General features: G+C 33.8%; 6 protein-coding genes, 1 long non-coding RNA gene and 1 pseudogene across 9 annotated transcripts in view; 3 read left to right on the top strand and 5 right to left on the bottom strand.

The window, feature by feature from the left end:
• Window positions 1–1042, bottom strand: part of LOC133674265 (transcription factor bHLH35-like) — a 2104-nt gene extending 1062 nt beyond the window's left edge. The window contains exons 1-4 of the mRNA XM_062095299.1: window positions 893–1042; window positions 609–771; window positions 232–462; window positions 1–55 (exon numbers count right to left, since the gene is read on the bottom strand). The exon at window positions 1–55 is cut by the window's left edge and continues 116 nt beyond it. Of these exons, the coding sequence (XP_061951283.1) occupies window positions 1–55; window positions 232–462; window positions 609–771; window positions 893–972 (529 nt within the window). The 5' untranslated portion in view covers window positions 973–1042. The remainder of the gene's footprint in view (window positions 56–231; window positions 463–608; window positions 772–892) is intronic.
• A 2471-nt stretch (window positions 1043–3513) lies between these two features.
• Window positions 3514–5228, bottom strand: LOC133674264 (transcription factor bHLH35-like). 2 transcript variants are annotated; one of them, XM_062095298.1, is made up of 5 exons: window positions 5023–5228; window positions 4759–4921; window positions 4389–4619; window positions 4079–4249; window positions 3514–3760 (listed from the first exon to the last, which is right to left on the bottom strand). In XM_062095298.1, the coding sequence occupies exons 1-5, from the start codon at window positions 5100–5102 to the stop codon at window positions 3755–3757; spliced, it is 651 nt and encodes a 216-aa protein (XP_061951282.1). In that variant the 5' UTR covers window positions 5103–5228; the 3' UTR covers window positions 3514–3754. The 2 variants fall into 2 exon arrangements, with proteins under 2 accessions (XP_061951282.1, XP_061951281.1); XM_062095297.1 differs by having other exon boundaries at window positions 3514–3764; window positions 5023–5221.
• Window positions 5229–18057: 12829 nt separating this feature from the next.
• On the top strand, window positions 18058–21868 carry LOC133673654 (putative multidrug resistance protein). The gene is made up of 4 exons (XM_062094492.1): window positions 18058–18458; window positions 18722–19262; window positions 19398–21277; window positions 21373–21868. Exons 1-4 carry the CDS (start codon window positions 18103–18105, stop codon window positions 21740–21742), a joined length of 3147 nt encoding a protein of 1048 aa, XP_061950476.1. The 5' UTR covers window positions 18058–18102; the 3' UTR covers window positions 21743–21868.
• A 3854-nt stretch (window positions 21869–25722) lies between these two features.
• Window positions 25723–35154, bottom strand: LOC133674011 (putative multidrug resistance protein; annotated as a pseudogene).
• LOC133674340 (uncharacterized) lies at window positions 29245–30330 on the bottom strand. Its single transcript, XR_009835205.1, has 3 exons — window positions 29770–30330; window positions 29505–29690; window positions 29245–29368 (listed from the first exon to the last, which is right to left on the bottom strand). It is a non-coding gene; the product is annotated as an uncharacterized LOC133674340 (long non-coding RNA).
• A 4418-nt stretch (window positions 35155–39572) lies between the features above and the next one.
• LOC133674010 (protein At-4/1) lies at window positions 39573–42003 on the top strand. The gene is made up of 8 exons (XM_062094972.1): window positions 39573–39635; window positions 39727–39853; window positions 39993–40048; window positions 40191–40268; window positions 41008–41081; window positions 41166–41299; window positions 41394–41489; window positions 41642–42003. Exons 1-8 carry the CDS (start codon window positions 39573–39575, stop codon window positions 41785–41787), a joined length of 774 nt encoding a protein of 257 aa, XP_061950956.1. The 3' UTR covers window positions 41788–42003.
• Window positions 42004–43301: 1298 nt separating this feature from the next.
• LOC133674587 (mannosyl-oligosaccharide 1,2-alpha-mannosidase MNS1-like) lies at window positions 43302–49567 on the top strand. 2 transcript variants are annotated; one of them, XM_062095784.1, is made up of 12 exons: window positions 43302–43781; window positions 44039–44151; window positions 44282–44347; window positions 44458–44629; window positions 44784–44873; window positions 45088–45212; window positions 45937–46002; window positions 46587–46695; window positions 46786–46884; window positions 47939–48105; window positions 48196–48276; window positions 48359–48498. In XM_062095784.1, the coding sequence occupies exons 1-11, from the start codon at window positions 43404–43406 to the stop codon at window positions 48227–48229; spliced, it is 1419 nt and encodes a 472-aa protein (XP_061951768.1). In that variant the 5' UTR covers window positions 43302–43403; the 3' UTR covers window positions 48230–48276; window positions 48359–48498. The 2 variants fall into 2 exon arrangements, with proteins under 2 accessions (XP_061951768.1, XP_061951767.1); XM_062095783.1 differs by lacking the exon at window positions 47939–48105 and adding an exon at window positions 48916–49567 and having other exon boundaries at window positions 43307–43781; window positions 48359–48529.
• A 1462-nt stretch (window positions 49568–51029) lies between these two features.
• On the bottom strand, window positions 51030–54623 carry LOC133674444 (receptor-like kinase TMK4). The gene is made up of 2 exons (XM_062095545.1): window positions 52269–54623; window positions 51030–51849 (listed from the first exon to the last, which is right to left on the bottom strand). Exons 1-2 carry the CDS (start codon window positions 54547–54549, stop codon window positions 51344–51346), a joined length of 2787 nt encoding a protein of 928 aa, XP_061951529.1. The 5' UTR covers window positions 54550–54623; the 3' UTR covers window positions 51030–51343.
• Window positions 54624–71333: the final 16710 nt, after the last annotated feature.

Genomic DNA, 71333 nt, shown 5'->3' with positions numbered 1-71333 from the left:
TACTGCATGTCAAACTCACAAACAGAGTCTTCTCTCCCATGGACGAGACCCTAAGCTGGAAGGACATCAGCACAGATATCTCAAGTATTTTAATATAACTAATTAATCATTTGGGATGCATGGAGAGCGATTCTTTTATATATATATATATATATATATATATATATATATATATATATATATATATATATATATATATATTGTGACATATCTCCACTGTTTAGAACTTACTTGATGAACTTCTATGGGATCACTTCTGGGCTCTCTGTGATCAGAAATGTGGTCATATCTTGTTTTCTTGGATGTTAACAAGACTGGTAGCTCTCTCTCAAATTCATAACCCTTATCTTTCTCAGATCTCTCAGATTCAAGTTCCATTATCTCAGCTTGGAGTCTCGTCTCTTGTTCTTGCAAATCTTGGATGTAGTCAATAGCATCTTTGATTATAGAAGCCTTATCCAACTAAATGAGTTCAGCCCATAGATGAAAAAGAACACAATTTTTATTTTTATTTTTGAGATTCAACAAACAATATATTAGAATTAATTATTGCAATAGATGATTTAGAATGTTAATGACATGTCATGATTAATGAGCTGTAAACTAACCTTGCTGATTCTGGGGACTGCTTCTCTAAGCGCGTAGAGCTTGTCATTAAGCTTCTTCCTCCTGTTTCTCTCTGAAACTGTATTTCTAGACGCTGATGCTGAAGCAGCTCCGTCTGGCGAGCTTGAATCATAGATCTGGCTAGATGCCTGATCCATTTCCCAACTGTCTCAAAATCAAAGAACTTTTGTTCTTAGGTGGAACTAGTACTGAAAATAAACATGGACATGGAATAACAATAGAAGAAAGGTTTGGCCACTGAAAGCAAATAAGAAGGGATGAGTACCTGGTAAGCTCATCATTCCAAAACATGCTAGGCATCTCCCAGTAATTTTGGTACTCAGAAATGTTCTGAAAAGACTCCATGGATTGAGAGTGGGGCTGTCTTAAGGGAAAGAATTCAATGAGAGAACTTGAATGGTGCAATTATGCTTGAGATGGTTAGTTTTGTTTTCTCGGCCATGTATGTATAATGGCACTTTATATGGACTCGCCAGGTGGACGGTGGGTGGGGTTGTTTGAAATTTGACGAGACTAGTGACGCGGGACGTTGCATCAGCAAGTTTCCGTATACCACCTAAGATATTTTGATAAATAAATGAATTTTAAGCGAAGAAAAATAAAATAAAAAGTTCAAAAATATGGATGTACCGTAAAATAAATGTGTTTTGGGCGTAACATTAAATCCGCAGCTGAGATTGAGATTATATCCAGATTAGGAATATAAATATTTTCTAGTAATTGCATAATATTTCCAATTTCTAGTTCTCAAAATTCTTATTTTATATTGTAAAAAAAAACGAGTTCACTCTTAAAATCTTATGATTTTACGAGTCAACATGTATTTAACGTGTTAAACTAGATTAAAACTTAAAAACTAATAAAATTAGTAAAATTTGATCAAACTCGGTAAAATCAGTAAAATAGAACTGATTTTACGAGTTTGAAATAAATATAAAATTATGCATTTTGGTAATATGTACCTTAACATGTTCATTGTTTTAAATTTATATCTTGCAAAACTTGTGCAATTTGATAATCAAGGGTTTGATTTTGACTATAATTATTATAATTTTTTTAATGATACAAGTTATTTGTGGATTCCATTTTTATAAAATTAAAATACCTATTCATTCTTCACAATTTCTTATGTAAACTATTAACATATCAATTGATATATTACTACTCTGTTTTAGCTAACAAATATATAGAATAAAAATTGTAAATTGGCATGCTTGACCCTTGGAGTAATTAATGTTAAATGGTCTATAAAAATTTGAAGGGACTCTTTTATTGTGAATAACGAAGTAAGTGGGTTGATTTGTTTAAGAAGTAGAGGAATTAATGTGAATAAAATAAAGATATTTGAACTTTTTTATTGTTTATTTTATTTTTATTTTTATTGTGTTATATTGTTAATTACTACTTGATTGAAATTGTTAATATATAATTAGTTAAAATATTTTACTTATAATTTTACGATTTAAATTTACAATTTAAATTTATATTATATATTTCATGTAGTGTAAAAAAAAAAGTTTTTGACAATCTTTTTAGGTGCCATTAACTTAGACCGGTTTAGAGCCTATTTTAACAAGGCTAGAAGACCATTTAGAGCAGTCAATTTGGAAAGGGATAGTGTGAAGTGGGGAATCGTAGATTTATAGTTCTTTGCATCATGAGACCGTATGAGAAAGATCATAGAAATTTTACAGCATTGAAAGAAAAGAAAAAACAATTAGTATGTCTAGGTTATGGTGGGTCGACGAGTCATGATGGACGGTTGGTCTTATTTACCGTTATTGTTGGTGCATGGAAAGTAGCAGGAGCTTTCTTGACCAACCAAAAATCCTTTCCTTCAAGATAATGAAATGTAAACACCTTCAAAAGCTAAAAGTTAGATTATGCTCTTTTTGAAAGAAAATTGTGCTTTGATTGTATCAAAATGTTCATTTTTGTGTACATCCATAGAGATTAACACCAAAGGATGCAAATTTCTAATTGGGACCCATGATTAATTCAATTTCCACTTTAGTCAATGGGTAAAAAGATCGTTGCAATGTTATCCCAGTACATAAACGTGCTCATTGGGCTTAAAATCACCTTTGATATTGTCAATATCAAGAACATTGTTGGGGTTTCAGAAGTTTAGACGGTTTTTGGACAAGATATACTGTTCCAAACAGCTGTGACCTTGAATCGTAATATCATTACAAGTTCCAAGCTGCAATATAAAGTTGAGAATGAATCATTCACTGTAAAATGTAAGTCTTTTATATATAAAAATGTTGGCATTTTATGCGGCTGATACTCCATAATGGCTTGACTAATACTTATACGCACTTGACTATTATACATTTTATTTTTGAAAATGCCAAATAAATCACAGGGAGGTAAATGCCCGTACTCCAATCCAAAATCTGCCTCTAAGTCAAAAACTATAACAAATATTCTCAAACAACATCATAACCCTAACACATGCAGGGTCATCCTGTTGTTAAAATACATTTTTCCCAGGATTTGTACACGTATCTCTCTTGACTATGCTTTTGGCATGACAGATCCAAGAAGTAAACAAATACCTATGCTTTTTGTCAAATTCAGGGTTGATTGGGAGCAAAAGAAGGAGATTATTTGTTTCATAATTCTGTGCGGCGCCACTTTGATTCACCCTGTCCACACGTGCTGACGGGGTCTTGTAGCTTCTGGGAAATTATGGCTCAAAGACTTCCTATGTTAGAAGGAAAGTGACGCCTTCTTTTTTGCTTGATAATGGAGAGAAGACTTCTTGACTTGACTCAGTGGTCATTAGCACAGTATAAAACCGAGCATAACGCAATTCCATCAAGTAATCATTAAAGAGAGAAAGATTAAATGCTAATTGCACAATCTGAATCTGAATTACAATTGACAAACAGTAATTCTTATTGAATTGAGCAAGTCTTGAACATACAAATGAAAATGTCATTTCATTTTACATCTAAAGAAAAACAGAGACTGAAAATGATTATTTATTAAACTAATTGGATATGGCTTCTCAAAGCTGTGGTCCTTCGGTTTTCTATTAGCTACATGATTTGAGGGTTATATGGACCAGTTAGAGCCTTAATAGCTCTTTCTATTCTTGACTTCAGATGATCTCTCTCTTCTACATCTGCCTGCAAAACAAATTAATCAGATGGTTATGATTTAAATGTTTTTCTACCATATTAATTTAATAGTTGAATTGAGAAACATTCAAAAGAGTTATGCTTTGCAGTCTCTTAAATTTATATACTAATTTTTTGTTATATATTTATTTCATTTCATGTGCATTGATGGTTCTAACGTCTTTGGAACTTGACTGGGAATCAAAGAAAAACATTTCTGTATCAACATTTACATGTATCTTTGGCAGCCATTTCTTATTGCTTAACATTTCAGTCCCTTGGAGTGAGATAATAGAGAGGCGGGGAGGAAAAAAGAGACGGACCTCTATCAAGATTGTCTTCTTGAACATCCCTGAGACAGATGTGACACTCGCTGTAATAATTTTCAGCTTTAAAGATTCAAAAACCTCGCAGATCTTAACCATTGCTTCTCTAGCTTGACTGCATGTCAAACTCACAAACAGAGTCTTCTCTCCCATGGACGAGACCATAAGCTGGAAGTACATCAGCACAGATATCTCAAGTGTTCTAATATAACTAATGAATTGTTTGAGATACATAGAGAGACATTTGTTTTTTATTATTTTTATATATTTAAAAAATTGTGGCATATCTCCACTGTTTAGAACTTACTTGATGAACTTCTATGGGATCACTTCTGGGCTCTCTGTGATCAGAAATGTGGTCATATCTTGTTTTCTTGGATGTTAACAAGACTGGTAGCTCTCTCTCAAATTCATAACCCTTATCTTTCTCAGATCTCTCAGATTCAAGTTCCATTATCTCAGCTTGGAGTCTCGTCTCTTGTTCTTGCAAATCTTGGATGTAGTCAATAGCATCTTTGATTGTAGAAGCTTTATCCAACTAAATGAGTTCAGCCCAAAAATGAAAAACAACACCAAAGAGTTTCCGAGATTCAACAAACAATATATTAGAATTAATTATTGCAATATATGATTTAGATTGTTAATGACTTGTCATTATTAATGATCTGTAAATTAACCTTGCTGATTTTGGGGACTGCTTGTCTAAGTTCCAAGAGCTTGTCATTAAGCTTTTTCCTCCTGTTTCTCTCTGAAACTGTATTTTTAGAGGCTATTGCTGAAGCAGCTTCGTCCGGCGAGCTTGAGTCATAGTAATGGCTAGATGCCTGATCCATTGCCCAACTGTCTCAAAATCAAAGAACTTTTGTTCTTAAGTTGAACACTAGTGTGAAAAAAGAAAAAGAAAATTGGACATGGAAAAGCAAATATGAAAGGGGGTGTACCTTTTAAGCTCATCATTCAAAAACATGCTAGTCATTTCCCAGTAATTTTGGTACTCAGAAATATCCTCAAAAGATTCCATGGATTGAGAGTGGGGCTGTCTTGAGGGAATGAATTCAAAGAGAGAACTTCAATGCTGCTGTGCTTGAGATGGTGGGTTTTGTTTTCTCAACCATGTATGAATGAATAATAGGACTTAACATGGACTAGCTAGGTGGACGGTAGTTGGGACTATTTGAAATTTGACTAGAATACTGATGACAGGTGACAGGACAGTTTGGAATCACATTCGTTTCCAAAAACTTTACTTTAGTGTGAATTCCTACAATGAATTTATGTTTGTGCTATTCAGTGGGTCAGTGGGAAAGTTGGAAGGCTGAGATATGAGGGCATTTTTATCTTTTTATGCTGATATTTTGGTTATTAAAAAATTGAAGATGAGTTTTATTGTTTTTTCAGATTATTTTATACAATAAAAATATTTTTTTACCCAAGATCAATAAAATTTCAACATCATGATCAAAGGTTTTTTTTTACTTTGCACAAATTTTAAAATAAATTAAATAATTATTTGCTTTTAGATAAGACAAAATAGCTTTTATGCATTCATGGGTGTTTTGGTATTTTTACATTGATTTATTTGTTATTTTCAAGGTTATAGAAAACTTTTTAGTAATTTAATATTTATTTTTCATAGTAAATTATAAAAAGCTAATGACACGTGTTTTTCATGTGTTGGTGGCGTCCAAGCTTTTTTGACAACACAGGTGACACCACCATTTGTCCGAAAATGACTTCTTGTCATGTCACTGGAAGCATCATCACATACTTTTTCTCGCGATGTAGACTCTGTTGGTGGTGGTTCGATGATTTATAACCGATGGTCTTTTTAACTTAGTTGAGGTTGAGATTATGTTCAAATTAGTTTTTTTTAGTTTTTTTATTTTCTTTGTTATTTTAATAATTCTTTTCTTTGTTAGGTTTTAAAATTTTAATTTTATTAGCTTTCATTAACTTTCATCAGTTTAGCACTTATTTAAATAGTTTGTAAGATATTCTTAGAACAAGTTGTGAAGCATTATTATATTTTTATACAGATTAAATAGATTTTCTTTATAGTTTAAGAATATAATTTTAAAACTGAAGAAACTCTGTTTATTTTATAGAATATAGTTGTGACTTCACTATTACGAAGAAGTAGGAAAAGAAAATTAACATTTTTTAAAAAAGAAATTACAGGTGGGAGATATGGTTCTTGAATTGTTCCCATCGATCAGTTAATTTTCTGTCTTTCTCTTCCAATTATTACGTACCCAAGAATTCATAGTAACATCTGTTACATCCAATATTTTCTTACTCTGTATGACTATGAAGAAACATCTATGGCCTTTGATTTTAGTCATCTCATGCTTTAACTATGCTGTTGAGTTACATTTGTTGGTGTACCTTTGATTTCTCTTAAAAATGGGGAAAGTGAGAACGGTCATGTTCATAAGTCGAGCACCGGCAGGGTCATCCCGTTGTTTCAATACATTTTACCCTGGGGATATCTCTGAATCAGGCAATCCCAGCCGGCCGGTGACCATGTTGAGACTGATGATGTCATATTCTCGTCCGAAATCAGAAGGGAATATCACTCGGGATTATCGAGCTCCGATGCAAAAATTGACTACAGGAGAGGAAGGAGCCGAGGAGAAGGCAAATGAGATTTTTCAAGATATCTATCCACAAATAATCAATAAACTTTTTTCAATAAATCATGAAAAACGAAATTAAAAAACATTCCATAGCAACCGATTAAAAAATTTACAAACTTATATCAGCAACAAATTATTCATTTAAATAAATAAAAGCTAATATCAACAACAGAAGGGATTTTTTATTGTAGATAAATAAGCAGCCACAAATATACATCTGATATTTTTCATTGCTGATTTATTGCTAAGTTTTGCAAGCAATAAATTTTAATTTTATCCGCAACGTGAACTGATACCATCTTACCCAGGATTTGAACACATAACTGCTGATGTTTCTCTTTACTATGCTTGTGGCATATACCAGAATATCCAAGAAGTGAACTGCTACCATCTGTCAAATCCAGGATTGATTGGGTAAGCCATTTAAGATGCTGTGGGATGCAAAAGGAGGAGATTATTTGTTTCATAATTCTGTGCGGCGCGACTTTGATTCACCCTGTCCACACTTGCTGATGTGGTGTTGTAGCTTCTGGGAAATTATGGCTCAAATACTTCCAATGTTAGAAGGAAAGTGATGCTTGTTTTTTTTTTTTTAATAAACTAGTTAGGTGGCTCATGATATATGTAAGATTATTTTTTTATAAAAAAAATATTAAAAAAGATAAATATTTTTTTAAAAAAATATATAACATAAAGTTAATTGATTTGAATGAGTTTAATAAACTCGATTAATTTAATAATATCATGAAAAAATAAAATATTAAGAAGAAATAAAAAAAGGGAGAAAATTTGCTATTCCAATCCTCAACAACAAGCTTCTCCTTTATATCAGAATTCTGCTATCTTGAAGATTACGCAGATATGCCCTAATGGAGTCCCTGCAGACGAATGGAGAGCAAAGTATAATATCCTCAGTACTCATGAAAAATGTGAAAGCTATCTCCCCTCTTCCAAAGCTGTATACAGAAGCTTTTGATTTCATGACTGCATCTGGATTATCCATCATCTTTACTCATGGTAGAGTTAGAATCTTGAACTTGTCCTTAATTTATTGGAGAGTTATGATCACTAACTAACTATATAGTTTTTCACCCATCTTACCTTTTTATTTCTTTAATTTCAAAAAATTAAATAATACTTTGTATTGATCTCTTAAAATATATTATTCTTTTCTCGTGAATTCTCGCTGATGAGCTCCTCTTTTGTAGGGATATTTTCTTCAACATTAATAGTTGAATTAATCCGTTTTTAGAAGCATTTATTATTACTCTGTTTTTTTTATATAGCTTAGAAACTTGCTTAATTGATTATAATAAAAATAAGTATATTATAATTAGATTTTGGTCAGATTTTTTTTTCTTAGTTCTGTATAAAAAAATGTATTGCATTTGTTAAACCATAATATTGCAGCTTGAAATCGAGATTCACGTTCTTGCTTCTAAAATGAACAAGCAAAAGAGAAGAATTACCCTATAAAAAAATTCATCAACAATAATTTTTTTTTTGAGAAAATCAAGCAAAAAATAGAAGTCAAGACATCACAATACAAGTAATTTACCTAATTATATTTAATAAATTTATCTATCAAAATAAATTTATAATAGAAAAACACATAAAATTTATAATAAAAATTGACACACACATAAAATTTATTGAATAATAATTATAAAAAATAATGCAAGGCTGCACATGTGAAAAATAATATAAAAAAATCAATATTTTTTTAAAAAACAAATTTAATCTATATAAAATTAAGAAAAAATCACAAATGAATCATATCTACCTCTTTAAAAATTAAATACACCCAATATTATTTTAAAATAATTATAATCTAATTAAAATATAAACCCAAAATTTATTTAAAAAAAATAGACACAAATAATGTATTATTTTTTAAAAAACTAAAAAAAAAAAGAATCAGGTTAGGTATTGCTGAGTCAGGCAAGCCACGCCCAACACTTGACCTAATAAAGCAAAGGTCCATGTGTTGCCCTTTATTTTTTTAAAATTTTTAATGGGGCGAACGACATCGTCTGCCCCAAGTATATAAAAAAAATAACGAGTCGTCTGTACAACCCAGAATCCGACTACTATGGTGACCGGAAAAACAGGGTCCTTTGTTTTTTACACCCAAAAACTTATTTTTTATTCAAAACACCTAGAAAAGACCCTAAACACCTTGTTAAGCCAATCCATAGCCACTAAAAGCCCATTAAATCGCTCCAAAACTAAAAAATCACTCAAAATAAAAAATCTTTCCGAGCTCATATTTGTTTTTTTAGGTGTTTTTATCAAAATATAACCTTCTCATCATATGAAACCTTTTGACATAAAAATCAATCATTTTGATGATTGTAATCTTTCTCAATGACTATTTTTCTTTTTAAACTGGAATCCGATGACTCTCTCTCCTCTTAATAAAAAGAACTAAAAAAAAAGTTAGGTATCAAAATGTATTTTTTAAAATTTGAAAGGATTGGTTATCTAATATCTAAAAAAAATAGGGAATTAAAATGAATATGTTAACGAAAGTTTCAATCTGCCCCTTATATTACTCGAGAGTTTTACTTCAATTTCTTATCTTTTAATTTAACTATTTTTTCTTAAAAAATATGTAATTAAAAGTTAATTTGGGTTAAAAAAACCGAATGGTGTAAAATAAAAAACCAAAATAAAAATTATAAAGAAAATGCACTAATCCGATCGACAGTGTATTGTGAAAGAATATACAGTAATTCAAAAAGCTATTGTCTTTTAGTAAAAAGTAATTGATGGCTTTTTGACGTGACTCGCGGTGGATACTCTAACGTAGTACATTTGTGTCTTTGTGTAGTGGTGGGTCTCTTGTCGGTAGTCCCTCATTGTGGATTAAGGATTTTTTTCCCGGCACAATTTCCTAATGGATGGCTAACTTGTCTTATGCTCTTACTGTGCCCTTTTAAAGGTCATAATGCCACCACACGTTATTCACAGATATGTAAGACAAACAGCGGTAACCAATATCATGACGATGTTGGTAACTAAAAAAGGGGAATCAAACCCATCTGAGAATAGGGGAGTTTGCGAGTAAAAAAGGAGAAGAAAAGGAGGATTGCATGCATGTTTCGTCTTGTGCATGTTCTCGAATTGTATCATGCAACTAAAAGCAATGCTAAGACTATGCAAAATACGACTAAAAGATCATTTAAAGCAGGCCCTTTTGCAAGGGCATGCAAGTGTGAACTTGGGAATCGTGGATAGTTCTTTAAATTTCGCAGCATTGAAAGAAAATGAAAAACTATTAGCATGTTCAATTAGTTGTTGGTGAAATGGAAACCAGAAGGAGCTTTCTTGACTACCCAGAAGTACTTCCCTTCTTCTTGACAATGCATGTATCCGCTTATTAAGAAATGTAAACATGCACCTCTATTATTGCCATGTGAGGCGCCCATATTTCTCTAGTCCCCTCGGTTAGAAGTTAGATTATGAGCTTTTTGAAAAAAAAATGTGGTTTGATTTGCAAAAAAGAATTCATTTTTGTGTACCTCCATAGAGAAAAAACGGAAGGCTGAGGAGAGTGATGGAAGCAAATTCAACCATGCATACGTACAGCCGCTGGCAAGGGAAAAAGAATGCAAATTTCTAATTAGAATCTCATGATTAATTTAATTTCCGCTTTAATCCATGGGAAAAAAAAGGTTGTTGCAATGTTATCCCAATATAAATGTATTGGGAATTTCTTCAATATGCTTAAAATAAAACAGAGACGAAAAGGATTATTTAAACTAGTGGTTTCTCAAAGCTGTGGTGGCAATAGTGAAATCATACTTTAATTTTCTATTAATTACGTGTTTTTGAAAATTGTTAGAGAATAATATAAATTATATCTTAAAATTTTATTTAATAATTAAAATTTTTAAATTAAAATGATTATATAGACCACTTAGAGCTTATTCTTTGACAAGGATTATATGGGCCACTTAGAGCTGAAATAGCTCTTTCAATTTCTAACCTCAGATGATCTTTCTCTTCTACGTCTGTCTGCAAGACAAATTAATTAGTGTCAGCTGCCATGATGATGAACGAACATTAAGGAGTAACATCAACCAGTATTTTGATATTAATGGCTATTCTTAAGACTGCCCTTCTTTCTTTCTTTCTAAAAGGCTCCTCTTTACTAATTATGGAGAATCAATTCGTTCTCTAATTAACAGCATGAAACTGAAAATACTTATCTATATAGTTTGTCATTATATATAATCTAACATGGAAAAAACAATATTAAATTTTGAGATTCAACAAACAATATATTAGAATTAATTATTGCAATATATGATTTAGAATGTTAATGAAATGTCATGATTAATGAGCTGTAAACTAACCTTGCTGATTCTGGGGACTGCTTCTCTAAGCGCGTAGAGCTTGTCATTAAGCTTCTTCCTCCTGTTTCTCTCTGAAACTGTATTTCTAGCGCCTGTTGCTGAAGCAGCTACGTCCGGCGAGCTATAATACTGGCTAGATGCCTGATCCATTGCCCAACTATCTCAAAATTAAAGAACTCTTGGTCTTAAGTGGAACCCTAGTACTGAAATAAAAGATTACATGGAATAACAATAGAAATAAATGTTTGGTATCTAATGTTATTTACCGAGCACAATATTATACTTGTTGTTTCTGTAGTGGCTCGAAATGGTGTAAAATAAATTCTAAAAATTAGCTTGGAAACAAATCTCTAATAACACTACTTGGAGTGTTTGGCTGTTGAGGAATAAAATTGTTTTTTAAGAGGAAACTATAAACTTGTTTGATTGTTTCTTCACCATCTTTTATCAAATTGCTATTTAATTGTATATTCTGAATTCAAACTCTATACTTGTATAGGAAATAACTTCTTAATATGTTTTGATGACATCAAATTATAGTATAATAAGAAATTTTAAATAATCTATTTGTTTGTGTTATAGTAGATTAATTTTTTTATTTAATTTTTTTTCTAAGTTTGTTTTTTATTTTTTTTATCGTGTTTCTATATTTTGCTTTGATTGTTGGTTTTATACTTTTTTTTTTTATATATATATTTTATGATTAAATAAATAAATGTTTGGTCACTGACAGCAAATAAGAAAGGCGCGTACCTATTAAGCTCATCATTCCAAAACATGTCAGTCATCTCCCAGTACTTTTGATACTCTGCATTTTTTTCAAAAGTTTCCATGGATTGAGAGAATGGGGCTGTCTAAGGGAAAGGATTCAATAATTAGATTTTGAAGTTATTTTCCTTGTTATTTTCATAATCTTTTCTGGTAATCATGTTTCTAGCTAGTAATTCACTAAATGAACAAAAGACTGCATGTTCCGTCCGCAAAGTACGACTAAAAGACCATTTAAAGCAGGCACTTTTGCAAAGGGCAACTGTGAGGTACTGGGGAATCGTCGATAGTTCTTTGCATCATGAGACCGTCCGAGAAAGTTCATAGAAATTTTACAGCATTGAAAGAAAAGGGAACACAATTAGTATGTCTAGGTTATGGTGGGTCGTCGAGTCATGATGGACGGTTGGTCTTATTTACGTTATTGTTGGTGCAAGGAAAGTAGCAGCAGGAGCTTTCTTGACTAACCAAAAATACTTTCCTTCTATCCGCCTATTAAGAAATGTAAACACCTCTCTGTTAAATTTCTCCAGTCCCCTCGGTTGGGAGTTAGATTATGCTCTTCTTTGAAAGAAAAATGTGCTTTGATTTGACTAAAAATTCGTTTTTATGTACTCTCATTGAGAAAAAAAAAACATAAGGCTCAGCAGAGTGAGAGGAAAGCAAATTCCATCGTGCATACTTATGGCGGCTGGCTAGGGAAAAAGAATGCAAATATCTAGTTGGGATGATCCCATGATTAATTCAATTTCCAGTTTAGTCCATGGATAAAGAAATTGTTGCAATATCATCCCAATACATAAACGTAATTGGACTTAAATCACCTTCGAGATTGTTAACAAGTTAATATATATCTAGACTTAATTTCCAAACATTTATGATTTTGAATCACATTAATGCATTCATTCTTCTAATTAAATTAATAATTTCAAAATAAATTTATTATTGGAGTGAATTCATTTATATATGCTGCTGAGTTACACATGTTTGTGTACCCTGTATTTCTCTTAAAATTAAATGGGGCAAGTGCCACCGATCAGGAATGTAATAGCCTCGAGAAAAGGTGGTGGTCCTTCAGCCCAAATAATCTCCTCCGATCGACACGTGCATGTGCGATTAAATTAAAGAAACATGAATTAATAAGTGTTGTTGCGTTCTATGGTATTTAAATAATTAGTTACTGTTATATATTAAATGATAGTGTAAGTGGGAATTCGTAATAAAAAAATATTTGTTTTAGACTAATTAATTAAAATTGTTATTTAATTAGTTAATTAGTTAGAATTTTTAAATAGGGTTGGGTCTGGAGAGAAGATCAAAGAATACTCTAGAATGAGGCTTTAAAGCCATATTGAAAACTCAATGTTCTCTCATTGATAACTCTACGTGTCCGGGAAGAAAATCAAAGGATACTTTAGGATGGGGAACAAAGAAAACATAATATTCATTCCTAATCATGCTTTAGAAAAGAAAACCAGAAATAATGTTAGTTTTTTAATTGTGTAGCTTTGTGAAAGTGAATTTATAGGGTAACTTGTTATACTTCTTAGAAAGAAACCTACATTTCTTTAAAGTCTACATTAATGAACGCGTCAGAACTTCATAGATAGTATCGCAAGTGTGTAGTGACGCGACAATGTATCCACTCTATGATTTGAAAATCAAGAAATCAAGGAGATAATGAATTCTTATTTTTTATTAGTGGAAAGAATGCATAAGAATCGTTACCTAATATTTTGATCATTAGAAATTCTAACTAGTCTTAGATGAAAAATCCTTCTCCTATCATTCATTTTGGTCACAAGCATATATAACCCCATGGTAGAGTAAATACTGACTGAAAATTTCATCGATAAAACTGTTAAATGTAATAATAATTTTTATTTTCTATAGTCAGAATAAACTCAGTCCATGCATGAAAAATTTCGATCCAGAATCATGTAGTGTGCAAAGGGTGGAACAACTGATTTTCTTGCCAATTTGTGAGATTCTCCCCCAAATTTCTTGCATTCGTTCCCTTAGTCACTGGCAAACCTGCTTAAGAATCCTGTAATGTGAGATTCCAAACTGAATAAAACTTGCAAAGAAGGAAAGATAGTGATAGTGGCATTGTAGACTTAGTCATCTCTTCTAAATATGCCAAATTGTGTCCTTATTCCTTGGCCGTCCCTTCTTGTTGAAATTATGCTACTAGTACTGTTTAGGACTTATTGATTGAAAGTAAATGCAAATCGTTTTTGTTTACTCCATTCTTAAGCCGGACAACAAAATGATGGCAACAACAAGGTGACATAGTAAATTACTTTGTAGATTCCAAGAAATTAACTTGTTTATTCAAGAAATTGTACAGACAAAGCCACCAAGCAGCCAATATTTTTATTTTTTACTATGTATCAAGATCACCATCATAGTAATTAATGGTTTTTGCTAACTTATTTTGCTTGATGAAACATTAAACATTTTTCTAACAAAACAAGTGCAAGAATTATATCTGTACTATCACTTTCATGGTTTCAAGATAGGTTAAAACTGCCTCCAAAAAGAAAAGAATCTGTATGGGCTAGATTTTCCAAGCAGACAGGTTTATCAGCCAGCCTAAGTACAGATCAACTGACCATTTCCTAGCTCTGACTGTAAGTTCAAAGTTATATCAACTTTAAACAAAACAAGTGTGGACAAAATTCATGGGTTATATATGCTTGTGAAAACAAAACAAGTTAGCAAGAAATATTAGGTGGGATGGTAATGGAAGCCATGCTGAAAGTAGAATCAAAGAAGAGAGAGGAGCTATCGCGCAGGGATGAAGCTAAGAAAAAAACATGTGATTCCCCATCTGGGTCATTGCAGACTGTGTTGAAACAGTCAGATTGGATGGATATGTTGCTGATGGCACTAGGGATAATGGGGAGTGTTGTCGATGGATCATCTATAGCAATAATCATGATAATTCTCAGTGACCTCATGAACAGATATAGTGTTACTTCTGTCACCATTGAAGCAATAAACAAGGTATGTTCATTGATAGATTAATAGGTTTGCGATTATATTATAGAAGCAAGCATCATATATAACGAAGACATCAAAATCTAACAATCTTTTTGTTCGTGTTAGGACTGCAGGGTGCTTTGACCTTAACTTATGTTGCTGTTGTTGTGGCTTCAGGCTCCTTTCTAGGTATACGTGACGTTTTTTTTTTTTTTTTTGTAATTCTTGGCATCGTTATGTTATTTTTTATTGTATTACTTCTTAATTCTTAATATTTTCTAGGTTACAAAGAGTTCTAAAAAAGCTTCATCGACGTATGTTACATAACTTTTGATTTGAATAATATTGTATGGAATTGAAATTTTATCGGATTATTCCAAAAAACCTAGCTAATTATACAAGAACAAATGTTATACCAGTTGTTTTCATTTTCAGGCTCAAATTGGGCCCGGAATCTTAAGTTTTAAAATTTTCTTCATTTTCCTTATTGTTTTTTAATTTTTTTTTCTATTTATATAAAAATTTCAATTTAATTAGGATTTTACAAATTATAATGTTTTTTTTTTATTTAAACAACCTTTTATGCTATTTTTGAGAGGAGAATTTATGAAATAAACTTTCAGAGTAGCTTTCTCTACAATTAAAGAATATACCTTAGATGTAAAAACTCAAGATTTTTTATCTACAGTTTATAACTGCAAAACTTTAGAAATTTAGGAACATTATCCATGCTATTGGCTACGACAATTTGATGTACAGAGGAATTTTAACAACTTCCCATTTCTTGATGAAGTAGAGGCCATCTAAAAAACCGTGAGGACTCAAGAGGTAGTGTAAAGAATCCAATGACAAATACTTGATCGAGTAGTATTCACTGACATAAATCATAAAACGCTTGAAATAAATAACTTTATAGCTGTGGTTTGAAAAATATAAATTTTAAAAAGGTATTGTTACGTGTGGTTAGTTGGATTTAGATATATGTTTGGTAAAAATTATGGTTGAGGTTTATGTGCAGAAAAAAACATGTATAAAATGTTTGGTAGTTATATAGTTGCGGTTGCTTTTTAAAGTATTTTTTACTTGGAAATGTATCAAAATATTTTTTTATTTTTTAAGAATTATTTTTGATATCAGCGCATCAAAATGATCTGAAAACAAAAAAAATATTAATTTAAAGTAAAAAAATTATTTTTTTTCAAAAGCGTTTTTGAAACGCAAAAATAAACAGAGTTTTACGAAACTCGGTTACAAAATCATGTAAAAACTGTTTTTCAAACTCAATTTTTTAGTGGGTCTCACAATAAAAAAACATAGATAGAGTATTAACAAATACCTTACTGTATTTTTTGCTTCGCAAACACAAAAAGGGTAAGTAAACAAACGTAGCCTAATTAATTAAGTAAGTAGAGCTTTCATTAAAATAAATCACAAAACACCTTAACCATCTCACACTACGAGGGGGGCACAAACATAAATCATGAAGAGGAGAAGGATGTGTCCAGACACTTTCTTTGATGGAAATTTTTTGAAGAAAGAATTTATTAGATGGTTTTTAGAGTTGAAAGCTCAATTTTACATGAACTATAATTTTTGTTATCAAAAGCAGAATTTTCCATCCACAAACTTTATTATGGTATTGGAAAATAGTAGTTTGATGATCTAGAATATAGAGCTTATACTTGCAAGTCTTTAATTCCATCAAGACAAACTTTTAAAAAAATAATCATTAATTTTGAAATTTGTGTAAGAAAATTATGAAAAGGTTTTACACTTGATATTTAAGCAATCAAGTTAATATTATTTGTCTTCTTGTTCAACTTTTTCAAATACTAAGGAGACAAAACATGGTGGAAGTATTGTCGTCTCTTCAAAATAAATAGTTTTAACATTGTAGTACTAACAACAATAATAATACTACAAACATTGCTTTGTTTGTCAATATTTCATCTACTAGAGACAAAAATAAAAAAATTTCCAGCACTGATGAGTTGAAAAGGGATTTTACCTTCAACTTATATATACCTGGTGTTCTGGTTTCAACTCACAAATACCCCCTACATCAATTTGCTTTTCCGTTTTTACGTACCTGCTATATTGTAACAATAAGTTTAGTGTTAAAGTTTGGTATGGGGATGGACCGCTGCAACTCGCCTGCATGAAGCCGGAATCGCTAGTAATCACCGGTTAGCCATACGGTGGTGAATTCATTCCTGGACCTTGTACACACCGCCCGTCACATTATGAGAGCTGGCCATTCTTGAAGTCGTTACCTTAACCGCAAGGGGATGTCGTATCAGGATAGTCAAATCAAATTAATTTAATTTAAAAAAATTAAAAAAATATTATTTTAATAAAAGAATATCAATGAATTTTAATCAAATTTTACTCAGGTTGACCAAGTCATGGATTAACCCGGGTTTCCGATAAGTATTATGATTGAGTCAATTCCATAGTCCCCTATTTTTTCTTCAATATAGACTGATCTAGGACTCCTGTTGGCAAGTCCCATATCGCCAATCGAGTCGAAGTTTTATAAGATACAGTTGGTGATCCCATATCACTTAAACTATTTTCGACAGTTCAGTCACAGAACTGGAGAACGACCACCATAATAAAAATGGAATTTCATGCAATTTCTATTATATATACTTCTTGTAAGTTAAATTTTTACCACACAGGATCTATCAGCATTTGAACAAGTGTTGGTCTCTGTTTAGCAACTCTGAATTTGAAAGACTGACAGCATAGTCTTTTGGTATAGCAATAACATAGTATGCACAAATTGGCCAGCCAAAAAACACAGTATTATACATTTCAGTTGATTTCTAGTTAGTGAATACTATTTCACAACATCACTCATCAGCTAGTATTGTCTTCTGGTCACCAACAGAAGGATTCTGTTGGGCACGCACGGCCGAAAGGCAAACCTTTCGACTTCGGAGGCAATATTTACAAGCTGTGCTGCGGCAAGATGTTGGCTTCTTTGATACAAATCAGGGTGCATCGCTCGCATCTCAAGTAGTTTCCAATATTTCAGTTGATACACTTACCATACAAGGATTTCTTGCAGAGAAGGTGCTTTTCCTATCCTCATTTAACATGTCACTGCGTTTCTTCTTACTTGGTTTCTTGTAGGACTAACTTTGATATAGCATTTGAATCACAGATTGCCAGTTTCATTTCAAACATAACATTGTTCATCACAGGCCAACTGGCTGCAATATACCTCAGCTGGAGACTAGCTATAGTTGCTATTCCTGCATTATTAATGCTGATCATTCCAGGATTGGTATATGGGAAGCTTCTAGGCGAGGTTGGAAAGAAGATCCAAGAAGCTTATGGAGTTGCAGGAGGAATAGTGGAGCAAGCAGTGTCATCAATCAGGACTGTTTATTCCTACGTTGCCGAGGAAAGGGCATCCAAGGACTATAAAAATGCATTGAAACCAGCTTTGGAGCTTGGTATCAAACAAGGATTGATGAAAGGTATGGCCATTGGTACTTTCGGCATTACATTTGCAGTGTGGGCTCTTCAAGGCTGGTATGGCAGTACCCTGGTCATAAATAAAGGAGCCAAAGGTGGAAATGTTTACACAGCTGGATTGTGTACTATATATGGAGGCCTGTAAGTTAACTGCATTTATAATGTTCTATCCTTAATGTTTTTTGTATGATATCCATTAAATGTACTTAGTTGATAAGGAGCATGATGATCATATTCAAATGGCATGATAATCCTCAGAATTGCCATTATAGCAGCATATTCTCAAGGCAATCATGTCCCAAGAAACTTCATTACTTGCTGCACTCTAATAATCATTAGCAGTTTCCTTCACTTTTATTGCAGTTCAATTAACAATCAAAATTGATACCATGTCAACCTTGCAGTGCTCTAGGGGGTTCTCTAGTCAATGTGAAGTACTTCATAGAGGCAAATATTGCTGCTGCTCGAATATTCGAGATGATTCATCGTGTCCAAGAAATCGACTCTGCTGATGAACATGGCAAAACCATATCAGATGTCAAAGGTGAAGTGGAGTTTAGAGACATAGACTTTGAGTATCCTTCAAGACCAGGGAGCCTGGTGTTAAACAAGTTTAATCTTAGAGTTATGGCTGGACAGACTGTTGGGTTGGTGGGCGCTAGCGGATCAGGCAAATCGACGGTTATAAATTTGCTTGAGAGATTTTATGAACCTCTTAGGGGTGATATTCTCCTAGATAGTGTTAACATAAAGAACCTTCCACCTACATGGCTGCGGAATCAAATGGGGCTAGTAAGCCAGGAGCCTGTGCTTTTTGCAACCTCAATCAAAGAAAACATTCTTTTCGGAAAAGAGGATGCGTCTATGGAAGAGGTAATCAGAGCAGCCAAAGCTGCTAATGCACAAAGCTTCATCAGTAAACTTCCTGGAGGATATGAGACACTGGTGAGTCCTTAACAAAGAATCTGCTCTACTATTAGTTCTTAACATTCCCATCCTTATTAATGTTTTCTTTCAATCTTTAAGATAACTACGACCTGGGAAGTACTGAAATTTAAGCCAATGTTGAGTACTTTTTAGGTGGGACAACTGGGAAATCAAATATCTGAAGGGCAAAAACAAAGGATTTCCATTGCAAGGGCACTACTGAGGGACCCAAAAATTCTTCTTCTCGATGAAGCAACAAGTGCACTGGATTCACAGTCTGAAAAGGCCGTCCAGGATGCTTTGAATCAGGCCTCAATAGGTCGAACAACTATTATCATCGCACACCGCTTGTCCACTCTCCGCAATGCTGACTTAATTGCTGTTATTCAGTCTGGACAAGTGGGAGAATCTGGCTCGCACGAACAGCTTATGCAAAACTCAAGTGGTACATATGCAGTAATGGTGCAGCTGCAGAGAACATACATGAATGATGAAGTTATGCTGGAAGACATGGATAAAGAGCATGGAGGTGCTTTTCCTCTTGATGATGGAACCAGTCAAGCAGAGGAAACACCTGACAAGTCATTCTCTCGAAATTCTAGTTTTGGCATGATAACCGACCAGAAGCAAGAAGATGATTACAGTTCCCCATCTTTACGGCAACTGATAAGCATGACAGCACCTGAGTGGAAATCAACTCTATTAGGTTGTGTTGGAGCTCTAGGATATGGACTATTTCCACCATTGAACTCATTCTTTCTTGGTGCACTTCTAGCAGTATACTTTGAAGATGATCATGCTCAGATAAGGTCTCAAATAAGAATCTATTGCTTTGTGTTTTTAGCCTTTGCTATCTTTACTTTTCTGGCAAATGTGATTCAGCATTACTATTTTGGGATAATGGGAGAGACATTGACTGAAAGAGTCAGGGAGGCAATTTTTGAAAAAATCTTAACATTTGAGATTGAATGGTTCGATCAAGAAAACAACAGCAGTGGGGCTATATGTGCAAGATTGGCCACAGACGCGGTAATGATGAGAACTCTTGTCACGGATCGCTTGTCATTGCTGACTCAGGCAGTTTCATCAGCAACTTTAGCAGTTGTCTTAGCTTTTATGTTGTCATGGAGACTTGCACTAGTAGCTATCGCCCTGGAACCTGGAGTCATTGCTGCCATCTATCTTAGAGAAATGACAATGCGAATAATGTCTAAGAAAATTCTCAAAGCACAGAGCGCAAGTAGTGCACTGGCTAGTGAGGCTGTCGGAAACCACAAAATAATCACAGCATTTGGCTCTCAGGAAAAGGTTGTGAAACTATATGACCGTTCACAAGTAAGCTCTAGGAAAGAAAGCAACAGGCAATCTTGGTATGCAGGAGTTGGATTGTTTATCTCACAGTTCCTCACGAGTGCCCTTATAGCTGTGATTTGCTGGTATGGTGGGAATCTGTTATTCCATCGAAAGATAACATACAAGCACCTCTTTCAAATATTTTTCATTCTGATCTCAACAGGGAGAGTTATAGCAGAGACAGCTACTATGACTGCTGACCTATCGAAGGGCACCAGTGCATTGAAGTCAATTTTTAGGATTCTCCAAAGAGAGACTAAAATTGACCCTGAAAATTCAGATGGTATCAAACCAGAAACAATTAATGGAGGAATAGAGTTTAAGCAGGTGTATTTCATCTACCCAGCAAGACCAAAACAGATAATTCTGAGGGGAATGGACCTAAAAATTGAAGCTTCAAAGATGGTTGCGCTTGTTGGAAGAAGTGGGTCTGGAAAATCCACTATCATCAGATTAATTGAGAGATTCTATGACACATTGAGTGGTTCAATTGAAGTTGATGGAATTAACATCATGTGTTATAACCTAAGGGCTTTGAGGTCACATATAGCATTGGTAAGTCAAGAACCAACTCTTTTCGCAGGAACAATACGCGATAACATTGCATATGCAAAAGAGAATGCAGCTGAAGCAGAGATAATTGAAGCAGCAACCATTGCAAATGCTCATGGTTTTATAAGGTATCATTACTTGTTCATTTACTTTTGGACTAATCGTTCTCGGTCTCTTATCTCCTCATTGCCTAAATTTGCTTAAATCTCTATTTCCATGATAGCTACATGAAGGATGGATACAAGACTTACTGCGGAGAAAAAGGTGTGCAACTATCAGGGGGACAAAAACAAAGGATAGCGCTCGCTCGAGCCATATTGAAAAATCCTGCAATATTGCTTTTGGATGAGGCCACGAGTGCACTAGATGTTAATTCAGAGAAACTTGTCCAAGATGCACTGGAGAAAACTATGTCTAGCAGGACGTGCCTAGTTGTGGCTCATCGATTGTCTACGATTCAGAAAGCCGATAAAATAGTAGTGATTGACAAAGGGAGGGTCGTAGAAGAGGGGAATCACAGTGAGCTTCTTGTTCAAGGAGAAAAGGGTGCTTACTACTCCCTTGTAAAACTCCAACAACTTTCTGTCATTTGATAAAGTACCTCGAAAAGCATGTAGCAAGCTCCAAGTAGTGAATCAAGATAAAAGAATATGCAGGCTATATTACAAACTTTTCTGAATTAACATGTACATGATAAAGTATTTGTGTTTCTGTTCTTATATCTCTTGGTTTCAGTATTGAAATGTGAACTAAAATCTTTCCTGAAGCCACAATGATGACTTATTTCCGGTAGTTTAAATGCAAGCTCTGATGCCTTTTTTTGGAGAAATTTGCAGGGAAATGGTCCTTTAAGACAAATCTACTATGACACAGTTGTTACCAATATCCTGCTTGTCATGTTTAACCCACTTTCAATACTCAAAGGACTCTGGTTTGCCAGACTCAATGAAAAAAAAAGTGAAGCAAATTCTGTCAGAATCTCACAAATTGGCAACAAAATTCAGACATTAAGTAGATAAACACTTACTAGATAAAAGAATAAATGTAACAGCATTTACTAGATAAACGAATAAAACATATATCTCACGAGTCTCTGAGCACGTAGCTCTCATAACAATTTATGCAGCCGAACATGATCAAGAACACCATAACACCTCATTTACCAAAAAACTATTACACGCTTTTATATAGAAAAAAAAACTGAAAAATCCTAATAATACTAAATATAAAAAGTAAAATACGGAACATTATAATAAAATACTAAAAAAATAAAATTCTGAATTGAAAATAAGAAATAAAAATAATTTAGGAAATTCTCCACAAACACATGCACCAGCTTAGGAGTTAGGTCACTCTTATAAAAGGGAAACAAAAACAACATTGGAAAAAGGGTTTCAGGTTACAGTGTCTGGGCCACGTAAGATATTGAAAACTCTTCTTCCTCACTTGACGAGGTACGAACTAATTCTAAATTAAGGGTTTTTTTTTTTTAGAACCGATGAATTTCAGAATCTCAACCAAGAAGGTTATGTGCACGTCCTGAATCCTAAACCTCAGAATGTACTACAAGAAGAGTTAAGAATTGATGAACACGAAGCCTTATGAATCAGTCAGCTTCCAGACGAACTTTTTTTTTTTATTCTCAAGAAGTTGTCATTGAGGGGTGCTGCTCGAACAAGTGTGTTATCACGTTGATGGAAGCATGTTTGGTTGTTGCGGTCTAATCTTATCTTGTTTACACGTAACATGCTCCAGCAATACCATAAAAGTAACAAAACCCGTTGGTGGCGTGAGGGCAGAGAAAAATTTGTACGAAGGGTTGATCAGTTCGTGGATTCTTATCGGGGTACAAACATAATCTCTTTTGAAGTTATTTTCCGTTTTGAGTTCGACAACACTGAAGATATTGATCGATGGATGGGTCTTGCCATTAAAATGGGGGTTAAAGATCCCTGTCTTGACTTGCACTATCAAAACATCTTACCCACTTAAAACTGTGAGCTATTATGTTTTAAGGAAGGAGCTCTTTGATGGTGCAAAAATCAATGTGAAGAAACTGCGCTTGGTTAGATGCAGATTGGGACAAAATCTTTTCACCAGCCAATTGAGCAGTTTAGAGTCTCTCAGCTTGAATTGTGTCCCTTTAGTTCAATATGATCTCGAAAGCATGTTTTCATGTCTGATCTCGTAACTGTACCCTTCCGCTGACATTATTCGTTGGTTCTTTGCATCTTCCACTAACTCCAACTCCAAGAAATGAGACAGGAGGAGGAGATCAAAGATGCTATTTTGACCTGTTCCTAAGTTTTCTCAGTTAACTATTAATGTACTTTAAGGAAGTAACAGATAATGTGCCACTTGCGACTTAGTAATGAGAATTTACTCATTTAGAACACTTTTTTATCATTGTATTAGATGTTGTTTTTTTTTTAATATTTAAAAATATATTAAAATAATATCATTTTTAATTTTCAAAATTTATTTTTAACATTGGTACATTAAACCAATCTAAAAATAATAAAAATATTTAATTTAAAATAAATAAAATTTTAAATTCTTTTAAAAAAGCTTTTGCACCTTAAAAACAAATAGTACCTGATGAGTAGATTTTTAAAAATAATTATTATTTTTATAACAAATAGAGTATAAATATTGTTAAATTCTATCTGAATCATGATCTAAATCTAACTTGATATTTATATGCGATTAAAAGACATAACTTGTAATTAAAATATTGGCAATATAAAAATGTTTGAAATTTTTTTTCCTGAGCCACCAAAAATTTTCCATGAATAATAATGATTTGCCATCTTGTCTACGTAGAACACAAATTTGCAGGAAGGATTATCCAAATTCATTTGTCATATTGGTTCACTCGATTGTACAAATTAATGAAATTATAACAATAACGAGGCCGAGCCCAAAGAACAGACCCAATGAACCTTAATTCACTTACAGGCTCGACGCAAGATGAACCGGGTTAAGAATTTACTCGTTAAACTCCATCAAGTCCAAACTTAATTTGATTTAAAAAAATTAAAAAAAAAATTATTTTAACTTAATATGCCCGACTTTTAATCCAGTTCTTGGGCCAAGTCATCAGTCTGGCCGGGTTATGATTTAGCATTAACCTGTTTAAATTTTGAAAGTGGTTATTTATAGAAGGACAAGCAAGCGTAGAGGGACAAGCAAGCATGATGCTCTTCGGGACTGCATCTTCTTCTGATGCATTAGACAAAAAGGAAAATGATAAAAGTTGAGACGGTCTTCGCTAACTTTTGAGTCGCATGAACACAAGTACGATCTTGTGGACACCGAGACATCACATTCTTGTGATTTCTCCAGACGCATTGCTCACAAAATATTTAAAAGATCCTTGTGTCTTCCTCTCAGCTACTTCAGTTTTTTTATTTATGGCACCTTCAGGAGTCCAGGTTCTATAAATTCTGTTTGGGTTCTTGTAATCTCTTTCTTGATAAAACAGAAAAAGGGTTTTGTTGTGATGAGTGTGACTGACAGGCAAGTACATGATACTATGATAGCATGTTTTGGTTAAGAATAGATTTATCTATATGATGATGATCTCACTTGAAGTTCACATAGGACTTACGAATTGGCCTGATCACATGTTCATGATGAAACTAAATAACCCTCTTGTTGATTTGAATTCTTGTTTCTCATTGCTAATGGAACTAGGAATTTCCTCTATGAAGACTGCTCTTGATTGCAGCAAAACTTGGTATCAAGAAATTTGGAATTTTCTCGACATGTTGCAGATAAAGAAATTAACAGGAACAGGAACAGATAATAAAATCTTGGCAGAGGCTTGAGAAGGGTGATCAGAAGTCTCGAGTGGCAGTAGAGAAGATCAACACGTGGAAGCGTCTTGATGATGAGAAGCTGATCAAGCTTGATGAACAAATCTTATGGGAGCTTCACCAGTCAAGATGGCTTGATTGCAGGTACTGATGAGATCTCATATCTTAATCGGAGATCATGTTATACGTTCTTGTTCTTCTGTTTATGTTATTGTTGCATATTGCCATTTTAAGACATCTCCAATTTTTTCAACTGATTGTGATTCAAAATATATGTTCAACTTGATGTTAGAAGCCAAACTAAGGTATGTTCGTCTTTCGAAAAACCCGCTTGAGAGTCCCCTGAGGTTCAATGTGAGAACCATGATAAGAGCTATAAATGACAGACATTGAGAGTTTAGGATAGTAGCTTTGTCTGAAAGAATTCAAGACTTGACATTGCCTTATAAATTTCTCCAAGCACAAGGCAAGAGGCCCGTGTATTTGGATTTCCGCGGTAGCAGTCTTGCTAGGCTTTACCTTATGGAGGCTATACTGGTCTCGGAGATGAGTCACAAGTCAAAGTCAAAGGCAACCATTCCTGCCTAGGTTTTTCCCCATTTTACTTCTGCAACCAAGACACAAAATGATAGCAGCAGAAAAACTTTCACAAATCAAAAGTGCTTAAGCATCTGCATACAAATTAAAAAGGCTGTTTAAGATGTCCTAGTTATGCCTTCTACTGTGATCCACTACTTTTAGACAGTTTCAGAATTTTAAGGCTGTTCTTCAAACGTTGGTAGCTCCGAAAGTTGTTGGAGTTTTACGAGTGAGTAATATGCACCCTTTGCTCCTTCAGAAAGCAGGCTGCTGTGATTCCCCTCTTCGACGACCCTCCCTTTGTCAATCACTACTATTTTATCTGCCTTCTGAATGGTAGATAGTCGATGAGCAACAACTAGACATGTCCTCCCAAACATGGTCCTCCCCAGTGCCTCTTGAACAAGTTTCTCTGAATTGACGTCCAGTGCACTTGTTGCCTCATCCAAAAGCAATATTGCAGGATTTTTCAACAAGGCTCGAGCGAGTGCTATCCTTTGCTTTTGCCCTCCTGATAGTTGCACACCTCTTTCTCCGCAGTGGGTCTCGTATCCATCCTTCAAGGAGCTGCTTATAAAATTAGTAGGTTTAGAAAATTTAGATTTGAACTGATAAGAGACGCGGAATATTAGAAAAGAGGGAGGTAAGTTATAAACGAACCTTATAAAATCATGAGCATTTGCAGTGGTTGCTGCTTCAATTATCTCAGCTTCAGTTGCGTTCTCTTTTGTATATGCAATGTTGTCTCGGATTTTTCCTGAGAAAAGAGTTGGCTCCTGACTTACTAATGCTATATTTGACCTCAAAGCCCTCAAGTTATAGCATTTGATGTCAACTCCATCAATTTCAACTGAACCACTCGCTGTGTCATAAAATCTCTCTATTAATCTGATGATGGTGGATTTTCCAGATCCACTTCTTCCAACCAGTCCAACAACCTTTTGAGCTTCAATTTTTAGGCTTAAACCCCTCAAGATGATCTGTTCTGGTCTTGCCAGGTAGGAGAAATACACCTGTTTGAGCTCTATGTCTCCATTAATTTTTTCTGGCTTGATAGCATCTGAGTTTTCAGGTTCCATTTTAGTATCTCTTTGCAGAATCTTAAAAACCGACTTCAACGCGCTGGTGCCTTTTGATAGGTCTGCTGTCATACTTGCACCCTCAGCTATAATTCTGCCTGTTGATACCAGAATGAAAAATGTTTGAAAGAGGTGCTTGGCTGTGATCTTTTGAATGAATAACAGCCTCCCACCATACCAGAAAATCAGAGCTGTGAGAGCACTTGTAAGGAACTGGGAGATGAACAATCCAAGTCCTGCGTACCAAGATTGCTTATGGCTTTCTTTCTTGGAGCTTACCTGTGTAAGCTCGTATAGTTTCAAGACCTTCTCTTGGGAGCAGAATGCTGAAATAGTTCTGTGGTTCCCAACTGCCTCGCTAGCTAAGTTACTGCTCCTGTTCTGTGCTTTAAGTATTTTCTTAGACATTGTTCGCATTGTCATCACTCTTAGATAGAAGGCAGCAATGATACAGGGCTGTAGAGCAATAGCTACTAGTGCAAGCCGCCACGACAACACTAAACCTAAAACAACAGCCAAAGTTGCTGCTGATGTCGCCTGAGTCAGAAATGACAAGCGATCAACAACAAGATTTCTCACCATGGCTGCATCTGTGGCCAATCTCGAACATACAGCACCGGTGCTGTTGTTTTCTTGATCGAACCACTCAATCTCAAACGTTAAGATTTTATGAAAAATTTCCTCCCTAAGTCTTTTCGGCAAGCTCTCTCCCGTTATCCCAAAATAGTAATGCTGAATCACATTTGTCAGGATAGTAAAGACTGCAAAGGCTAAAAACGCAAAGCAATAGATTCTTGTTTGAGATCTTATCTCGCTATGATCATTTGTAAAGTATACTGATAAAAGTGCTGCCATACAGAATGAGTGCAGTGGTTGAATTAATCCGTAGCCTAGAGCTGCAATGCAACCTATTAGAGATGACTTCCATTCCGGTGCTGCCATGCTTATAAGTTGCCATAAAGATGGGGGACTGCAATTATCTTCTTTCTGCTGATTTGTTTTCATACTGCGACTGAAACTTCGAGACAGTGATATGTCCACTGTTTCCTCTGCCCCAATCATTCCATTGTCTAAAGCAACAGAGCTGCCATACTCCTGAGTATCTTCTGATATAACACCGTCGTCCATGTATGTTCTCTGTAGCTGCACCATTACTGCATAAGCACCACTTCGGTTTTCCATAAGTTGGTCATGAGAGGCAAACTCGACCACCTGTCCGGATTGAATAACAGCAATTACATCAGCGTTTCGGAGAGTAGACAGGCGGTGTGAAATGATAATAGTAGATCGTCCTGCGGAGGCCTGGTTTAAAGAATTCTGGACAGCCTTTTCAGAATGCGAATCCAGTGCACTCGTTGCTTCATCAAGAAGAAGAATTCTTGGGTCCCTTAATAGTGCTCTTGCAATGGAAATCCTTTGTTCTGCCCTTCAGACATATGAGCTCCCAATTGCCCCACCTGTAAAGTATGTGGCATTGACCTATCTATCAGTACCTTCTCATTCTTTTTAAGCTTGACGGTTTACAAGTTACAGTAAGATTGTTAGACAATTGACATTTTAACTCTAGTGTTTCAGTTTGTCTAAATCAAGTATTGTCTGTTTTCTTTTCTTTTATTTCTGTTTTGATTTGGTCAAAGTAAATTCTTTGTTTTTCTGAAGTTGTTGCTGAGTTAGTGGCAGCACATTGTCCACTACAGAGTTAGTGGTGGCACATTGTCCACTACAGTTAGTGGCTGTTAACTAGGAAAGTTTGTTAAGTTTTCTCATGTGTTTAAAGACATGCAGTTAATAAAATACTCACTGAGACATTTTATCAAACACCTTGTGTGTAGTTCGTGTTCTTCAATACTCAGCATTGTTGTTCTTGATTGTGCATCCCTTCACCTGCACAAAACACAGCAACATAATTCTTAACAGTGGTATCAGAGCTCTCTTACATCTTACAGAACCAAAACATTTTTTTCAAAAATCTCAAAAAAATGACATCCAACAACCTACTTTTAAACTCCCACATTATATTCACTGGCGAAAACTATCATATTTGGTCAGTGAAGATGCAAGCTTTTCTTGAAGCTTATGATCTTTGGGAAATTGTTTCCGAAGACAAACCAGTAGCTCCCTTACCAACAAATCCCACTATGGCTCAAATCAAGTTCAGCAGTGAGGAAAAGGCAAAGAAATCTAAGGCAAAATCAATCATCCAGAATTATGTGGCAGAAAGCATTTTCTACAGAATTATGGCATGCAATTCAGCCAAAGAGGCTTGGAACAAACTAAAAGAAGAATACCAAGGCAGTGACAGAACAAGGCAAATGCAAGTGCTGAATTTGAAGAGAGATTTTGAGGCACTTAACATGCAAGAAGTTGAAACAATCTCCAAGTATTCTGATCGAATTTCACTAATTATCAACAACATTAGATTACTTGGAGAAGACTTTCCTGACAGCAGGATTGTGGAGAAGGTTCTTGTGACTCTTCCTGAAAGGTTTGAATCCAAAATCTCCTCTCTGGAAGAATCAAAGGACCTCAGTAAAATCTCATTAGGTGAACTAATGAGTGCTCTTCAAGCACAGGAGCATCGAAGAACAATCAAGCAAGATAGATTGACAGAAGGAGCCTTTTATGTGCAAAAACAACAAGTTGTAAAAGGAAAGAAGTTGCTTAATCTGAGAAGTAAAGGCAAAAATAAAGGGGGCAGCACCAGTGAAGGTTCAAAACAGAAGAAGTTTCCTCCTTGCACTCACTGCAAAAGAAACACACATTCAGAAAAATATTGCTGGTGGAGGCCAGATGTAATTTGTGGAAATTGCAACCAATTAGGGCACATCATAAAGGTCTGCAAGTTTAAAAATTCAGACCCAAAACCTCAACAAGCTCACCTTGCGGATGAAGTTGATACACAGGAGGAGCAATTCTTTGTTGTCACTTGTTTCTCAACAAATGATTCAGCTGATACTTGGCTTATCGATAGTGGATGCACACACCATTTGTGCAATGATGCTGGAATGTTCAAAACCCTTGATGAATCTTACAAATCCAGAGTAAAGGTTGGCAATGGAGAATTTCTAGAGGTCAAAGGCAGAGGGTCAGTAAATGTTCAAACAAGTTCAGGTATCAAAATCATTCCTGATGTGTTATTCATACCTGAAATCAGTCAAAATTTGTTGAGTGTTGGACAAATGATGGAGAAAAACTATTCTTTTCAGTTTAAGGATCATAAATGCACTATCTTTGATCCTTCTGGAGAACAAGTGTTCTGTGTAAAGATGAAAAACAGAAGCTCTGTTGTTGACTGGGATAAAGTATCCAATCATGCATATGTGAGTGCTACTCAGGATATTTCAAATCTTTGGCATAAAAGATTTGGCCATTTCAATCAAAAGGGCTTGTCAATTCTGAAACAAAAGGAAATGGTTGAAGCATTGCCCACATTGAATGGTGAGCTTCAATTGTGTGAAACATGTCAACTTGGCAAGCAATCCAGGCCACCATTTCCTAAAGGGCAAGCAGGGAGAGCCAGCTAAAAGCTTCAGCTCATCCACACTGACGTGTGTGGACCTATGAAGACAGCCTCATTATGTGGTAACAAGTATTTCATTCTCTTTATTGATGATTATACTAGGATGTGTTGGGTGTATTTCATCAAATTTAAGAGTGAAGTATTTACAATCTTTCAAACATTCAAAGCTTTAGTTGAGAATCAAAGTGACATGTTAATTAAATGCTTAAGATCTGACAGTGGTACTGAATATACCTCAAATCAGTTTCTTGAGTTTTGCAACAGCAGAGGCATTATGTACCAGTACACTACACCATACACACCACAACAAAATGGTGTGTGTGAGAGGAAGAACAGAACAGTAATGGAGATGGCTAGATGTCTCTTACTTGAAAAGAAAATGCCAAACAAATTATGGGCAGAGGCAATCAATACCTCTGTTTACTTGCTGAACCGACTTCCAACCAAAGCACTGGAGGACAAGACACCATATGAAGGCTGGAATGGTGTCAAACCTGTTGTAGATCATCTTTGAATCTTTGGCAGCATATGCTATTATCATATAGCTGAGCCAAAGAGGAGCAAACTTGACAACAAAGCTCAGAAGGGAGTTCTTGTGGGCTATGGAATAACTACCAAAGGATACAGAATCTTTTGCTTACAAACAGAGAAGGTAATTCTCAGCAGAGATGTGAAGGTTGATGAAGCAATCACATGGGATTGGGAACATCAAAAAAATATGATTTCTGATCAACCATTCACCATTCAACCTCAGCTGGTAGCTGATGAATCAGTGGATGACTTTCCAGTTAGAGGCACAAGATCATTGGAAGATATTCACCTAAGATGCAACATGGCAATTCTAGAACCAACCAGCTATACTGAAGCTCAAGAATTTCCAGCATAGAGGAGAGCAATGGAGGCAGAAATGGAAATGATCAACAAAAATGCAACATGACAGTTGATTGAAAGGCCTAAGCATCGCAAGGTGATAGGTGTAAGATGGGTTTTTAAAACAAAACTCAATCCAGATGGGTCAATATGCAAATACAAGGCTAGATTGGTGGTAAAGGGTTATGCTCAGCAATATGGTGTGGACTACCTAGAGACCTTTGCTCCAGTAGCAAGGTATGATACTATTAGACTTCTCATTACACTTGCAGCACATAACTCTTGGCAGATTCACCAACTTGATGTCAAGTCTACCTTCTTGAATGGATTTCTTGCTGAAGAAATCTTTGTAGAGCAACCCGATGGGTATGTTGTTAAAGATAAAGAAGATTATGTGTATCTACTTAAGAAGGCCTTGTATGGGTTGAAACAAGCTCCCCGAGCTTGGTATGACAGAATGGACACACATCTGTTTCAACTTGGGTTCAGCAGAAGCCAAAATGAAGCAACTTTGTATGTGAAATCCTGTGGTAACCATTTTCTAATTGTATCTATTTACGTAGATGATATGCTCATCACAGGAAGTGAACTTAGAATGATCCAAGAGTTCAAAGACGAAATGAAGAAGATGTTTGAAATGTCTGATCTTGGAATGATGAACTACTTCCTTGGAATGGAAGTGATGCAATCCAGCCATGGCATTTTTACATGCCAAAAGAAGTATGCTTCAGACATCCTAAAAAGATTCAAAATGCAGGATTGTAAACCAGTGGGGACTCCTATGACAACAAGTATCAAGCTTAGCAAGGATGATGAATCTGAAAAAGTGGATGAAAGTTTGTATAGAGGCTTAATTGGCAGCCTTCAATATCTCACAACAAGCAGACCTGACATATTGTTTGCTGTGAGCATTCTTTCAAGGTTCATGCATTCTCCAAAGGAGACTCATTTTATTGCAGCAAAAAGGATACTTAGATATATTAAAGGTACCATTGATCTTGGTATTTTCTGTCCAAGATCATCAGAAGGAGCTGTGGAACTAAAAGGCTATACTGACAGTGACTGGGGAAGCTGTGTTGATGATTCAAGAAGCACTTCAGGGTATTTATTCTCACTCAATTCAGGTGTCTTCACCTGGAGTTCAAAGAAGTAAGAGACAACAGCTCAGTCCATTGCAGAAGCAGAGTACATTGTTGTTGTCGCTGCTGTCAACCAAGCAATTTGGTTTAGGAAAATGTTAAAGGATTTGGGACATGAACAGATTGAAGCTACTAAAATCATGTGTGATAACAGTTCTGCAGTATCAATTTCAAAGAATCCAGTCTTTCATGGACGTACAAAGCATATCAAAATCAAGTTTCATTTTATTAGAGAAGTTCAACAATCTAATGAAATGATGTTGATTCATTGTTCTTCCGAAGAACAACTTGCAAATATATTTACCAAACCACTACCTAAAGAGAGATTTGAGACATGAAGACAAAAGATTGGAATTTGTCGTCAAAATGTCAAGGAGGAGTGTTAGACAATTGACATTTTAACTCTAGTGTTTCAGTTTGTCTAAATCAAGTATTGTCTGTTTTCTTTTCTTTCATTTATGTTTTGATTTGGTCAAAGTAAATCCCTTGTTTTTCTTAAGTTGTTGCTGAGTTAGTGGCAGCACATTGTCCACTACAGAGTTAGTGGTGGCACATTGTCCACTACAGTTAGTGGCTGTTAACTAGGGAAGTTTGTTAAGTTTTCTCATGTATTTAAAGACATGCAGTTAATAAAATACTCACTGAGACATTTTATCAAACACCTTGTGTGTAGTTCGTGTTCTTCAATACTCAACATTGTTGTTCTTGATTGTGCATCCCTTCATCTGCACAAAACACAGCAACATAATTCTTAACAAAGATTGACAGCGGAGAATTATCAGGATGATGATGTGAAGTTATTAGAGAAATGGTTACAGGGAGTATTAACAGATTTATAATATCAGAGCTAACCCTATATAAGGACTTACCAGAGTGTTATATCCTTCAGGTAGTTTATGGATGAAGTTGTGTGCATTAGCAGCTTTGGCTGCTCCGATGACCTCTTCCATGGAAGCCTCCTCTTTTCCGAAAAGAATGTTTTCTTTGATTGAGGTTGCAAAGAGTACAGGCTCCTGGCTTACAAGCCCGATTTGACTTCGCAGCCATTTCAGCTGAAGGCTCTTTATGTCAATACCATCTAGGAGAATATCTCCCCTAAGTGGTTCATAAAACCTCTCCAGCAAATTTATGACTGTTGATTTGCCTGACCCACTTTTGCCTACCAAACCAACAGTCTGACCAGCCATGACTTTAAGATTAAACTTGCTCAGTACCAAGCTCCCTGGTCTTGAAGGATACTCGAAGTCTATGTCTCGAAATTCCACTTCACCTTTAACATCTGACATGGTTTTCCCCCGTTCATCTGCGGGATCAACCTCTGGGACTCGATAGATCATCTTAAATATCTGAGAAGCAGCCATGTTTGCCTCTATGAAGTACTTCACATTGATTAGAGAAGCCCCTAGAGCACTGCAAGGTTTATATAGTATCAATTTCAATTGTAATCTTCTGAAATGAAAGTGAAAGAACTTTTGGTGGCAATGAGTGCAACTTGCAAATTAAGTTTACCAGTACATTGCTATTAAAATATCTCTACTTAAAAAGGCATTTGCTCTTTGCATTTTTCTGAAGAAGCTGAAATTTTTCGTTTTCTTCTTTGGTATTATTGACTGCTAATATGGGAATTTTTTCGGTTTTTGTACCAGCCCTTATTGCCTATGATGATCATGCTCCTTGTAGTCTACTTTCAAGGGGAAAAATATTAAAAGTGTAGTGAAACTTACAGTCCTCCATATATAACGCATACTCCGGCAACAAAAACATTTCCACCTTTGGCTCCTTTATTTATGATCAGGGTACTTCCATACCAGCCCTGAAGTGCCCACACTGCAAATGTAATGCCAATAGTACCAATGGCCATACCTTTCAGCAGTCCTTGTTTGATCCCAAGCTTAAGAGTTGGTTGTAATGCAATCTTATAGTCCTTAGCTGTCCTCTCCTCTCCACCATAGGAATAAACAGTCCTGATTGATGACACCGCTTGCTCTACCATCCCCCCTGCAACTTCATAAGCTTCTTGTATCATTTTTCCAACCTCACCTAGGAGCTTCCCATATACTAATCCTGGAATGATTAACATTAACAGTGCCGGGATTGCAACCATAGCTAGTCTCCAGCTGAGGTATAAAGCAGCTAGTTGGCCCGTGATGAACATTGTTATGTTTGAGATGAAATTGGCAATCTGTTATTCAAATGCTACGTCAAAGTAGGCATGCTACAGGAAACAAAATAAGAGAAGAAGCAGGAACTTTTTTTGTTAAATGAGGGTAGTGCACCTTCTCAGTAAGAACTCCTTGTATGGTTAGCGTGTCAATTGATATATTGGAAACTATTTGAGACGTGAGGGACAGGCCCTGATTTGTGTCAAAGAATCCAACATCTTGCCGCAAAACAGCTTGTAAATATTGTCTGCGAAGTCGAAAAGTTTGCCTTTCTGCCGTGCGTGCCCAACAGAATCCTTCTGTTGATGATCAAAGACCAATACAGAACGAGTGAATCACGCATATTGTATAGTATCTGCAAATCAGCTCACATAAGCTCTATGTGTTTTTATGTAAGCAAAAGAGAGAAAAGTACCTAGAAATGAGCCTGAAGCCACACCAACAGCAACATAAGTCAAGGACAAAGCAAACTGCATTGTTACCATGTACAAAAAGGTCAGTAACTTTCTACATAGATACCTTTGTTTCTGATGTTTTTTTATAATTCCAAAGACTAGTAATGTGTCTGTGATCCAACCTTGTTTATGTCTTCGATGGTGACAGATGAACCGCCGTAACTGTTCATGAGGTCACTGAGAATTATCATGATCAATGACATGGCTGATCCATCTGCAACACTCCCTATTGACCCAAGTGCCATCAACAGAACATCCTTCCAATCTGAATGCTTCAACACAGTCCGCAACGACCCAGATGGCATACTACTTGCTTTTTGCTTGACTTCATCCTTGCTGAATGGCTCTCCTCTCTTCTCTGATTCTGAACTAAGCTCTTCCATTCTTCAGCAACTATTTCCTGCTAATTTCTCTTGATGTTCTTTCAAGTTACATATCAGTACAAACAATCAGGGTTGCTGTGTTAGGACTTCTGACGTGAAGATACTGTTAGGAGCTGCCTTTTGAAGGAGCTCTCAGCACTTTTAACCTTAGCTTAACCTCTGTCGCAACATTAAAATGCACTGTATGTTATTAATGTGATCTTGACATACTGTAAAACATTGATTTATATTATATAGTAAGATTTTCTATTTACTCTTCTTGTTTTTTCCAAACACCTGGAATTATCTAGCTAGTACTAAAAACAAGATTTCTTGGGACCATCAACTGAATATATAATACCTAGGACCGCTATCTTTCTACATTGTCAAATCTGTGATTCCTGATGTCTTCATCTGCCTGTGCCGGCTTGTTCTGCAGATGACAAGCATTGATGCAGTGGAATCTCTCAATTACTGGCTATTTGATTTTGTCTTGCAATCCAAGTTGCCGCCTACCTGCTGTACAAGCACTCGTCTAGCACTACATCTGATGCCATTGAAACTGTGCAATGCTTGTATCATATTGTGGATTTCTAATGGAAAACCTCAATGTAGCTCCTCACGTATTACTTGATTATCAATTCAGATCAAAACTTTATCAATTTTAGTCCAACATAATTGAGATTAGACAATGCGATGCAAACGGACGAAAGGTCCATGATAACCAGCTTGTCCCCTTTTCTTTCATCTCTTTCACTGGAATTTTCTCTGATATTAATTTCTTGCCAGGTTTGATGTGTTTGAGTAATTCTCAAGGCTGTATGAAAACAAATGGAAGGAGTTAGGATCCTGTTGTTTTGTCAACTAGCTTTTAAGGTTTGTTGCTCTGGACAAGAAAAGGAAGACTAGGATATTTTGACACCACCATGGGAGCCTGCTTTGAGGAGTTGGATGTTGACTGGATAATATTCCTAATTTTCAAGCATTAACGCTTTATGCCGACTAATTTGCACAGTCATTGTAGACTACATAATTCTTTTCATTTATGTCATCGTATGATAGCAAAGTAAAAGTGATTTTAATTAATCATTTAATTGAAATATTAGAGTGACTATGGATTGATGGTGTGGATGAACATATTTTACTCAATGTGTGATAGATACATGTGAATTATTTTTATTTTTATTTTTAATATTATTAACAAAATAAAATGTTATAAAAAATAAAAATAAAATCCATAAATGAGAATACAAAAACATAAAATAATAAATTTAAATTCAATAAATTAAATAAAGAAATGTATATATTTCCAAAAAAAAAATTGTATGTATTTTCAAAATGCATATGGACTACTTAATCAGTAAAGATCCAATGTATATGATTCATATATAAAAGAAACACAAGGATTTAAATTAATAAATATAAACTTTGAAAAACCCAAAAAAAAAAATAAACATATTATTATTCTAAAATTGTGTACTATATGATCAATATAATAAAACCTTGCCAAATTTTTAAGAGATATTTTTTTACATTAGTTTTGGCAAATATTATAATGTTTTAAGAATGATTATTGTTTATTATAATTTTTTTAAAACAATGGAAAAGAAAGCACAGACCACCCGCGTAGTAGCAATCAAACAATTGCCTAGTTATATAATGTTTTAATTGGTACTATTATATATATTATATTCAATCCGTTTTTTGTTAAATAACATTCAAATCGATTTTCTAAAACATCAGAATATCATAAAAAAAAATTATTATGTCATTAAAATATTTAAACTCAATCAATATTAAAATATAAACACCTCTGTTCAGTATTATTATTATTATTATTATTAAAAACCTAACACCTTTTGGTTTTGTAAGATACTGATTGAACCCTGACGAGTAGTTTAACTAGTCAACTTTTAGGTTTATTTTTCAATGGTCACGAATTTGAGTCCTCTCAGAGTCACTAGAGGCTTATATGGTCGTTAACTTTAAAGTCTGTGGAATTAGTCGAGATGCACACAAACTGACCCGGACATCCACATTAATAAAAAAATAAATATTGGTTGATTGAGAAGGTTTCCATTTATTTTATTTTATTTTTGGTTTTCAATTCTATCTTTTATTTTCTCAACAATAGCATATAATATCAAAAAAAAAAAAGAAACTTCACATGGAGTTTCTGAACAAGCTGAGAGGCAGACTATATGCCAACAACAATGGCAAGATTAATCTGATGATATCATAGGATAGCCTCCCAGCAGAAAATGTATATTAATTATAGACGATCACAAAGAAACAATTTTTACCCTATGCTCCCATGTTTTTTCGAACAATCTAAACACCAGGAGACAAGAGTCACCCTAGCTAGCTATACAATCATTTGCCATGAAACCTGCTTGAATACAGTTCAGCCAGCCACATTATTAATATGAGATTACATATACAAGGAGCACACCTTCTCCAAGCATTTTTTATCCTGCTGTCAACAGGAAAACTTCTAGCTGAGACAGTAACATAACTACAGATTTGATGACTCAAGCAAACCTAAAAAAAATAAGAAAGATGATGTTTTGAAAAAAAAATCATGGCAAAAACATCTTAAACAAGTCTTAAATCGAGATTTATATATTAGATATAATCAAAATCTTAATTTAAATAAAAAATAACATAAATTTTAAAAAATTAAGCTAAGAATTCAAAATTAACTTGAATAATAACAAAAATGATTGAATCTTATAGACGTTTTTACATGTCTTTTCAATCTTCTCACTATATAATTAATCATATAACCTAGAGAATTTTTTTTATAAAATTTGAGTTCGATTCAATAATTAGATATAAAATTATAAATATTTATTTTAGACAAGTCGTTTAGTATAATCAAATTTCCTCTTAAATTTAAATATATTTATTTAGCCAAAACAAATATTTAGGCTATCTATATAGTCCAAACATATTAATTGATTAAAACAATATATAGATGGAACAATTGGGTTTGGAAAATCTATCCTCATTAACTTGTTGAGAGCTTCTATGATACATCAAGTGGTTTAATTAAAGTGGATGGCTTTGACATCAAACCAAAGTTATTAAATTTGGACTTGGACGAGTTAATTTTAATTTTCTTGATTTAATTTAAAATGATGTTATTTTAATATTTTTTTTATAAAAAATTAAAATGATATTATTTTAAAAATATATATATTAAAAAATATCAAACTAATTTTGATCATATCGCGGATTAATCTGTCAAATCAACTAAATTAACTTTAAGTTGAATTTATTTAAAATGAACCATTAAATTTGATTTAATATGTGATGGGGAAGTTTCAAATTTCTTTAAAATTAACCATTAAATTTGATTTGATGAAAACTCATCCAATCAACATCAGTCAGTAGTATAATAGAAATAACTTTATTTTTATGACGAAGGAGCACTTATATTAAGTCAATTAATATTAGTGTATTTGAAGAAAGGAATGTTTGGGAACGCGATTCAAATCGTGTTATCTTAAAAGTTCAAAAAAATTAAAATGAAATTTTTTATGTTTTTGAATCGTTTTGATGTGCTGATATTAAAAATAATTTTTTAAAAATAAAAAAAATTATTTTGATATATTTTTAAGTGAAAAACACTTTAAACTATCATCGCTATCACAATTCTAAACACACCCGAAATCTTGAATTTGAAAAAATAAAAAACCAAAACCTTGAATATGGTAATAAAACATGTCATAGTTCAAGCGGTTAAGCTAGGAAATCCAAATCAATTCAAAAGAGTGTCTTTTTATTTATTTCTTTTAAATAAAAATTATATTTTTTTAAAAAAATCAAACCAAGTTGATCATATTATAAATTAACTTATCAAACAAATCAGGTCATCTTCAAATTATAGATTGATAAGTCATTAACTTAAATGTATAGAGTAAGTTTTACATCAATACCCCAAAATATATAACTAGTATCAGATTCTCCATAAAATAATTTTTTATATCAATTTTATTTTTAAACTTTTATACATTTTTAACTAAAAACTATTATTTTAAAAGGTTTTTTTATCTATATTTTTATTTAAATTGCACTTTTTCTATAACAAATTACATGATTTTGCATATAGCTTAACGGATCTGTTAATTGATTCTAACAAAAACTCTAGTTAATACATAAAAATATTTTTCAAAAACAATTGACAAAAAAAATAATTTAGAATAAAAACTTGCAAAAAAAAAAAAAAACATTAAGCTGTAGAAAGGGCTGCTTGTTTTATTAAGGCCCAGATAAAGAAACCTTGCCAAAAAATAAAGCCCAACCTAACCCATTTAAATTACGAAAGGCCCTTATACATTATATACACACACAGTATTACTAACTATTTATTAGATGGAGATTTATTTTCTTTTTTCTTTATTTTATTTTATTTTGAAAAAAAAAAAAGCGTGAAAATGGCGGCAGCGATCGACGAAGAAATCAATTCGCTTCTCTCTTCCTTCGATCACATTTACGAGGCACTAAAAAATCTCCTTTCTGTTTGGTTGCTGAGAAAGCATGAGAAAATCGAAATGAAAATTTATTTATTTATTTATTTATTTATTTATTTATTTATTTATTTTTCTGAAGGATTTCAAGAACGGTATCACGGAAATTCAAACTCTGAGATCAAATTTGAATGCAGAGATTAAGAAAACAGAAGCACTCGAGTTCACTTGCAAATCTCTTAATCAAGGTTTTCCTCTTTTTAATTACTTCTTAATCTCTCTCTCAATCGCCTTTTTTCCTTTCTTCTTTTCTTAATTACTGCTTAATCACTCTCTTAATCGCTTTTTTTATTTGTTGAGTATTATTATTATTATTATTATCTGCAGAAAATGAGAGACTTAGGAAGCTGTACACAGGATCTTTGAACAATCTAGCTGAAGAGGTACGTGCAATTTTGTTAATTATTAAAGCAAGTTTTTTGATATGTTGCTTAGTTTTTAATCACTACAAGTTTAAAGCAGAATTGATTGATAAAAATAAAAAATTAATTAATTTTTTTATTGCTTGAATTTATGTGAGTACAGCTTGAGCGCCGTACGAAATGTGTAAGCTTGAATGAGGAGCTAAAAAGATTGAGGGATGAGCTGATTAATAAAGAGGATGTAAGTTAATTTCATGATTATTGATGCCTCGAGTCTCCTGTTGATTGTGAGTAGATCAAAGTGCGATGTTGAAGCATTACATTACCATACGATGTGTGAATCAATCCTGAATGAGTTTCTTGAATAATGTCAACCCGTGATGGGTGGTGTGATGTGGGAATGGGATCCATCAGTTGAATCCACCTGAGATGGTTGATATTATTGAGGGAATTAGTTCAATGTGGCTATTTTGAGATGAATAGCGTTACTTATAACTAGAGAGTAATTTGGAGTTCAATTTCTTTGAGAGATGATAATTTGTTGTGAAATGGATAATTCAATCTTGGATGGATTTCTCGAGTAATTTCATGTGGGAATGGGACCTGCCAGTTGAATCCCTGACGTGATGGTTCATATTTTCGGGAAACTCGTTCAGAGTGGCTATTTCGAGATGAATAGCGTTACTCATAACTCAAGTAATTTGGAGCTTAATTTCTTCAAGAGATGACAATTTGTTGTGAAATGTATAATTCAATCCCGAATGAGTTTCCCGAATAATTTTGTATGAGAATGGAACCCATCAATGGAATCTACTATGTCATGGTTGATAGGGTACTCATAACTAGGGTAATTTGGAGCTCAATTTCTTTGGGCATGATAATTTGTGATGGGATGGAAATGGTTTCATGTAGAACCTACACTATCTGATTGCATGATGAACATTGTATACCAGGATTAAGATGTTAAAATATGTGGGCAGGAGCATAAAAAGGCAGTGGAATTGCTTAAGAAAGACTACACGACTAAGGTTGGAGAATTAGAGGACCAAATCAGGTAGCTTGTCTAATTCTGAGGGATGATTCAATTACTTTCCTCCGAGATGACTGTTCTTTTCTGCGTGATGATTATGCATGTTAGAGGGTTTCTACTTGGGAAGGAAACAAATGAAGCAACTGTGACTCACCTCCGCCAAGATTTAGCAGCGCATAAAGCTCATATGCAAACTCTAGCAAACAGGTTGGACCGTGTAGCTTTCGAGGTGGAATCAAAATGTGAGGTTCATAATTTGTCAAGAATTCTTGAACTTGGTAGTTGGATTTTATTATACCAAAGGAATAGTAAACTTTGCTGATCATTCTGTGACAGATCATCTTGAGCTTCAGGATCTGAAGGATTGCCTCATGATTGAACAAGAAGAGAAAAATGAGTTGAATAAGAAACTCCAGGGTTTGGAAAAGGAATGTAAGTGTCTTATCTTTCTGTGCCTAATACATTTAAATGGTTCTGAATGACTTCGTACTTGTTTCTTGCTCAAAATATGTTTCTTCCGAGTAACTGAGGTTCCTGTGGCATGCCATGATGCGAATGGTTTATCTGTATCTGGTGAATTGCAGTGCTGATTAGCAAAACAAAGCGGGTTGAACAGCAGCAAGATTTGGCTTCCAGTCGACTTGTTGAAACACTAAAACAGAAGATTATGAAGCTGAGAAAGGAGAATGAGATCCTGAAAAGGAAGCTTTCTCATTCAGAGGAGGGCTAAAGGATGGTAACTGAAACTTAGAATAGATTTCTGCTTGTTAGAATTGAACTTTACCATGACAAGCAGTAGGGCATCTAGCATTTGGTGCACAATATAAATGAATCAGAGATCCTATGCCTTTCAAGTTCCTGCCAGGTTCAGCAAACATTGAGAACCTTCATTACTGTTTCAAGTATGTTTACTTCCTAATAAACCGCTTCTGGCACTTTGACTAAACTTGTTCAGTCCTTCAAGTACAAGAAGAGGACTATTACATATAATCAATTTTCTGGTGTTTGCAGCTAACCACCAACTGCCATAGAAATGCAATGGATGAGTGACTTTCAAGCACTCTGATGGGAACAAAAATATGTTTCTTGTTACCCATAAAGCCGGCCAACAACTACCCTCTGTATCTTTCGACCTAAGTAATAACGTTGCCTGAATTTATTACATCATTAAGGCAAGAAAAGGAGAGAAGAGCTACCATTTCAAACTAAGACAACAACTATAAGAAAAACTCATATTGGTTCTCAACCTATACGCAAATCTTCAATGTAGTCCTCAAACTATCCATTTCCTCCATTGGTTTTAGTATACCATACATTCCGCAATCGAGTCTCTCAATGAAGCTATAACCTTCCCCATTCTAGAGACACCAAAATGTGTTTCAGGTTGCTGCCTTAGAATGATAGAGAAGCTAGAGACCTAATCTTCGTCAAAATCTAATCCTGGTATGTTGCGAAGATCCAATCTTTCATATCAAATCTAGACAAAGATATTCAAAAGGTTAATGACTCAAAATAGTCCATGTGTTGCGAATATGCTTGTGTGCGATCATCTTCTCTTTTATAGCAAGATTGACATGAATTTTTCCCTATCGTGCTATATGGTTTGAACTTTATATCTAATGTAAACTTAGTTTAAGTTGTATTTTTATATCTTTTTCTTATAACTAAATCTCACTTGTAATTTAGGTTTTGCGGTACAATTTATGACTTGATTTAATATAACATGTGACCTGATTCAAAATTATTAATTTAGAACGATGTCATTTTAATATATTTTTTTAGAAATATTATTATTTTGAATTTTTTTAAAGTCAAATAAGGTTTTGACTGGGTTACAAATTGATCCTTTAAATTAATCGGGTTAACTTTTATTTAATTTATTTTAAAATTTAATTAATATTAAATCTCAAACCGATGAATTCTAAATTAAAACAAATTCTAAATTAACAAATCATCAAGTTAACTCATAAAACTAAACTTATTTTAATATATATTCTAATGCACCTAAAGCCTCGAATTTACTTCATTGTATTGCATAATATATGCAATTTAGATGTAAATCTTAAAGAAGATAGACGAGATCAAGGACCGTATAATACTTTGGGAGCCCAGTTCATTAAATTAATAGTAGAGAGACCTAGTTGACAATTAGTGGATCGTTAGGAGAGTAATATGATGTTTGACCAAAAGACCAAGACAAGTCATGAACAACATCGTCCAATGACTTCAGTTTTGAGCTGACCTTACGTAGACTTTAACACATGAATTAAATATATTAAGAAAGGAAAACTATCCCATGAGCCTCTCTCCTAAAATTTGGGTTTGTTTCTTAAATTTTAATCCAAAATGGGAAAAAAATCTTCTTCAAATTTCACTTCTTTATCAATTTTTAATCCAAAATACTACTTCAAAAAACCCCAACAACTTGTTCTTGTCATTTTTGGATTTATCTCTCTAGTTTTGCTTGTTTCTGACCGTCAAAATCTTACCAGAGACCACCAAGAAGAGGTTTTGAGATTGAATGAAGAATTGGCACAGCTAAAATTGCAGCTTGAAGATTTTAATGTAAAGGTTCAATGGTCAGCAGGTCTGGACAGTGCAGACATTAGCAAAGATGATGATGATGATCCTGTTAGTGTTGAAAGAAGAGAGAAAGTCAAGGAAGCGATGCTTCATGCTTGGACTTCTTATGAGAAGTATGCTTGGGGCCATGATGAACTTCAGGTCTGCTTTCTTTCTTTTCTTTTTTGTTTTTTAATCGCAGAAACTTACTGGGTTTTTAGTGCTTTGTATTATGATTTCTTGATCAAGTTCAAGACTTTTAGTATCTAGGGCTTTATTTTTATGATATTTAGGGTACGAGTGCAGTTTCCTAAAGAATGTTTGTGTTCACCTTTCTGTCTGTTATGAGAAATGGGGTTGGGGGTTGAGGTGTGGTGAGTCAATTTTGCAACCAATGAGTCAATTCTGATTCTAAACAGCCACAAACAAAGAATGGAGTTGATAGCTTTGGTGGTCTTGGAGCAACTCTAGTGGATTCTCTTGATACATTATTTATAATGGGTCTTCATGAGCAGTTTCAAAGAGCCAAAGAGTAAGTTTCTATTTCTTGAAAGTTGATTGGAAATCACTGTGGTTTATATTTCGGTAATTTTTTAAATTGTTTTATTTCTAGATTTAGAAATGGTTGTACGTAAGCTGGCTGTTATGTTACTTAATTGCAGGTGGGTTGCGAACTCATTGGATTTCAACAAGGATTATGAGGCTAGTGTCTTTGAGACAACCATAAGGTGGCATTAGAAGTTTTAATCTTTAATTTTCAGTTGCGTTACATTTTTTGCAAGACTACATTCTACCTGTGTTGCTTCTTAACTCTTTTGTCTACTTTTGCTGTGTTCAGGGTTGTTGGAGGGCTTCTCAGTGCTTATGATCTTTCTGGCGACAAAATTTTTCTTGAAAAGGCTAAAGATATTGCAGATAGATTGCTGCCTGCATGGAATTCTCCTTCAGGAATTCCCTATAACAGAATTAATTTAGCGCGTGGGAGTGCACACAACTTTGGGTGGACTGGGGTACTTTTTGTTGTTCATTGGCTTTTTTTATGCTCCCAGATTATTCCTCGCTTTGTAATCTGTTCATACAATGCACTGAGAAGCCTGCTTCGTGAGCTTGATAATTCAAGACATACTCAACTCATTTTGACTCTAATGGTTATGTGTTTTATAGGGAAACAGTATCCTGGCAGATTCTGGAACAGAGCAGCTTGAATTCATTGCTTTATCTCAAAGAACAGAAGACCCAAAATATCAGGAGAAGGTATTTGCACTCTCATGGTTGTGTATGTCTGGAAGTTTCACTTTTGAATCTTTTTCTTTTTTTTTCAAGTCATGTTTGTTTAGTTGAGACTAGTTTTGGCAATTCCAAATATGATATGTGATTCCCAAAGAAAGCATGGTAATAATAATAGATGTGGAACTAGAGTGTTTTGTTATATGCTTTCTGTAAGTTTTTCTGTGAACTGATATTTCAGGTAGAGAAAGTCGTAAAAGAGCTTCAGAAAACCTTTCCAGCTGATGGTTTACTTCCCATATATATTAGTCCTCGCTCTGGAACAGCTGCTTACTCAACAATAACATTTGGTGCCATGGGGGATAGGTATTGATGCGTATTGTTGTATTTAAGATGCAATTAGCTGCAGAAACATTGTAAACTGATTTTACTGAATATGTTCCTTTTTATAACATCTATTGATGCTAAAAAAAAGTAGGATGTCAAGCTAGCTATATCATTTTTCAGAGGGCAGTGATCAAAAAATCATCTTGTAACCACCATTCTGTCACGTATCATCAGACAATTAAACCTGAGTAACATGAATTTCGAAGAAGATATTGATCTCGTCATGTATGTTAAAGAAGCCATATATTGTGCTACTTGAATCCGCTACTAAGATACCATGATCAAATGATACAGGATTCATTTATGAAATGGTGCTTGTGATCCTTTTTTTTTTTATCTCACATAAAATGTTCTATAGTGTTCATTCCTAGGTTTTATGTTTCTTGCTGGCAACAATCTACTTCAAAAGTTTGATCTCGTAGAAAGTGCTGTAACATTGTACTTGGTATTGCACGCTATTTGATCAAATGTTTGATTTACTAGGCAGTTTATGAAACCACCCAAATGGTTAATTCCTTATAATGTGTTGATTATTGGGCTTGATGACCCGCCCTTGAGAGGGATAGTTATGGACATTCTTAAACCTTTCTAACAGCTTAACTTTCTAGATTGAATGGTTCTTTTAGCATAAAACAACTCCACGATGTCATCTATGGCCTCTTAATACAAGCATAAATGACACGATGCTATTTTTTTTTTGCAGCTTTTATGAGTATTTACTCAAGGTGTGGATACAAGGGAACAAAACAGAAGCTGTGAAGCACTACAGGTAGTCTATATTCCCAATTTTAAATGATACGCATTGATTATGCAATTTCACTTAAAATGCTTGTAATTTTGTGAGCTGTGTGCTAGGATTGGCAAAATTCCAAAAATCATGGTGTAAATATATGATGATAAAAATTCCTAACAGCTAATCTATAACCTGTGGGAGAAATGTTGCATTTTGTTACTGTTATATTTGGTTGCTAAATGATAAAATGATAGGTTACTTGACTAATATATTGTTTTTGCCACCATGAAGACACCTATACCTCTGTCTCTCGCCTCGTAATATTATTTTTGCAAAGCTTGTAGAAGCGAGTAGCACAAAGTTTCAGTTCCCTGTAATGTTGATTTCTTTGATGAAAAATTTATGGCATTGGCTTGTGATCTTGGAAAATCAATGTTAAATATTGACATAGGATGCTGTGATCAATTTCTTCAATTGGTCACTGAACCATTATGATAAAGATGAGCTTTGATTATTATTTCCCTCATCTATTTTGTAAAGATTACATGACATTTTGCATTGAGAACTCTCAAATGAATCTCTACATTGACAAAATCTGTGTTAATGAATACTGCAAACAGAGAGATGTGGGAGACATCGATGAAAGGTCTCCAAAGCTTGGTTCGGAAAACAACCCCATCATCCTTCACATACATTTGCGAGAAGAATGGAAATTTTTTATCTGACAAGGTAGTCAAACAATTTGAGGAAATCTCCTAACTATTTGATGACTAAGTTGTTGTGTGGTCTTTCAAGAGCTTAACTTCTTCATCACTGTAGATGGATGAATTGGCATGCTTTGCTCCTGGCATGTTGGCTTTAGGATCTAAAGGTTATGGCTCTGGTGAAGCCGAAAAGGTTTTATCACTTGCAGAAGAGGTATTAATTAAGAAATAGCCTTTATATTTATTGATTTTGTTATCATTGTCATTTGCACTAATGTGCTTGTTTTCTAGTCAATTAGTATTAGTCTACACTGCAATACACCAAGCTAATTGTATTAAGACAGAGTATATAAAAAGGAGTTTCTTGGATTCAACTGACTTTGTGGTGTGTTCAAACTCTTAAAAAAATGAATTTAGAATATTGACAGTTTGTGAGATAAGAAGATCTGAATGAGCCAATAATCACTGAATTTTCAAATGAGTTCTGCGTCTTTTGAGAAGTTTATAAGAAGCAGAATTTATGGTGGTACAAAGTTTAAGTTTAATTGATGAGGGATACCTTGATCTTCTGAAATTTAAGGAAATCTCATTGTGTTTGCTCTCTTCTTTCCATCATCCCCCAACCCATCAGCCTTTGAAGGCTCCTGACCACTATGGATTTTGTATTGATAGTACAGGAATCTGAATGAAGTTTGTAATGCCACGTGTCAGTAGACTGCTGCTTCTGTCACTGTGCTTGCAATTCTCCGAATGTATTTCCTTGGTTCAAAAAAGATAAAATTTAAATATTTTTTGTTGAATTTAGAGATTTTGATTTTAAGGAAAAATGGATGCTTATTGCTGCCAACTGGTCTTGAAAACTGCTTTGTTTTCACAAATAGTTGGGATGCTGGGATCAAGAATACTGGCTGTCACATAAGGGAATACTAGAATTATGGTAATTTTACATTTCTTCGACTTCTAGATCAACAATAAGGTGTCAAACATAGAATTGTTGAGATAGATAGAAGATGGCTGAAGGAAGACAGAATTTTGTGCGGCAGAAGTGACATGGGAATTTAGATGAAGTGACTGGGAAATGCTTGGATGTGTGTGGAATAGGTTATTTGGTAAGTATGAAAGAGTTCAAGTGTTGAAACCACAATGAAAATATGCTTTATTGAGGTAGAGTCATGTTTTTTTCAAGAAAATGCAGTAACAAAGAGAAGCGAGAAAAATAGCACGGTCTCCACCATCATTATCCTTATTGTTACTACGATTGGTATTAGGTAACCTCAAGGATGCATCTGCAGAAAGCTTGCTTGCCTGGCCAAAAGTTGAGGTCCATCATACAAGCAAAAGCATTTAAAGAAGCATATAGGCAAAAAAAAAATGCGGCTGAGAACTTGAATATGCTGGTCCAGTTTCATGGCTTCCTAATCTACTTAATTGACTGGTGCATAGTTATTTTGTTCGTGGTTCACATGTTTATTAGCTTCAGATTTCGGTGGCTACATCTAATTTAATTTTTGGCTTTAAACTGTAGCTTGCATGGACTTGTTATAATTTCTACCAGTTGACACCTACAAAACTGGCTGGAGAGAACTATTACTTTCACCCTGGACAGGTTTGACTCTCTCTTCTAGATTGGAAAAATGGAAGATATTCACTTGTTGTATGCTTGATACTGAAAGATGATGAAATTTCAGGACATGAATGTCGGCACTTCATGGAACATTTTGAGGCCTGAGACAGTTGAGTCACTCTTTTACCTGTGGCGTATCACTGGAAACAAGACATACCAAGAATGGGGTTGGAATATTTTTCAAGCATTCGAAAAGAACTCCCGCATAGAGACTGGATATGTTGGTCTTAAGGATGTAAGATTTCTCTAACCCAAAGATTGTAGTCTTAATGTTATATAACAAACACCTTCATGCATGCACACGCATAATGACCCTAGTCCAGTCCATGTATTCTGTTGTGTCTTTTCAGGAAGGTATGACTTGAATCCTCTACTACTTTATTGCATGTTCGAGAAATAGAATGAACCAGAACCGCAACTCCTAAATACCACTGGTTTTTCCCATGCTTTGTGCTGTTTAGTTGCCTCAGAATTTTGTGGTTTTGTTAAATGTACGAGTCCTATTCATATCCATTTTAAAATCCCATGCATGGATTTATTTTAATGAATAATCCTTAATTAGAACCTAAAAGCAAAGCATTATAAAGTTTTGAACTCAATTATTCTTGTCTATTTGTGCAGGTGAACTCAGGTATCAAAGACAACAAGATGCAGACTTTCTTCCTTGCCGAGACGCTCAAGTATCTGTACCTCCTATTCTCACCTACGTCTGTCATCTCTCTGGATGAATGGGTATTCAACACAGAAGCACACCCTCTGAGAATTGTGACTCGTGGTGATCTTCATCAAGAGAATTTCCAAGTTGACAGACAACAAAAGTTACCACTTCATTTTCGTGGTAGAAAGGAGGGTCGACTAGGATACAATTAGCTGCCATCCTCCTCACATTTTCAGTCAGCTCACTTGCCTCCTGTCCTCACATACATCAACCATAAAAAAGGTGACGGTGCAGAACTTTTATATTATTCAAGATTCACAGCAGCATTAGTCCTTGAACCTGGATAAAGAGTGACACCGTCAATCATGTCCATCAATTAAGCAATCAAGGTGGTGCTGGTCAACATTCTGCCCCAGAATTTATATCCTCATCTTGTTTCCAGCTTGGATGGCTGTGTAAAACAGATAGCACATTGTCACTAGAAATTATCATATAAGACATGATCGAGGGGCAAATGAGCTGTTGTACACATACAATATGGGCTCACAGGTCATAAAGAATTGTTATAGATTATTGAAAATAAAATAAAGGGGACCAAGATATATTCATGCAGAATTCTTGGTGTATTTAAACCTTGTCAACTGGATAACATAAGAAAAGAAAAATGAAGTATGCTGTTTCTATGAGTCTGGATTGTGTATTTCTTTCTCAAAAGAAAATCTATCAATTTTATATTATAATTATTTAGCAGTAACAACGTAAGATTTTCCTACTTAGAAATACCTTCAGCAACGAAGATTTTAAGAGAAAACTAATGTTTTGAAGTGAGATGTTATACTTGAAAAGGTTAGTTAAAGTTGTGGTTTTTTTTCAATTAGGTATTTAATCAAACAACCTTGCAATATAAAGTTGAACAACTCTGAAAATGTTAGTTGTGCTAGCTTTGTGATCAATCAAGAGACTGTAATTGTGAAAGACAGCTCAAAGAACATCCTCTTTAATGAAATAAATACCATCATCAAAATTGCCAACTCATACGTGTATTTTTCCTCCATCATAACGACATCCATGGTTTTTCGGTGGGGCAAGTTTAGGTTAAATCGGTGGGAAAAAAATTAAAACAATTTTTTTACAAAATAAAAATTAATAAATTGATGATTGGATTTAATCTGATTAGACCTGGATTAGCTAAATTACCGGATGAACCCAAGTATTTTACTAGGTTAACAAATTTATTTATTTTTTATTTTTTTCGACCCAGTTTATTCTAAACTCTAGATCGAACGAGCCTTACATTACTATTAAGCCCGTTGGAGTTTACTATAAAGAATCATTATTGCAAAAATAATTTAATTATTTTTCCTAAATGTAGAAACGGAGATTAGGTCCCATGGCATGTGCTGGCACCTACAAAAAGTCATCCTGGAATCAAGAACAGAACGTGTGGACCACTACAAAAGTCATCCATTGATGAAGGGATCTTTCTGAATTCCCTCTCAACATGCTGTGGTTGCACCTTTGAAGGAATGATTTCCATGTGAAATCACTTTTAAGTTCAAACCATTCTGTTTTCCTACAATATAAAACACACATAACCTTCTTTTTAAAATTGAATGATTAATTAATTTCAGTTGAAATTACTTATGATTTACCATTATATATGATATTATATGATGATATGATTCGAGATTGAAATATGAAAAAAGTAACGCAAGAGAATTAAAACAAAACATTTATGGAGTCCACAGTGACTACAAATTAGCCGGCACAAAAGCTTAAATGCTTGAAAAGTAGGGATATTATCAGAGCCTGTCTATCCAGCTAACATCCAACTCATCAGAGCATGCCCCCACAGTGGCGTCTTTGTTTTTCTTGTACAGAGCAACTAACCTTGAAGCCTAGTTGACAATAACAGGATCCTAACTCCTTCCATTTGTTTTCACACAGCCTTGAGAATTACTCAAACACGTCAAAAGCTGGCAAGAAATATGAGAGAAAATTCCAGGGAAAATGATGACAGAAAAGGGGTCAAGGTGATCATGGACCTACAGGATGTCAATGTAATGTAATAGTGAGATGATGAAAACCGAGTGAAGAAATATATTACAACATCCCCCATTGTCTGGATAACCAAATCAATTGGTTAGCTACAAGGAATTGATCAAAAACGACAAGGCTATTAGTTTGGCTCTGTAACGGATTAAGATCATTCAAGGAAAAACAAAAAAAAAATGAATCGATCAATGTAGCAAAACAGTGGTGGTATCAACTGAGATTTTGCATTGCAGCTCGCGGGTTGAATAGCTTGGCAGCCTATCTCTTTCCCCCATTCATCTTTAACTGTATGATACCTGTCTCCTCTTAAGGAATATACAGATTGTTTCTTTCTGGTCACCGACAATCGGTTGAAGTAAATGAGTCTGAAAATCCTCCTGGAATACTTGATTGGGATTGGGAGTAAGACATGTTGTTAAACATTGTCGAAGTACCTTCATCAGCTTGCCATCTTTGGAGAAACTGAGGAAGGCTCATGTGGAGATCAATGCCAGAATTGCCTTCCTCTTCATGGTTGGTAGGTTTCCATTGTTCTACTAGAGGTCCTAAGACGTTGACAGCATGGCCCATATCTGGTCTTTGGTGTGGCTCACGAGCTGTGCAATGCCCTGCTAGCTCGGCCACTTTGAAAATGCTCACAAAGGTCTCCTCGTCAGGATTCAGAGTTTGGTCGATTGCCTTTGGAAGGTTGTCCTTGTTGACTAGGACACGGCGGAACCATGTGACCAAGTGAGCCCTTTCATCTGGCACTGTATCATCTAGAGCTTTTCTCCCTGTCATAATCTCCATCAAAATCACTCCAAAAGCATATACATCCACTTTTGTTGTAACCCTTCCAGTAGCTGTGCAGGACATAGTAGGTTCAGTTCATATTTGAAGAGAACAGTCATCAACAAATCAACATATTCAAGATGAAGCAAATGAATATGAAAACTAAATATACCAACATCTAAAGATCTTATTAACAGGAAACAACTGAAAGATAAAGAGGATCACGCCTCTAGATCAAGAATCACACTTTCTGAAACTTCAGTGTGCATGGAAAAGTACCAAGCTCGTTGAAAAATGAAATGCAAGTGTGTAGGAGGCCTTAGGTTTTCCTATATTTATAAAAATAGGTAAAAGTAGGCAGTTTTACTACTTCAAGGTTGCATGCATGGAAAGATAACAAAATACGAATTGATGCAATATAATAAGCTAAGGAAACTTGCAATCACTTGAATGGAGATAACCAAGTATGGACATTTAAACCTCTACTAACCAGCATATTCGGGTGCAAGATAGCCAAAGGTTCCTGCCAGCCTTGTCTCCATAGAATACTTCCCGTCAGGCGCATTTTTAACCAAACCAAAATCAGCAACCTTAGCTCTCATGTCATCTCCAAGAAGTATGTTTGAAGGCTTCAAATCTCTATGAATGAAACTCTGCTGAGCTAAGCTGTGCAGGTATTCCACTCCTCGAGCCACATCCAGTGCAATTGTAACCCTCTGTTTCCAAGTAAGAGGAGGGTAACCAAGTTCTTGCCATTCAAACAAATGTTGAGCGAGAGTCCCCTGTGGCATGTACTCATACACCAAGAGCCTCTCGTTTCCATTTATACAGTAACCCAAAAGAGCAACTAAATGCCTGTGCCTCACTTTAGTAAGCACTGCAATCTCTGCCTGGAACTCATTCATTCCTTTTGTCCCCATTGCCCCAGATTCCATCCGCTTCACAGCAATCTTAGTCCCATCATGCAATTCGCCCTTATAAACCACACCAAAACCTCCCTTACCCAGAATGTTATTCTCGCTGAAATTATCAGTTACTTGTCTAAGTAACTCGATTGAAATCACAATGTTCCCACCCTCAAAAAAGTGCCGGCCACTATGGTTGCCACTACTTTGACTTTGTATTTCACTGAGAACCCCGTACCCATTCGTGCAACACGATGAACCATTCTTAACCAATGCATTGATTCCATTCCCATTCTCTTGATCATTCACTCTCCCAGACTTCCCTCTCTTTTTCTTGCGATTAACCTTAAACAACACGAAGAAGCCAATAGCACCAACAATCACAATACCAACAACACCAGCAATCACACCTGGACTCACCTTCTTACCACCATTTCCTTTTCCATTAGGAACACCTCCAGGTGTGGTTGTATTTGAATCTGAACCAGATGATGGTGTCCCTCCACTTCCAGAACCCCCACCACTCCCAAGCAAAGGATTACCTGGTGTAATGGTTAGCTTCACTGAAGATGCGAAAGCTGGGATCTTCCCAGTGAGATTGTTATTGGAGACATCAAGAAGCGAAAGTTGAGGCAACTTTATCAAGCTATCGGGAATGGAACCTGATAAATTATTATCATTCAATTTCAAAGTTGTCAAAGCAGTGAGATTAACAAATGCAGGAGAGATTATCCCTCCAAAATGCTGCTTCCCCAAACTCACTGTAATGACAGTCTTTTTTTGTGAATCACAGGTAACAAAAGGCCAACCACGGCAAGCATCATTCCCTTTCCACGAATCAGACAGCATCACAGGATAACCAAAACCACCAGCAATCTCGAGCAAAGTGGTCACTTGTGGATCACAAGCAACACCAGCAGTATCCACACAAAAATTATTAAGACCACTATTATCGACTTTAACACCTTTTCCAAACTGAGGCACAGGACCTTGTAATTTATTATTATAAAAAGAAATATTCAACAAACCAGCTTGGGAAGACAGAGAAACCGGAAAGATCCCAGTAAACTGATTATCCCTCAACTGCAAATCAAACAAACTCTTGCTCTTTGAAAAATCTGGAATTGGCCCAGTAAACTGATTCTTCTGAAGCCAAACTTGACTCAACTGCTCCATTGAAGGCAACACCTCAATAGTACCAGACAACCCCATTTCCTGATTATTAAGCCACAAATTCTGAATCCCAGAATTAGCAAAAGATGGAGGTAACCCTCCAGTTAAGTTATTATAAGACAATCTAAGATTTTGCAAACTAGGAAAAGAAGCAAACATATCAGGTATAGTACCAAAGATGTTAGCGTGACTAGCCTCAAAAGTATTTAAACTAGAAGACTCAGTTAGATCAGTAGAAATAGCCCAAGGTTCCAAATTTATATTCGCATCCATGCTCAAAGTTTGCAAACTAGTTAACCCTTTAAAGAAATCTGCAGGGATACTGGTAAAATTATTAGTACCAATATAAACTTCTCTCAAAAAAGCTAAATTTGCAAGGGAAGGCAAAGGACCGATCAGCTTGTTGTCTTGAAGAGACAAACTTTGAAGCTGAGAAAGCGTTGAAAGCTCAGATGGGAGAGTCCCTGAAAGACCTTGAGAAGCTAAGTTAATGGAAATCACATTGTTGTTGTCACATTTAACACCATTCCACTTGCAGTAACCATTGGTGTTTGTTGTTGACCAGCCTTTTGGTGTTGGGGTTAGGGCAGAGGCTAGTTTTAGCATGGTGCCTGCATCATCCGCGGTGGTTGTTGTGGTGGTGGAGAGGAGGAAAAAGAGGAGGAGAAAGAAAGAGAGAAGAAGGTCAGCCATTGTGAGAGAGTGAGAGAGAGAGAGAGAGAGTTTGGTTTTTTATTTTTATTTTTTCTTTCGTGTGTTATAAAGTCTTCTTGTTTTGTTTGGTGTCGTGATTAGGGTTGAGTGTTTTTATATATTAAAATAATATTTTTTTTATTTTAAAAAAATGTTTTTGATATTAATATATTAAAATAATTTAAAAATATTTAAAAAATAATTTAATTAAAAAATAATAATATTTAAAAAAATAGTTTTAAAAAACAAAAACTATAAAGTTATTAATATGGTTTCATGTTTTCTATTTTTTTTTATTGGTGAGGGATTTGGTTTTTTCAAAAGAAATTTTTCTTTTTCAAAAAGGATTTAACCGGTAATTAAAGCATATTGAAACGGTACATCATGACGAATCAAGAATAAAATCAATTATTAACCATCTAGATGGTGATTTAGTGGTAAAAGCTTGAAATCAAGAGGTTTTGCTCTCTCTGTAATCTCAGGTTCGAGCCATATAGTTGCTTATATGAAGATCACTGGAAGCTTACATAGTCGTTAACTGCAGGGCCTGTGGGATTAATCGAGGTGCGTGTAAGCTGATCCGAACACCCATGTTAAACTAAAAAAAAATAAAATCAACTATTTCTTAGCTGTAAAACTTGATTAACTTGGATTCATTTGATTCGAGATTTAAATCTGTTTAGATTGAAAAAAATTTAAATAAGCTAATTAAAAATTAGATTAACTTGCTAACTCGTTTTATTCAAGTATGAACAAGTTAAAACTCATCTTTCAACTCATTGATTTTAAAAAAATAATTAAAATAATATCATTTTAATCTTAAACAAAATAAATTAACCCAAATCAATTCTCATAAACCGTGACCAAACCTTATCTCATATTAACCCTGGGTTTTTACAACTATGAAAATTATCTTTCTCCATTTAACAATCAATGTGATGCTTGTTGTCATTGGCATGGTTTCCCTTCCCCATATGTTTCCTTCTCTTTTTACACTTTTGTGAGGGAAAAAAAAGATAATTGATCATTTGATAAATGGCTCTATGATCATAACCACCGAGATCACCGTAATTTTTTAATTAATTTTTATATGTCAAGATTAAATTTGTTTAATAACTAAATAAATCCAAGCTTCAAGGGTTGACCATGATTTATTTATTTCCCATTTAAAAATGATATATATAGATAGGTCAATCAAATATACCTCGGTGAATATCATAAAAATATATAAGTATAAAATAAATATATTTTAGTTGATACTTAATAGGTAGTACGTGCTATTTTATAGGTTGGGTTAAATTTTTCTAATATAAAAAAATATTCAAGTGACGCAAGATTTCTTAAGAAATAATAAAAATCTAAGATCTAAGTTTTTAACTTGACTAAATTTAATAAATTTAGTTAATTTAATAATATGATTAAAAAAACATTAATAATAAATAAAGTAAACAAAAAAAATTGACAATAAAAAATTATAAAAAATGAACTTTTAATATTATAGGACAAGATTCTAGAAAATTAAAACCGATTGAATTGGATTGCTTGTATCTAGTTTAAATATAACCTAAAAAACAGGAGTACTGTAAATTAAGAATCTTGCTTTCTAACACTAACAAAAATCAGAACTCACAATCTCTCTTCAATTCTCAATTTTCAAGTTAATTGTTTTTTAAAATATTTTTTATTTAAAGATATAGTAAAATAATTTTTTTAAAAAAATATTTTTAACATTAAAAAAATATTTAAAATAAATTCAAAAAATTATAAAACACAGTTACACCACAACCCCAAACATCCTAGAATTCATCTCCAGAGTTCTTCAAGCCAGTCACCCTCTCAATCTTAATCAATCTTCAAGCCAGTCTCCCAATATCTCTATCTCTGAATCAAATCCCCTCCTCCAAGTTCCCGGCTTCTGTCAATCTCTCTGTTTCTTTGTCTCTTCGATGCAGTGGTCTCTGTCGTGACATCAAGGTAACTATTTCTTTGCCAGGTTTATGAAAAGAAATATTTTTATATGAACTAGCACTGAGATCTCATTCGTCATATCATATATATTGTTTGATGGTAGTTGGTTGTTTTCTTTTCTAGGATAGAATTTAGATTGATTTAGTTTTTGTAACAGTGGTTGTCTCTGTCAACAATAGTTCTCTGTTTTTTAAATACACTCTGTTGATCGATTACTTATTAAACATCATTAATTTTTAATCCAGATTAATATAATAAAGTCTTTTTTCTAAACTATTGATGTTTTGTCTGGAAATGACATTAGGTAAAGGAAAGTAAGAGAAGGAATTTTCAGTGGGCTCAATTTTTTTTCCCTTGCTTGATGTCGATTTGTTATTTTTGAATCGAAAACATTTCCGACTCGAACCCGAACATGAAACCGAGATGGAAGGTCATTACACCAGATGAACCGCTGTTGGAGTAAATTAAGAGACATACTAATTGAAGAGGGATCATTTTTGTTGATTACTAATGATTAGCAGAGAGAGTGAGTGGAGTTCTTAGAACAATTGATAAAAATAAAATAAAACTGGTCACTCCTACGGTCTGAATGTTGTTAGCTTGTCAATGAGAATCAATGCGCATTGAAAAGGCTGAGTGTATAATTTTGCAAAGTGAGTGAAGATGACTCGTGTTGTTGAAATATACTAGTTTACATGTCTCCCTTCGCATCAAATTTGCTTTAACATAATAAAGATTTCCTAGGTTGTAGAGAATTATCTTATAGTCTTATTAAATTTAATTACGTTAATTTTAAAATCTTTTAGTATAATTTTTATATTTAAAATTAAATTATATAAAAGTTATCTTGATATGATTAGTTTAAAAACAACCTGATTAACTAATAAAAAAATTTTAATGATGGGATTGAGAAAAAACAATTAATAAAAAAAACCTTCACACAAATTCTTGAAATAGTGACAATATATAATACTTAATGAGATTACTAAAATCTTTGTCATGGGTATATTGATATTTTAAAAATAATTTATCCAAAATAATATTGTTATGGATGATTTTTTTAAAATAAAATGATATTATTTTTTAAAAAATATTTACTTAATCACTTAATTACTAACTGAGCCGCATAGTTACTTGGATTTAATCAAGTCAAATTTTCCCTAATTCAACATAAAACCTAATCCGAGACAGGTTCCCAATCCATCAACTGCTAATGAGTGCAAGTAGAAGCGTAGTTGTGTCTATTTTATTAATAATAATAAAAGATATTTAGTTCATTATTTGATCGAGAGAAGTCGCTGTAGTTGTTCGGAACTTTGGATACTGAATTTTAGCGTGAAAACGAAGCTCGAGATTACAAAACTTTACACGCAGACAGCCTCAGACAAAGATCAATGTGATGGGGCCCAGCAACAACTAACATGAGGCTTCCTCGCTAGAATATATATATACAACCAAACAAGCCTTGACCAGATTAGAACAAAAATATCGTTACCCTCCTACTAGGTATTATCTTCATGCGATGGTGGCTTAATTTCCGTGTGAAGCTTTTGATCCTACGTTTTACCAATTTGTCAAAGTCATATAATACATTACCTACTAATCCACCGTGCAATGCTATTGTGATTTTTATGCACAGTCTAGGAGGGCAGTTCAACAATATTTTTCTATTTTTTTTATTTTTTTAAAAGTTTTAAATTAATATTTGTTTAGTGTTTGTTTGATCGTTTTGATGTATTGATGCTAAAAATAAAAAAATATAAATAAAAAAACATTATTTTATCCATTTTCATGCAAAGTATATTTTAAAAAATAATTTCTGCTATGTTTTTAACCAGATTTAGAGTTTAGTTATAAAACTCTATTTGTCTTAGTGGTTCAACTTGGTGACCTGAGTTTTATAACTATAATTTTTAAATAAATATCTAATTTTAAGAAACAAAAACCCTTTATAGTACTAAATTTTCTTATGATAAACGGTATTTTTGAATCCATTTGCATGTAAATCAAGATTAAATATTTTTGCATCATGTAATTCATGAGTTGCCGCATCCAGCCTGGCCGAAATATCTCGTTCCAATTCACGCGTTATCCTAACTGGTAATATTAGCTAGCAGCTATAAATTCTTCGGTTAAGATATTCCTTGAAAAGCAAATCTTCAAGGAAGGCCATAGAAGGCATGCAACCAGAGATATTGACAAATCCAGATGGCTGATTGAATTTATTTGGTCTGATTAGGTGCCACGCCATCTACCCAAATTAAAATATAGGATGTAACATGACTTCTTGACATAAGCACATGAAAGGGTGAAGACTGAAGAGGGTTCTCAAAAAACAAAAACAAAAATATGTGTAGTGTAGGTTTAATCTGTGAGATCCATCTGGAAACCCTCTACGCACAATCTTTTCATGAACAAGGATGCTTTACAAATCCCAATTTATGGTCATGTCCCAAGATCTGGCAACATCTTGTTGTTTGATTGTGCCATTCTTTGTAAAAATGTCAAGATTTGTAGGCATGATAATGAAACCTATTGACCCGGCTAAAAACCTGAGTTATGAACAACATTATTTTAATTTATAAAAAAAAGTTAAAATCATGTTAATTTAAATATTTTAAAAAACCAATTTAATTTTTAACCGAATTGATTGGAATAACGAATAAATCCAGCTTTTAATCGAGTCGTACTAGATTACTCCCAAATAAATTTTTTAAAAAAACTCAATTTAGATTAAATTTAAAGTAGACCCACTAGGCTATTCCAAATTTATTAACTATGATTGTAGGTATTCTCCAACGAACTTTGATCAAATCTCGAGTAGACCCGCTAAGCTGGGCAAATTTAATAACTGTAATTGTAGGTATTCTCCAACAAACTTTCATACCTATATGTGGACCTTTGGATCTCATATGATCTGCCGTGCCTATGTTAACTGGTTTCTTGCAAGCAAGCAAGCAAGCAGAGGACAATTGCTGCATAATATATGTATGGACAGAGTCCAATCTTTGAATTGATCATCACTGTGTTCAGATAGCTACAGCCTACATGGGTCCAACTACGTACGCTGGGAGGGAGCAATGCATTGAATATTTCAGAAAATCCAGCATTCAATCCTCAGGACAGGACCCCTTTTTGTCTATCAAATTGGTGACATTTGGAGGTGATGGTAATGTACATGAAACCATTTCCATTTCAATTTCACATCTTCACTCTCCTGCCCTCCCTCCCCCACAATGAATTCTCTGAAGAATATATAATACCTCTCTGCCATTGTCCTTGGCAGCTGCTGAGAATAAACAAAATTGACAAGTAAAATAGCCATCCAACGAGGTAGGGTTTTAATACCAGCCCAAGAAAATCTTAAGAGTGGGTCTTGAAATAAAATCATGACTAGGCTTGAAGTCATTGCTGCACATGATTTGGGCTTTGAAGTATTCAAGATTTCATTCGGTTTGATTTAGTTTCTGGGCTGCTGTCTTCGAAATGTACTGCAACGGGCTTGAATTACACGTTCGAATTGTATTCATTAGTGGGCTGGGTATAATATGTTTTCTTTGACGACAAGGGGTGTTGATGTTTTTAGATGTTTTTTAAGAGTATTTTTAGTTTGAAAAAAAAAATTGAATAGATGTTTTTTTAGTATTTTGTAATGGTTTTGATATGTTAATATAAAAAATATAAAAAAAACCCTGAAAGTTTTAAATTTTCAAACAAAAAACTATTTTAAAAAACATCTTACACCTCAATCCCAAACACTCTGGTCACCTCTCATATTCCATGTTAATTTGGTACATTCAAAAGATTTTAATAAATTTTTCCGAATACAACTCTGAATATTTGAACCATTTTATGGGTGTGATGGGGCTATAAATATCAGGAAAACCTGATAATTTCTCTTTTCAGCAACTTCATTCGGAAGCCATTTTCTATGAAGACAGCAGGATCCAAAGAAATTGGGAGATTTTCTGGCTGGTGGATTCAATGGCCTGGAATAAAACTAAAAATGGAAGAGAGTCATTCACATGGCCGGGCTGGGGAAGAGCTGACAGGGCCAATCCACCGTATTTGAAGAGGCAGAGGTGGCTGGGCTAGGGTGGGTCTATGAAACTTCAATAAATTCAGTCCTATGGAAGCTCCAACGTATGGCAGCTTGAAGGAAAACTTTTAGGTTGTTGGTATGATCATGTGGTTCATGTTCAAGCAAACAACATGAGATTAATTTGGATATTTTATATTTTTCTTCTTCAAATCGCTACAATTATGAACAAAAATAAAGGAAACAATTCCACAACAACAACGAAAGTACATTGTTTATTTTTTCATATAGTAGGAGATTTTACTTAGAAAAAGAAAATATTCCATGCTATGAAATTCATGTCGGTAACTATGAGTTTCAATGTATGAGATCTTTTAACAATTATTACACAGAAAAAATCCATTATATATATATATATATATATATATATATATATATATATATATTAGTTAGATATTCTCTTTAAGGCATGGATAAAAGTTCTTTTCCACAATAAAGTGAAAAGAGGAAAATATATTTCTGCATTTTGTTTCTAATATCTACATCTTCTCCAACTTTATTGCAAATTACGACTAGTATTGTTTTTGAGCTGTCTATTAAGGGTGTCTCTGGGCAACGTTACATCACTATTTTATAAAGTTTTGATTTTTTTGATTTTAAATTATTTTTTAGTGTTTTTGAACCATTTTATTTTGTTAGTGTAAAAAATAAATTTTAAAAAATAAAAATAAAATTATTTTGATACATAAAATTGTAACTGTTCTAGATACCCCCAAAGAATTACACGAGTGAAATTGACATGGGAAAACGTTGATCACTAATTAGCGAGAACCAAAGGTTATGCTTGAATGTTCTTTCCATTTCACTTCACACACACACTCACAAGATGAACAAACCCACAGTCCCAAGACAAGTGGAGGGCACAAAGATTGAAGAAAACAAAGAAAAGGAAATTCACAAGCTCAAGCAAAGAGACATTCCTTCAACCCTACCCAAAAAAAGGTATGTTCAAAGTTAAAAAGCAACACCATCCCCACCACCACCTCAGCTGCAATGATGGCAATAAGAGTGGGAGTGGGGTCTTTTTGACACATAGAATAATAATAACAATGTCCCAGAAAGGATCATGATCACAATTTATGATTCATTATATTCCCATGCAAAATACATAAACAAATCATCAATATATATATAATTAATCTGCTTACACCATAGTAAGTAGTAACATAACTCTCTCTCTCTCTCTCTCTCTCTCTCTCTCTCTCTTGTATTAAAGATGATGAAAGGGAGGAGCAAAAGTGTGAAAATAGAATCTAGTACTATCTCTTGAGAGAAGTGATGGGTTTTGTTCTGGCAAAGAGAATCCATGTTGCTTGAAAAGGCGAGCCAGCAAAGAAAGAAAAAGATAGAGAGGTGAGTGTTTAGGGTGTTTGTATGTGTGTTTGTGTCAGCTTCATAGGGCATGCGTTACTCAAACTTCAAAGGCAGATAGATATGGAGAGAGCTGATGCTGTTGCTGTTTCAGACATTAAGGAATTTGAGGGGTTTTCTTCGGTCCTTTCCTTTTGGCGTTTTACTACATTCCCTTCAAATCTTAGGCCAGGCTTATTCCCATGCTACCCATATATGTGTCAGTAGTCATTATACATTATACTTTTTTTTCCCTTTCATTTCTTGCTCTAAGAGTCCTATGGACTAAGTTATTGAGAGGTTGTTTTAAGTAGGGCACCTACGTCTAGATTAATATATTTAAGCCTCGTTTGATCATGTAATTGGAGTATGTTTTGCCCCTAAAAGAATGCTTTTTTTAGGAGTATAATTTGTAATTAAATGGAGTATATATTAACATGATTTTTTTGATGTAAATATATTAAAATCATCGAGAAACACTTAAAAATTAAAATAATTTTTTTAAAAAATATTTAAGCCTAATTTGATCATGTATTTAGAACATATCATGCAAGTAAAAGAATCAAAATGGATATTTTTATAATATCTGTAAATAATCTTGATGTGTATATGTCAAAATTATTAAAAAATATTTTAAAAAATTAAATTAAAATATTTTTAATTGAAAAATATATTTATTAAATTATCAAATATACATCCATTATCACGCTAAAATTTTCAAGTTTTGAATCAAGCCAAAACCTCTTACCAATTACTCCAGAAATTAATATTTTTTTAGTTTACTTTGTTACGAATGTACTGTACTTTGAGGTATAAACTTTCAAATCAAAAAACAAAACCTTTTTCTCTCTGTCTTCCTGGTGGCAAATTCTTTGTTTTTATCAAAGATGGAAGGGAGAGGCCAATAGGCCCTCAAAGACATAAATGTAAGATACGAAAAAAGCTTTCTTGATTCGATCTTCAACCCAATGATTTAAATAATAAAATTATTTTTTTATTCAATTTTTACTGGCATGGATAAAGGATTCATAAAAGGTGTAAAAGGTGAAGAAAACTTTTGACTATAATAGTGGCGAGTGTGTTCTTGCACCTTTTTACTCTTTAATTTAATGTGTCTTCGTAGCTTTTTCCTCAAAGTTATTGCCATATGTAAAGATCACTGTGCTGATCAGATGTGTTCAATCACGTATAGATTCTTTTCTTCAAGTGAGAATTAATCAAGTACGTTCAATTTGATTTGCAAATGTTTTTATATGCAAGCAAGTTTAATCATGGATTTTAATTTCTAATATGGGTCTTGGACACTTTTTTTTTTTGAGAAATTTATAGATTTTTTTTTTACACCCAACTTGTTTTATGTATTTGCTATTAAGATCAGAATCAGCACTTTTAAACATAGATATTATACTTGATTTGGTGTAAAACTCAAGTCATGAATTAAATGAGTTAATCTATATTAATTTTTTTATTATAAAAACAATGTTATTTTAAATAATAATTAAGAATAAATCAATCGATCTATGACATGGTCAACTAGACCGTGAGTTAACCGAGTCTACTCTTAATTGATTTTTTTATATTTTAATCAGGTTAGGAGACAGGTCGACCAGATCGAGTTTAATAACATTGTTCTTGAAAGTATGTGTATGCTTTGCTGTCTAATTTTAATAATGATCTTCTAATGTTGATCATTGTATCATACAATTAATATAAAAATTACCAAAACTTTGGAAATAAAAATCTTTCAAGAAAATAAAAGGATCATGAATTTTAAAATTGCCCGGTTCCAGTACCTCATTCAATGTTTAAAACTTAAATTCAATATAAGGAAGGTTGCTACTAATTTAATTTGAAGGGGGCAGTATGTGGCTAGAAGCTTAATTTTGTTGCTATCATGCATTGCATGAAACACAGCATTAATCATCTTTGTCATGCTTAGGAGTAAAGGAAGAACAAAATGGGGGTTAAATTCAAAAACCAAATGAGTGATCTTTTGACAGACTCGTGGGATAAAAAGATTCATGTTGTCATTAATGGACAATTGGTACTTCAATAAAAAGTTTTATGATTATTAGGAGAATCACTGTGAAATGATATTTCCATGCATGCTCAAATAGATGATCAGCCAAGAGAAAGTTGAGCTCAAAGAGCAGTATCATTCTTGAAATGATTAATTTCAACTGTAAATTTGTACATCTGCCTTGATCTTTACCACACAATTTGTTTTTTTTTCTTTCTAATTTTTTAATTATCCATTGCCTGATGCTGGCTTTCTGCATGGATTTTTGAATGACAAGACCCTTAATTATTTTATTGTTATTAAATCAAGTTCACCTTGGCAAATCCAACTTAAATTGAGTTTTAAATTCAACTGGATGAAAGTTAATTTAACGTAATTCAGTCATTTTAGTTAGAACCTGAATTAACTTTTTATTTTTATTTTTTATAAAAATAATGTTAGTTTAACTTTAAAAAAAATCTTAAAAATATATTATTAATTTTAGATTGATTCAAGTTAAGTCATTAATTAAATTCATAAACTTGAGCAGGTACGAGTTTAATAATTTTGTATTTTATTATTAAATACTATATATATAAAAAAGGAAGCCGAATCCAAGGAAAAACTACAGGGACAGGAAGGGTAAGAACTTTACAAGTGCAATAGCACATATCAATTATAGTCAATATCACCATCACTATCTATACATACTTGGCGCAGGCTCTGCTGACCAATACGGGACATTTGAGTCTTTCATATATGTCATATTGCATATTCTTATTCCCAGCTGACTACTGAGCCTGAAAATTAGTTGATGTTTGCATCTGCAGAATCTTCACAAGTTTCCAACATCTTAAACCCCACAGATAAGAATATTTGTGTAATGTGATGCAAGCACAAAAGTTGTCGTATCAAATATTTCTTGGAGTTTTTTGTTTTGGCCAATGAATAAATCTTAGTGCATTCCTGTCATCTTACGAATAGACATCATGAAGAATATATATAGGACGAGGGGAGTTTGTGATTTCAAATATTTAAGTTGATTATTACCAGAGCAAAAAATAATGTTAGGTTAAGCACAGTACCATACTGGCCTGTTGAAACCCTAGATATATAGGCCACAAAGAGGTAATTAAAGTGTATTTATATATATTTTATGATTAAAGACCTTTTAGTCTTATTTATGCAAATAAGCTAAATTTACTTCATAATAAAAAATAAAAATTGGGTTATCTTATTTCTGCATTTGTATTGAAGGAACATAATTTACCCTTGTTTGGAAATTCCTTTTTCTTAAAATTAAATAAATTTAATCATTATAAAAGGAACCTACAAGGGGAAGACATTATATAAATCATTGATTTTTCAACTTCAAAAATTGAAAAAATACTATAATATAGAAATAATTTATTTAACAACTACTTACATGTGTCCTTGTATGGTCTATTTTAAAATTAAATACAGAAATTCATTCTAAAATTGAAAATAAATTTATGTTTTATCTTTATTTCTTTAGCTAAACATATTTTTTTTTTATGTGTTTATTTTTTCTGTCCTGAAACACTAATCAATAACCACTAAGATAAAATTGCACATACACTCACATGTCCTCTAGTTTTCACTGCCAAACTCAAGAACAAGACGTGCTCTTCCAATGTCCAAATGAAAGAAGCCAATTTATTGGTCATAAATATGGCTAAATGCCTTGACAAGCACAGTGCATGTGTTTACCCTTAGAACAAGTAAAATATTTGTGGGGGAGTCTATTCAAAATCCAGCACGATAAACATTAACATTGAACCCATCACACGCGTTTTGAAAGGTCTATTTCTAACCCAACACCCATGCACAGGGACTTTGTTGTTTAGTAACATGACTTAGGTGGTAAGATCAGTAAATTTCGTTTCTCTTACAACCCTAGAGACCGTAACATAGAAATCTTGGATTCCACTACTTCTCTGCCATGCACCAGAGTTATTTGAAAGAGAAGCTAGCCTTTTGTCTATGAATTATTAGCTGAGTGAAAGCTTTTGTCCATCAATTATCAGCTCACTGCGAACCAGGGCACAAGTCACGACTTGTGTTACAAATTGCTTAAAAAACAGAAAAAAAAAACTGACAAGGAAAAGGAAAAGGCAATATAAAAAGGATGCCAACAGAGAATAAAACAAACTCAATGTTTAGAATGATTTGACCGACTCTCGTAGCTGTGGAAAGTTGGGGGATTGCTCCAAAGTTTCATGTTTTTGAGAGTTATCACAAGTTTAATCCTGCCCAAATCATTTTTTTTTGGTGCATGCAGATCTTGATGGGAATAATTACTAGTTTAATCCTGTTAGAAAATAATATAAATCATATCCTGAAATTTTATTTAACAGTTTAAGCTATTGGGTTGAGATGGTTCTTTGACATGGTATTAGAGCCTTGATGACCAAGCGATCACAAGTTCGAATCTCATCATCCCCATTTATTTGATAAAAAATAAGCACAAGGTAAAATGAGCATATACAAGTTTCAACTTGAGGGGGTGTGTTAGAGAATAATATCATATCCTAGAACCTCACATAACAGCTTAAGTTATTGGGTTGAAATGGTTCTTTGACAAATCCTATCGAAATCTAGAAAGGCACTATTACATTATTGGAAAAACTTCAATTTAATGTCAAAAATATGATCTCATCATTAATTGCATCAGCTAAATTTATTTTGATGTTAAACACTTTTATAGAAGCATAGCCTTTATTTATGGAGGTATAATAAATTTTTTACTGTGATATGAATGTGGTGGAAGTTTTTTCAAATATTTATAGAAGTGCAATTAAGATGTAATTTTCGTTACTAGATGTATGTTATATGTCCTTCCATTTTTTTAATAACAAGAAAAAAAAATATCTATAATAATATATCATTCTTCTATAAGTAGAGAGATTATTATGACTCAACAACTAAAATTTTTATATTCTCTCAATGTTCTCGCTATGCTAATCAATTGAATCTAATAAATGTATGCTTACAATTACCCATCGGTCACAAGTTAATTAATTCCATATCAAGATCATGCTTAAGTGTTGATGATCGAGATCGTGAAGAAAATCAACTGAAAGTGTGCTTCTTTTATATTAAAATGGATTGGAATTGTAGAGAAATTGAGGCTATTGTGCAAGGAAAGATCTAAAAACAAAGGCAAATCTCTTGAAATGTTGAAGACCCTCCAATATTTAAGCTAGTAGTAATGGTGAAGAAAAATATGATAGATAGAGTTTGAGAATAATGAGGCTTAATTAACGAATGTAAGTCATTTCGCTATTTTCAGAAGTAGGGCTACATAAAGTATTAAAAATACAATATAAGATAAATTAATCTATAAAGCTATACAAGATAAATATAATTTTCATACTATATATCTTATAATTCAACACTTCCAATATAATAATGAAGTTAAAATCAAGAAATAAATTTTCAGAATTTAAGTCAATTGGCAAGTAGTAGAGGCTAATGGACGTTGTGATGGATTTTTCCATTATCAGGCCCCATCAAGAAAAATCTTCCAGGTCTATCAAGATCCATGGCAGTCTCGGTTTCAATGCATATGTAGGTTAACATTAATATCATAGTACCGATATCAAACTTTTTCTTCATATTCTTTTCTTCCATTCTTTTTGTTCAAAGAAAATCTTGCATCAAAATTAACTAGATCACACCCTAATTTAAGGACACATCGGGCCATCAAGTTGGACATGTACGTAAGTAGGTCTTAATGCTTTCTAATTATTCTTTCCTTTCTTAACACATCCATTCTCAAAACGGTACTCCTAATTGTTCTTGTAAAGCAGGTGAGAAAGAAAGAAAAAGAGGGAGAGATCATAGATTCTTATTCTGTTCATAGGGATTGGTGAACAAAAGAGAGAGTGAGAGTAATGATGGGTTATAGGTTGTCATCGTTATATATGCATACAATAAGGGAAAAAGAAAGAAAGAAACACACTTTCATTTTCTTTTCTTCTTTTTTTTGTTTTCTTTCACTTTCTTTTGCTTTCTATGGCGACCTACTTTGATCATCAGTCTCTTAGATTTCAGCATCAAACGTTCCTTTACTCTCATTTTTGTTCTGTACATTTATAAACATGGATTTTTGCTTAGGTTAGCGATTGGCCGCATTCTCAAACGGGTTCTCAATAAAAAGAGCTATTAATGCTATTTAACTAACAAATTCTATACATGATGCTCTTAATTATATATATATATATATATAGCAATGTATCAATCATGGTTGGTTAAGATATATTTAAGAAGCTGTATGATTGCTCAATCCCATTAAGGAAAGACTAACAAATTACTTAAATCTTTTCCGTAATAATTAGCAAGGTCATGCTTGTGCCAAGCAGATTGATCTTGCAAAAAACAAAAAAAATTGATTTGTGGCATGATTTACAGTCATGACAAGCAGATTGAGTTTGCAACACTTTTTTGCATGCATGGCCAGTCAATAATTACAGCACACCATCGACTACAAAGGTGCGATCGATCCATTCTTCATCACATGAAAAGGTTGGAGTGATTGCAAAACCCCACAAGAAATCTAAGGCATATATACTTACCCATTTATATCAATCGGGATATTGATCAAGGACCACTGTCTACGAAACATTTTAGATGAAATACTTCAATTAATTACAATGACATGAAATTTTTTAGTTTTATTGCTATTATCTACATCTTTCCGCAAAATTCACCTGTTTTTTTTTAAAAAATTTAATTTGGTATCCAATACATCATTTTACTTTTGTTAACAACTTAAAAAAAAAAAGGAAATTAATACACACACACACAGAGCATCCACCAACACGTACCTAATGCAAAGCAATGCATGCTAGATCTTGAATTCACATGGCAATCCAAAAAGATGTCCATGCAAATTGTATATTTGAAGGGATTGCATGCGTAAGATTTATAAGTAATTAATTTTATATGCGTGTGTGTGTGTGAAGATAAGATCATAATCTAGCTCATGGTCTGTAACAGCAGGACCACAAATTATATATATGGCTTATGTATATCTGCGCAAGCTAGCTAGGAGTACTGACCGCTTGCAATTTTCTCAAAAAATACACTGATCTGCGAAAGCCTAAAAGTATATGATATATTTTTTTTTTCTGGCATTTTTTGATCTCTAGATACTATTTGAAATAGCATAACTAAGTGTCTTTGGAAATAAATTATACCCTTTTCCTTTTTGCTACTTTTGGAAGCTCAAGTCGCGGTTGTCGAGGGGATTCGCATGGTGGAGGGTGCAAAATGCCTGAAAACTTACCTATATAAAACAGCTTAAATTTGGGAAGATTAAACACTGGACTTACATGAATAATTTTACGATAAGCTAAAATAACATTATCAAAGCTATTGCAACCATTCGGGCAATGCTATCCACGATTCATGTCAATGCAATGAGGTAGATTTGTAAAAAAAAAAAAAACAAACAAAGGAATTGCAAATCCCTAAGAAGGAAAAGGGAATATTGTTATGTAAGGTGATTCAATCACTCAGAGAGAGTACGTAAAGATAAAGAGGAAGGACGTTTAAAGTGTTGGACTGAGAAAAGAAAGGAAAAGCAAAAGGTGGAGTACCACATGATATGATGTTGGTTTGGGGACATTTATTGTATAAAGTAGCACGCTTTCTTTACAATTTAGTCCTCTCTAATTCCAAATCTTTCTATTCCCCTGGCCATATATGCTTTGCCCTTTTGATTTCAATTGAGTCAGGTGCGAATTCTGATGACCAGAAAACGTTAACCGGTGAAGGTTTGGAGCTTGGACAGGGTTGTGTGTGTATGATCAGTGAGACCCATTTGCCTCTTCAAAATGTAGGACCCAACTGAAGGGCTACACTACTGCCACTGCCTTTTTCTTTTCTTTACTTTTTCCTCACATTCCCACCCCCAAAAGGCAGAGGCTATTTTTTTTCATGGTTATAGGCATTTATCCTTGATTTGGTCCACATCTAAAGTATTGTTAAGGCTATTTTCACCATTTTCCAATGCCTAGAGAAATTCACTAAAGGGTAATGTTCAGCTTCATCTTCGATTTACTAAAGGGTAAGCTAGCATGTGTGCTCTTCTTTGTCTGTTTGTAATAATATACACCAGTGGATTTTTTATTTTTCCTGGCCATAAAAAAAAAGAATTTCTGTTTAGATTTGAGGCAAGGCCTAATGCCAATTAATGGGCATCAAGCCCATGAGTAAAATATATAGAAAAAGGCTAAATAAATTATCACCACTTCGATCTATACATGGATACTCTCTATCAGGCAGCCTCTATAAACTCTTGTCAAGAAAAACTAAAGGTATATTTAGAAAATGTGATAGAAATCATGTCTTTTTTAATTTTAATTTTTTTCTTAGAATAATTTGTTTTAAATGTTTCAGATTGTTTTGATATACTGATGTCAAAAATAAATTTTTAAAAATAATTTTTTTTTATTTTGATATATTTTCAAGTAAAAAAACACTTTGAACCGCCACCATTATCACAATCTCAAACACATCTACGTATCAAAACCCAACACAAGTATCCATAAACTACAGGAGACTCCATCCATGGCAATTTCTTTGGTGTGTTCGATGTTAAGTTTTAAGCTTTTCAATCACGTTAAATTAGTAGAGCATCTATGTGAACGTTAGGCATTTGTGGAACTACATAAATTAACCCTTAGGGAAAAGAGTTTTCAAGGGTCTAATCGCTACAATGGAAACTTGTGAGAACAATATTGCATAACTTTTTTTCTTGAAGGACCGAAGTGGAACCTTATGTGAAATATAAGCATAAATTCTCTTGGGGCAACAACCCTCATATGATTTCCTAACCCATACATACACGTACCGATTCGCAATTCAGCAACATTCAATTTCACAACCTAGTTTTTTATTCGATTGAATTAGATCTTCAATATATTATATAATTGACTCAAGTTAATATCTTTCTATCTATATTTGTTAATTGACTGATCAATTTTATCTGCATGTTATCAAAAGAATTTGACATTTTATAGTCAAGATTTACAATGATTTTAGATGAGAGTACTCATCATTTGAATTATTTCTTGATTGATTAATTAGCTAGAGTAGGGACAAAAACTAAGCTCAAACTTAGCATGGCTAGTCTTGGCATTGACGAGGACGACATTCAATTTGGGCATAAAGAAGAGTTTTGTAATAATTTCATAAAATTGAAAAGGGGTTCTAATTAATTAATTAATCTCAAATCATGAAATTGTTAATGGATGGATATTAAATCTTATTAATGCATAGGCCAATATCACTCAATGATCGCAACTTCATAAGCACGAGCACTTTATTGATTGATATTTT

This window comes from Populus nigra, chromosome 15 (genome assembly GCF_951802175.1).
Source record: "Populus nigra chromosome 15, ddPopNigr1.1, whole genome shotgun sequence".
Classification (NCBI taxonomy): Eukaryota; Viridiplantae; Streptophyta; class Magnoliopsida; order Malpighiales; family Salicaceae; genus Populus; species Populus nigra.
The sequence above is the reverse complement of the archived record's forward strand: the minus strand, read 5'-3'. Positions and strand labels throughout refer to the sequence as shown.

Excerpts from the sequence above, each read along its gene's own strand:
- LOC133674010 (XM_062094972.1), top strand. The coding sequence starts at position 39,573 with ATGGCGGCAGCGATCGACGAAGAAATCAATTCGCTTCTCTCTTCCTTC. Across the intron at positions 39,636-39,726 it reads CCTTCGATCACATTTACGAG|TATTTATTTATTTTTCTGAA; the intron begins GCACTAAAAAAT and ends TATTTATTTATT. Across the intron at positions 41,490-41,641 it reads CCAGGGTTTGGAAAAGGAAT|TGCTGATTAGCAAAACAAAG; the intron begins GTAAGTGTCTTA and ends GGTGAATTGCAG.
- LOC133674444 (XM_062095545.1), bottom strand. The coding sequence starts at position 54,549 with ATGGCTGACCTTCTTCTCTCTTTCTTTCTCCTCCTCTTTTTCCTCCTC. Across the intron at positions 51,850-52,268 it reads TCTTGCACCCGAATATGCTG|CTACTGGAAGGGTTACAACA; the intron begins GTTAGTAGAGGT and ends TGTCCTGCACAG.
- LOC133674264 (XM_062095297.1), bottom strand. The coding sequence starts at position 5,102 with ATGGAATCTTTTGAGGATATTTCTGAGTACCAAAATTACTGGGAAATG. Across the intron at positions 4,922-5,022 it reads TTGAATGATGAGCTTAAAAG|TTGGGCAATGGATCAGGCAT; the intron begins GTACACCCCCTT and ends ATTTTGAGACAG. Across the intron at positions 4,620-4,758 it reads CAGTCCCCAAAATCAGCAAG|TTGGATAAAGCTTCTACAAT; the intron begins GTTAATTTACAG and ends GAACTCATTTAG.
- LOC133674587 (XM_062095783.1), top strand. The coding sequence starts at position 43,404 with ATGGGAAAAAAATCTTCTTCAAATTTCACTTCTTTATCAATTTTTAAT. Across the intron at positions 44,630-44,783 it reads ACAACTTTGGGTGGACTGGG|GGAAACAGTATCCTGGCAGA; the intron begins GTACTTTTTGTT and ends TGTGTTTTATAG. Across the intron at positions 45,213-45,936 it reads TTTGGTGCCATGGGGGATAG|CTTTTATGAGTATTTACTCA; the intron begins GTATTGATGCGT and ends TTTTTTTTGCAG.
- LOC133673654 (XM_062094492.1), top strand. The coding sequence starts at position 18,103 with ATGCTGATCATTCCAGGATTGGTATATGGGAAGCTTCTAGGCGAGGTT. Across the intron at positions 19,263-19,397 it reads CTGGAGGATATGAGACACTG|GTGGGACAACTGGGAAATCA; the intron begins GTGAGTCCTTAA and ends AGTACTTTTTAG. Across the intron at positions 21,278-21,372 it reads AATGCTCATGGTTTTATAAG|CTACATGAAGGATGGATACA; the intron begins GTATCATTACTT and ends TTTCCATGATAG.